At 48.6% G+C, this 72,089-nt stretch overlaps 2 protein-coding genes and 2 pseudogenes across 2 annotated transcripts; all 4 read left to right on the top strand.

The window, feature by feature from the left end:
• Positions 1–10,690: 10,690 nt before the first annotated feature.
• On the top strand, positions 10,691–11,306 carry LOC123089672 (cortical cell-delineating protein-like). Its single transcript, XM_044511290.1, has one exon. The coding sequence runs from the start codon at positions 10,726–10,728 to the stop codon at positions 11,113–11,115; it is 390 nt and encodes a 129-aa protein (XP_044367225.1). The 5' UTR covers positions 10,691–10,725; the 3' UTR covers positions 11,116–11,306.
• Positions 11,307–29,228: 17,922 nt separating this feature from the next.
• Positions 29,229–29,666, top strand: LOC123089670 (cortical cell-delineating protein-like). Its single transcript, XM_044511289.1, has one exon. It carries the CDS (start codon positions 29,229–29,231, stop codon positions 29,664–29,666), a length of 438 nt encoding a protein of 145 aa, XP_044367224.1.
• A 13,499-nt stretch (positions 29,667–43,165) lies between these two features.
• On the top strand, positions 43,166–43,556 carry LOC123089669 (cortical cell-delineating protein-like; annotated as a pseudogene).
• An 18,813-nt stretch (positions 43,557–62,369) lies between these two features.
• On the top strand, positions 62,370–62,806 carry LOC123089668 (cortical cell-delineating protein-like; annotated as a pseudogene).
• The last annotated feature ends 9,283 nt before the right edge of the window (positions 62,807–72,089 follow it).

The raw sequence follows: 72,089 nt of genomic DNA, 5'->3' as shown, positions 1-72,089 counted from the left end.
TAGATTCATTCATTTTGCTCTGTATGTAGTCACTTGTTGGAATTTTTAGAAAGACTTATATTTTGAAACGGAGGGAGTATTTTGTTTCCAAATTGTCTGATCAATTGCATGTGATCGATGAGGATGAAGATAGAGAAATAAAGAATAAAGAAACAAAAAGGATGGTATGGATGGATCACATTCTATGTGATGGACTTCCCGGACACGTCCGGACATTCTATATCCTCCCCATATTCGGTGGAAGCCACGCTGCTTCTCCGCTGAGATGGCGGGGTAGCTTCGGGGGAAGCTTCGGCAGGTCATTTGCTGCGATCTGCTGCTTCTCGTTCCTCTTCTCGTTCCTCTATCCCCATTACCCTTTCGTGCAGCGCCTGCAGTTGGCCCTACTCCAGTTTCTTCCTCCTCTCGTGGGTTTTTGTAACCCCCTGCGTCCGGAAAACCAACCTTCCACGGAATGGAGCCTGACGTGCCTCGTGTCCGTCCAGGGTGCTCAGGATTCCCGAGGGCCATTATGAGCTCGTCCTTCTCCCTGTGTGGAACGAACGTTCCTTGCTGCGCTACATTGATATAGTCTCCAAGGTTCTTGAGGGGTATTTGCAGTTGCTCGTCCGTTCAACGACACTCCCCTGATACAGGGTCCAAGGTTCCGCCAGCCCCGAAGAACCAAGTCCGGCAACGGTCTGGCCATCTCATTGTCTCTGGTTCGATCCCTTTTTCAAGAAGATCATTCTCCTTCTTGGACCACTTAGGCCGGGCTTTGAGGTAGCCACCTGACCCCGTGCGAGGGTGAAGCTTCTTCTTCGCAGCATTTTGCTTGTTCGTCGCCGACATCTTCTTACTCTTTTCCAATGTCTTGTGGGCCATAAATTCGGGCCAGTGATCTTTGATCTTCTCATATTTGCCAATGAATTCTGGTGTCTTTTTTTCGACAAAATGGTTCAACTCTTTCCTCCACCTCCTGAATAGGGTTGCCATCTTCTTAAGAGCACAAGACTTGATTAATTGCTATTTAATTGGCTTCTCCGGATCCTCCTCTGGCGATAGGGTGAAATTTGCCTTCAGCTGAGTCCAAAGATCTTCTTTCTGCATATCATTGACATAAGACACCTCAGGGTCGTCCTTAGGCTTATACCATTGCTGGATGCTGATCAGGATCTTGTCCCTAACAAGAACCCCGCACTGAGCAGAAAATGCGTTCTTTGTCCGGATGGGTTCAATCGGTTCGCCGTCGGACGCGATTTCTATGATCTCAAACCTTTCATCCGAACTCAACTTTTTCTTCGGGCCTCGTCTCCTTACCGAAGTTGTGCTCGATCCAGAGGGCTAGAAATTAAAAGGAAGAAAGACGAGAGTAATTAATACGTGTACATATACCAAAACAATGGATGCATCAATTAACTAGTCAGCACGGGCTTAACTAAGATATATATACCTGGCCGGACTCGGTTCAGTCACTAGAGCAGTCAGCACGGTCTCCTTCTTGTACCTCCATTGTGTCACCGGAGCCATCATGAACATAGCCCTCTTCTTGTACCGGCATTAATGGGCCGAAGCCATCGTGAACATAGCCCTCTTCTTCACCCAGTCCTTCCAGCTGACCATCGGTGTCGTTGAGATATGACGCAACTTCATCACTTCCTTGTGCGATTATGTGCCCCATCATCGCTTTTGTTGCTTCGTCTCGGGAGTGCTCCATAGTTTCTGCAAATATTTACAACATGTCAATTATTATTCAAACATAGTACAGATGGATATATATATATATATATATTAGTGGCAAATGTAGAACTAGCTAGCTAATCACAATAAGGAATCATGTTAGTGGCCTCGACGCTGCTTCTCTAGGGTTTGGGATCGCCTCGACACAACGCTTCAAGGGTTAGGCGTGGCCTCGACGACAACGCTCTTTTAACTTGGTAAATTTGGGTGGCCTCGAGAGTTTTGGTCGAGCGAGAGGGCCGAGGGGGGTGCTGCCATTGTATAGGTTATCACGGTCGAGAGGGGGTATATATATCGACCGCCCCTCATGTCGAAGTTATCTCGAGGGGGCGGCGAGGGCGAAGGCGAGCATCCTGACGGCGTCAGACCCGATAAAACATAAGGAAATGAAGAAGAAATAAAAAGAGGAGAAGAAGAAAGGAATAGAGGATAAGATCAAAGAAAAAAAGAAGAAAAAAGGAGGAGAAGAAGAAAGGAATTCTATTTTTTCTTCTTCTCCTCTATTCCTTTCTTCTTCTCCTCTTCCTTTTCTTCTTTTTTGTTCTTCTTATTTATTTCTCCTCTATTCCTTTCTTTCTTCTTCTCCTCTACTGTTTCTTCTTCTCTCTCGAGAAAGGAAAATAATTAAGGAAAAGGAAGAAAAGAGGAAGAAGGAAGAAGGAAGAAGAAGAAGAAAGGAACAGAGGACAAGAAGAAAAAATAGAATTTTTTTTCTATTTTTTCTTCTTCTCCTCTATTCCTTTCTTCTTCTCCTCTTTTTCTTCTTCTTTTTTCTTCTTCTTATTTATTTCTCCTCTTCTTTTCCTCTCATCTTCTTCTTTCTTTCCTCTTCTTATTTTCTTCTTTCCTATCCTTCTTTTTCTAAAATTGTACCTTTTGCATATATAAAACTTCTCTAAAATTGTAACTTTCCATATATGAACAAAAAACTTTCTATGAACAAAAAAACATTTTTAACATATATATTTAGCAAATTCTAGCCACATACATCACATACACATATACATTATAGCCACATACACATATACATCACATATGAACCAAAAAATAAACTAATAAAAATAAAAAAACAGCCGTACTCCTCATTTTCTGAGCGTCCACGGACCCGGCCGCCCGGTCAGTGTCTGAGCGTGTCCGTTTTGTGCCCATATTTGTCAGGCAGCCGTACTCCTCATTTTCTCCCTTATGTCTGACCACTTCCATGTGATTGGTGAAGATAACGAGAGAGAAAGAAAAAAAGATTTAAGAAAAAGAAAAGGGCCAGGGTCCTAGGTGGGTCGTGTCCTATATGGCAGACTAACTGGGCGCGTCCGCGAGCCCTCACATCCTTCCTACATTTGGTCTTAGTTTGTGGATTCACCGAGAGCCCGGAGTTATATGGATGATACGAGGAGGAGAGTGATTTTTCTACACCCCATCTTGGTGCACCTGCCCAAGAAAACATAGCAAAAGATTTCAAAAAATTATGAAACTTTGTGGGAATGATCATAAACAAATGTTATGGACAGTTGCAGAGTTTGGTGGTCAAATAACATTTGAGAAGTTATGTACAAAAAAGACAAAATCACTAAAAAATAGTTAAAATGTAAGTGCATTGTTTGAGCAGATTTTATAATTTTGTCTTTTTTGTACAGAGCTGCTTGAATGTTATTTGACCACCAAATGTTGCGACCAACCATAACATTTGTAGATGATCATTCCCACAAAGTTTCGGAAATTTTTGAAATCTTTTACTATGTTTTCGTGCATGGGTCCACCGTGGGTGCACCGAGCTGGGGTTCAGCCACTACTTCCCCTATGGAGGGTCCGGTTGGGTCATTTGTTTTCTTTTATCTTGTTTGGTCAGTAACCAAGTGTATCCGTGAACATTTGAGGAGGATTTGAGAATGGCGGCTATAGATACTTAGGGTTGTGCATTTGGACCCAGGAGTGAAAAGTTTTCCTTTGCCAATTCTGCTAGGGATGCACGCACACAAAGACAACAAAAGCTACCGACCGCGCACCAGAAATTCTTAAGGCGATGCAGGCCTGTGGTCAGGTCTTATCTCCTTTGGACGAGGCGCCATTGATGGCCAGACGGTACGTGGTCCTAGCATGTCATACTCGTGCACGTTCTAGTGCTTAATTGTCTTGTCCACATCACCTTCTCAAATCACAAGAGCAACAGAACACGAACATGTTAAGTATTATAGTACTTAGAGCGTCTACAACCAATGGCCCTGTTTGGATACTTTAACACAGTTAGAGTTAAAAGTTATTTTCTAACTCATTCTAACCCAAATAAGCACCTGTTCACCGGGATAGTTGGGTTAGATGAAACTAACCCACTCTAACCCTCCCTGTTTGGATACTTTTGAGTTATTTGAACCCCAACTAACCCAAACTAGCTCTAACCCATGATCCAAACAGGGCCAATGTAGTCAAATCTAACACCTCAAACAGCTATGGATGCGCCTGAATAGTGACTGAGCATGTTCATTTTAAGCCTCCATTTATACATGCATGCAATCTTGTCTTCTACTCCATCCGTTCCTAAATACAAGTCTTTTTAGACATTTCAAATGAACTACAACATACGAATGTATGTAGACATATTTTAAAGTGTAGATTCATTCATTTTGCTCTGTATGTAGTCACTTGTTGAAAACTTTAGAAAGACTTATATTTTAGAACGGAGGGAGTATTTTGTTTCCAAATTGTCTGGTCAATTGCATGTGATTGATGAGGATGAAGATAGAGAAATAAAGAATAAAGAAACAAAAAGGATGGTATGTGATGGACCGCCCGGACACGTCCGGACATCCTATATCCTCCCCATATATGACATTTATCTGAGGATTTGCGGACAGCCTGGACATACGGGGCAAAGTTGGGGGAGGGGTCCTGTAGGGTGACTTTTTCTGTTCTCTTTTGAACGGGCAATGACCGGGTTGTCCACCCGAACGTTTAGGAAGATACAATTGGTCTGGCTGTAGAAATGCTGCAACTACATGTAATATGGGTTCTCCTGACATACATACGGCCCCTTTATTTGCTTCCAATGCCTGACCTCTGCCAAGGTGTTGCCCGGAGCGTGAGTATGGCATTCGGGCACTAGCTTATTCTCGCATGTGTGTGTTCCTCGATCTGGATCTAGACGGAGGTGCCACTGCCATGTTTATGCTTATGGTTCCTCAGGGCCGGCTGCAGCTTCGAATTATTGTGTCAACAATGGAGGACGAGACGTAGGTAGGTTTTGTCCATCAGCCAATATACAATTTTTTTTAGAGAAAAGGGGGTTTTGAGCCCCCCGGCCCCATTTTATAGATGAGACCAAGGAAAGTAACACCATTACAGTCATGGCAAGCATGTTCAGGAACGAACTAGAATGAAAAGAAAAAACTACAAAGACAGCAAGCTTGCCAATATACAATATGCATGCGCGCAACAAAATAAATATGAGGCAGCAAGCTTGCCAGCCTAGATGGTTAGATGCCATCGACACCTAGGGACAAGATCAATGTCTTGACCCTTTTGCCAAAGTTTAGCACAATTTTACCCCCTTTCGAAAGTCTACCAAGATCTGACCCATTTTGATGACATCATTCAACGTGGCGTTTGCGTTGTATGGGAGATGCCATGGTCTATGGTGTTCCCCTCACGGGCCTCGGCCTCTCTGTCGGGGGACGCCATGGACCATATGACATCTCCCATGCAACCCAAATGCCATGGTGGATGGCGTCATCAAAAGGGCAAGATGATGCTAAACTTTTGATAAGAAGTCAAATTGTGCTAAACATTGGCAAAGGGTCAAAGCAATGATTTTGTCCACGCCTATATCAAATAATGCCTGCAGAAATCAGAGCACGCTTGTGTCTGGTCGGTTCCCAAGGGCGGACTGTTGGTCCATGAGCTAGTTATATCGGGTGGAGCGCGTCCGCGTCCGCGCGATGTATCAGACGCGCGTCTGGTGGGTTGCGCGGCGCGATATCTCCTCCCCCTTTCCTTCGATCATTTTTCTGTTTCCTTCGCTCCTTCTTTACCATGATCCTTCTCCTCTTTCCTTTTCATGCGCCGGATCCTGGTCCTAAAAAAAAACTACCCCATAGCGATCCGAGTCATACCTCGATCCCCTGTTCCGCCACCGCGCGATCTTAGCGCTGGCCGCATCCAGACGCCACATCATGGCGGCGCGACGAAGCAGCCCACGCCGGCACCTCCCTGCCGCTCCCCTCTCCCTCTAACCTTGCTCCCCCACCCGCCGCTCGGCGCCTTCCGCCCGTCGGCCTCCTCCTCCTTGGATCTCGGCTGGTCGATCCTGCCCGTGGGCACGTCGCTGGACCGCCCGACACCTCAACTCCTGCGCCAACGGACCTGCCATCCTGTTCACCTGCCCGAGACTCCCATGCGCTTCAATGCAACGCCCAGCAGCATTTCTCCCCTGGTCAGCCCCTCATGTTTCCCTCTGTATTTTTCCCACTGCATTTTTCATTGCAAGTGCAGCAAATTTAGATTCAAAACATCACATGGGCATTAGTACTGTCTTATACATACAACATAAGGATGCTGATTTTAGATTTAAAGTAGCAGACTAATTTTCCCTTGCTTGCTGTTTAATTGGTATGTAGAACCACACATTCGTGGAGGTCGGTAGCATAAAGGTATGCTATGTTCTTGAACATAAGTTAAACAATCTGGTTGTTAGTTTTGAGCTGTGAATATTTATACTGGAGCTCAAGGTTACTTGTGCCGATATTTTGCCAGGAGATTATCAGATTATCCCGTTATATTTGTGTTGAAGATCATGTGTTGGCTGAATTTTGGATGGCCTGGTATCTTTAATTATTCGAACTGAAGCTCATTGGTACCTGTGCCGACATTTCTCTAGGAGATTATCGTTTTATCTTTGAATATTTGTACTGAAGATCACTTGTTGGATGCATTTTTAGATGGTCTTATATCTCTAAATAGCTATGCAAGAATATTGTTTCTCGTGGAAAACTGTCCCTTTTTACTAGCTAGAATTAGACAGGGTAGTAAGGCATAAGAGGTTAGTTGGTTGGTTTATTCAACTTTGAATTTATCAAGAGTGAAGATGTAACCACGGACCACCAAATTGGAACGGGTCGGTCCGGGTGTTTGAAATCCCACATACATTCCCCAAATCGAGGGAGTTGTGGAGTCCAGACTCCCGCCACTGCGGACTCCAACACCCCGAACCTCACCAAGAGCCTGCATATTCCCAACCCTACCCTCCTCGTGTGCTCCTGGAGACTACTGCCACCCCAGTAGGCCCCCACATGACACTGACCATGCCTTGACAGACCTCTGCCGCTCTACACATGCTTCTGCTCGCCTAGGCCTATGCCGCTACTGCCATCCGCTGGATTTGGCCATAGCCCATGTACCCTTCACCCCGTCGATGACATCCATTGCGGAGGCAGTGCACGACAACTGGTCGGTCAAATGCCATAGCGAAATTTCTTGGCGTTGTGGTTTTTTGCTTCAACGCAAACACAATGGATTCGGACGAGGAGTACTTCTAGGTTGAATTCATGGATTTGCCTTCGTTAGATGAGGAAGATCGGTATCAAATGGAGGCGATGATGGCGATTCTTGAAGAAATAAATCGTGCGGAGGAGCATGTTCTCAACTTCATGTTTGGACATCAAGCGTTGAATCGACGCTAGTCACATGGGCATGTTTATCTGTACGAGGACTACTTTGCCCCTGATGTGCTATTCTAACACTTCTGGAGACAAAGATTGCATGCACATAAAATGGAAGAACTCCCCGTGTACTCAACAAAGGAAATACTAGGGCCATCATCAAACTCCCACTATCATTATTGATGCATTTGCATCAGAAGATTTTGGGATTTGACAATCTTTGTTTGGCATGCCAGGGTCTCATAAGTCACAATGACACTAACGTGTTGCATCGGCCTCCATTGTTAGCAAGGTTGTGTGCGGTCTAAGATTCTACATGTGGGAAGTCGGGAAGGTTAAAAGAAAGATGGCCTAGCTCACTTTGGACAAGAAGATCCTTCCAAAATCTATGGGAGGCATGGGTTTTAGAGACATGAGAACTTATAATGAGGCTCTTCTAGCCAAGCAAGCATGGAGATTAATCCAGAATCTGGATAGTCTTGTGGCACGACTACTGATGGAGAAGTAGTACCTCAATGAGAACTTGGTTGATACAGTTTTTACAGGGAGTGTGTCAGTTGTATGGCACTAGTGCCAGCTGGGGCACTAGGCCTTGGCCTTCAGGTACATCAGATTGGGCTAGAAAACAACGACTACAATGCTAGGCCACACGGTCCATCTGCTCCTCATCCTCTCCTACCACAAATGCTAAAAACCTCTTGTTTTGAGACATAACTTGTGCTCGCATGGCGCACCGTCCCACTAGCTAGCTGCATGGGCGTGTCACATCGACCGCATGCAAGCACTTACTTAAACAGAAAACAAACACTATCATATGAAGCATGAGCTTAGGTTTAGACTACAAACGCTCGCAAATGTTTGGACCGTGTTGTTTGGACACTTTTCGGCATCAACCACGGACAACCAAATTGGAACGGATCGGTCTGGGGGTTCAAAATCCCACAGACCGACCCAGATCGAGGGACCTTTGGGGGAGTCCAGACTTCCGCCACAGCGGACTTCGACACCCCGAACCTACCCCAGACCTCATCCAGAGCCTGCATATTTTCACATTCCTGCCCTCCTCATCGGCTCCTTGAGAGCAATGATGCCCTAGTACCCCCTGCCCAATACTGACCAGGCATTAACAGACCTATGCCGCTCCATCCATGCGTCTACTCGCCTAGTTCTATGCCACCGCCACACTCTGGCAGATTCATTCATAGCCCACGTACCCTCCACTCCAGTAGACGGCATCCATGGATGAGGCCGTCCATGGCAACTGGTTGGTCAAATGCCGTAGCGAAATTTCTAGGCATTGTCTTTTTTTCCTATGACGCAAACACAATGGATTATGAACAGGAGTACTTCTAAGTTGAATTCATGGATTTGCCTTCATCATATGAGGAAGATGGCTATGGACCAGAGGTGATGATGGCAATTCTTGAAGTAACAAAGCGTGTGGATGAGCATGTTCTCAACTTCAAGAGTTCAACGTTGGGACATCAAGCGTTGAACCGACATTGGGCACATGGGCATGTTCTAGAGGACTAATTTGCCCTGATGCGCTATTCTAACACTTTTTTTACGTTGGTTCCAAATACAGTGACCACTGTTCTTGCATATCATGCAAGGTGTCGGGTGTTATGATGTTTACTTCAAGTTGATGAATATAGAACTTTTTGGTCTCCAGGAGTGCATGGCTTCTATGAGCATACTTGTGTATGGCACAACCACAAATTCATGGGATTAATATCTTTAGATATCTGAGAGCACAAGCCTAAAGGCAATTGTTAGATTTTCAACCGCAATGGTCAAGGTGTTGAACCTAGGAACTTCAGAGAACAAAATGCCAAAGGCACAACAAGGCTCATGGTACTTAGAGAATCAAGAGCGTTTATAGGTATGCTCGGATCCCAAGATTGCATGCACTAAAAATGTAAGAACTGCCCATATACTGAACAAAGGAAATACTATGGGCCATCATAAAATTCCCACAATCAATATTGAAGCACTTGCATGAAGACCGCAAGATTTGTCACTCTTTCTTTAGCTTGCCAATGTCTCAGAAGTCACAGTGACATCAATGTGCTACAGCAATCTCCGTTGTTTTCAAGGTTGTGTGCCGGTGAAGATCCTACATGCGGGGAGTGAAGAAGGGTAAAAGAAAGATGGCCTAGCTTGCTTGGGACAAAAAAATTCTTCAGAAAACTATGGGAGGCATGGGTTTGAGAGACATGAGAACTTTTAATCAGGCTCTTCTAGAAAAGCAAGCTTGAAGATTTATCCACAACACTGAAAGACAAGTACTACCTCAATGAGAACTTGGTTGATACAATTTTTACAGGAAATACATCAGTTGTATATCACTAGTGCCAGCTGGGCCACTAGGCCTCGGCCTTCATGTGCATCCGATTGTGCTAGGACTTGACGCCTACAATGCTAGGCCACACGGTCCATCTGCTCCTGGGCCTCTCCTACCGCAATTGCTAAAAACGCTTAATCTGAGACATAACTTGTGCTTGTCTATGGAGATCGACATGGTGCACCGGCCCAGTAATTGTGTTAGCAAGAGATTTTGCATTTTTTGGAAGCTTGTATATACATGTTTGTTGAACCTTCTATCGGTTTTGGCCAGTTTTGGGAAGATTCCATGATGTTTTCTTTTTTTTTCTATTTTCCTGTATTTTTCTTTTGCCTTTAAAAAAATACATGGCTACCTTTTTTTTACTACACAGTGAACTCTTTTTGTGTGCACGATGATCTCTTTTTAGATACACATTGGAAAATTTCACATGCATGATGAACATTTATTCGAAATTAAAAATCTTGTTGAATATTTATGTATAAACCAGTGCGTGGATACGTGTCCACACCAACGACCATGCATGTATATGCCAAAGCTAGCTGTGGAACATCTATAGTTGACTTCTCCTGCCCTTCAATTAGTATGCATATGTTATACGTGTCCATGCAAGGTATCAAACTAAGTAGCAACTACAGCATGTGGCCATGGCATGAAAGTCGTCACACAGCATATCTTCAGCGCATTCCAGCCACTAGTATCCCGCTATTCTGTGTGCAGGGCTTGTTTAAAAATACGCATGCCCATCAAGTATTGAAACTCGTCGCGCGTATATCTCGCTCTAACCATTTTGTTGGCTAGCGCACGGAGGTTCAGAGCATCAATAAAGGTAAGTGTACACGTACGCAGATGGATTTTATTATGGTTTAAGTTAAGCTGTAGCAAACTTGAACGATCGATCATGGGATCAACATGTACGTGAGACCATTGCTATAAATACCACCCCCACACAGCTAAAACTCACAACACCTACAAACCATTGCTAGTTGCTTCCTCTTGCTCAAAGCTTTGGCAATGGTGCCATCGACCAAGCTCTTCCTCGTGCTCCTCGGCCTGAACTTGATGGTCACAGCTGTGCACGGTGGCTGCGGACCCCACTGCCCTACCCCGACCCCACCGCCGCCTCCATCGACCAACAGCGGCTCGTGCCCGATTGACACGCTGAAGCTGCGCGTGTGCGCCAACGTGCTGAACCTGCTGAAGCTCGGGCTTGGCGTGCCGCCCAGCGAGCGGTGCTGCCCACTGCTGGCCGATCTGGCCGACCTGGACGCCGCGGTGTGCCTCTGCACCGCCATCAGGGCCAAGGTCCTCGGCGTCATCAAGCTCAATGTCCCCGTCGACCTGGTGCTCCTGCTCAACCACTGCCACAAGACCTGCCCGCCTGTCTTCACCTGCCCGCACTGATCGATCAAAGTACTCGTCCAAGCATGGCATGCTGCGTACACATGCCATGCATGCAGCCGTCTATACACTACTCCAGTTTGTGTTTGAGTTCATCTATATGTCTTGTGCATGCCTTGGTTCTCTGTCATGCATTACCATTATGCATGCATGCAGTGATCACTAGGTAGGTGAGTAAACGTAAGTGCGTGAAAGTGTGTCATGTTTGTGGTGTCCAAATAAATGACCCATGTAACTGGGGGTTTGTATCAAAACAACAACAACAACAACAAAGCCTTTAGTCCCAAACAAGTTGGGGTAGGCTAGAGGTGAAACCCATAAGATCTCGCAACCAACTCATGGCTCTGGCACATGGATAGCAAGCTTCCACGCACCCCTGTCCACAGCTAGCTCTTTGTCGATACTCCAATCCTTCAGGTCTCTCTTAACGGACTCCTCCCATGTCAAAATCGGTCGACCCCGCCCTCTCTTGACATTCTCCGCACGCTTTAGCCGTCCGCTATGCACTGGAGCTTCTGGAGGCCTGCGCTGAATATGCCCAAACCATCTCAAACGATGTTGGACAAGCTTCTCCTTAATTGGTGCTACCCCAACTCTATCTCGTATATCATCATTCCGGACTCGATCCTTCCTCGTGTGGCCACACATCCATCTCAACATACGCATCTCCGCCACACCTAACTGTTGAACATGTCGCCTTTTAGTCGGCCAACACTCCGCGCCATACAACATTGCGGGTCGAACCGCCGTCCTGTAGAACTTGCCTTTTAGCTTTTGTGGCACTCTCTTGTCACAAAGAATGCCAGAAGCTTGGCGCCACTTCATCCATCCGGCTTTGATTCGATGGTTCACATCTTCATCAATACCCCCATCCTCCTGCAACATTGACCCCAAATACCGAAAGGTGTCCTTCCGAGGTACCACCTGGCCATCAAGGCTAACCTCCTCCTCCTCACAGCTAGTAGTACTGAAACCGCACATCATGTACTCGGTTTTAGTTCTACTAAGCCTAAACCCTTTCGATTCCAAGGTTTGTCTCCATAACTCTAACTTCCTATTTACCCCCGTCCGACTATCGTCAACTAGCACCACATCATCCGCAAAGAGCATACACCATGGGATATCTCCTTGTATACCCCTTGTGACCTCATCCATCACCAATGCAAAAAGATAAGGGCTCAAAGCTGACCCCTGATGCAGTCCTATCTTAATCGGGAAGTCATCGGTGTCGACATCACTTGTTCGAACACTTGTCACAACATTATTGTACATGTCCTTGATGAGGGTAATGTACTTTGCTGGGACTTTGTGTTTCTCCAAGGCCCACCACATGACATTCCGCGGTATCTTATCATAGGCCTTCTCCAAGTCAATGAACACCATATGCAAGTCCTTCTTATGCTCCCTATATCTCTCCATAAGTTGTCGTACCAAGAAAATGGCTTCCATGGTCGACCTCCCAGGCATGAAACCAAACTGATTTTTGGTCACGCTTGTCATTCTTCTTAAGCGGTGCTCAATGACTCTCTCCCATAGCTTCATTGTATGGCTCATCAGCTTAATTCCACGGTAATTAGTACAACTCTGAACATCCCCCTTGTTCTTGAAGATTGGTACTAATATACTCCGTCTCCATTCTTCTGGCATCTTGTTTGCCCGAAAAATGAGGTTGAAAAGCTTGGTTAGCCATACTATCGCTATGTCCCCGAGACCTTTCCACACCTCAATGGGGATACAATCAGGGCCCATCGCCTTGCCTCCTTTCATCCTTTTTAAAGCCTCCTTCACCTCAGACTCCTGGATGCGCCGCACAAAACGCATGCTGGTCTCATCAAAGGAGTCATTCAGTTCAATGGTAGAACTCTCATTCTCCCCATTGAACAGCTTGTCGAAGTACTCCCGCCATCTATGCTTAATCTCTTCGTCCTTCACCAAGAGTTGGCCTGCTCCGTCCTTGATGCATTTGACTTGGCCAATATCCCTCGTCTTCCTCTCCCGGATCTTAGCCATCTTATAGATGTCCCTTTCACCTTCCTTCGTGCCTAACCGTTGGTAGAGGTCCTCATATGCCCGACCCCTTGCTTCACCAACAGCTCGCTTTGCGGCCTTCTTCGCCATCTTGTACTTCTCTATGTTGTCTGCACTCCTATCCAGGTATAGGCGTCTGAAGCAATCTTTCTTCTCTTTAAGCGCCTTCTGGACATCATCATTCCACCACCAGGTATCCTTATCTTCGCTTCTCCTTCCCCTGGACACTCCAAACTCCTCCGAGGCCACCTTACGAATGCAAGTCGCCATCTTCATCCACACATTGTCCGCATCCCCTCCTTCCTCCCAAGGGCCCTCCTTAAATACCCTCTCCTTGAACACCTGAGCTACCTCCCCCTTGAGCTTCCACCACTTCGTTCTAGCGACCTTGGCACGCTTATCCCGCTGGACACGAATCCGAAAGCGGAAGTCAGCAACCACCAGCTTATGCTGGGGTACAACACTCTCCCAGGTATCACCTTACAGTCTAGGCACGCACGCCTATCTTCTCTTCTCGAGAGGATGAAATCAATCTGGCTAGAGTGTTGGCCACTACTAAAAGTCACCAGATGTGATTCTCTCTTTCTAAAGAGGGTGTTAGCTACAATCATGTTGTAGGCTAGAGCAAAGCTTAAGACATCTTCTCCTTCTTGATTCCTGATGCCATAGCCAAAGCCCCCATGCGCCCCTTCAAAACCTGTGTTAGATGTACCCACGTGGCCATTGAGGTCTCCTCCTATGAAGAGCTTCTCACCAATCGGTACACTCCTAACCATGTCTTCCAAGCCTTCCCAGAACTCCCTCTTGGTGTTCTCATTGTGGCCTACTTGCGGGGCATATGCGCTGATAACATTGAGAACCAAGTCCTCAGCTACCAGCTTGACCAGGATAATCCGGTCCCCACGTCTCCTGACGTCTACCACTCCATACTTGAGGCTCTTGTTGATCAAGATGCCTACGCCATTTCTGTTTGCAGCCGTCCCCGTGTACCACAGCTTGAAGCCGGTATCCTCCACCTCCTTCGCCTTCTGTCCTCTCCATTTGGTTTCTTGGACGCAAAGGATATCAACACCTCTCCTCACTGCTGCATCAACTAGCTCCCGAAGCTTCCCTGTCAGAGACCCTACGTTCCAGCTACCTAAGCGAATCCTCCTAGGCTCGGCTAGCTTCCTTACCCTTCACACTCGTCGAGTCAAATGCGAAGACCCTTGCTCATTTTCCACTACATCCGGGCGCCGATGTAGCGCGCCACTAAGGATGCGACGACCCGATCCTCGCTCACTTGCCACCGTATCCGGATCAAGATACGGCGCGCCACTTGGGGGGTGACGGCCCGGCCCTTGCCCATTTTCCACCACATCTGGGTTCCGATGTGGCGCGTCGCTGAGAGGGTTACGCCCCAACGAAAATCTTTTGGGTTTCATCTCTATAAGAGTGGCTGAGTTTTTACGTTGGCTCGCCAAGCCTATCACAACCCTCCTCCTTTACCCGGGCTTGGGACCGGCTATGTTGAGACAACATAGGCGGAGTTTAGAGTTGTATCATCATCTGAAATACTGTACCAGGCGGCTATATGCCCCTAGCTTGTATCATCTGAAATCTGATGAAGTTGTGTAAACTTGGGATGTGTGTTACATATATATTGCCGCGTCATAGTCCACTCCTAAAACATATACTTGCACCGAGATCAAAGACAAACCTAAGTTTTATATGGATCGTAGGAAGAGGAACATAAATAAATTGTATCAAGGATGGATGAATTTAGTATTGACGAGCGACTTGCAGACACATGGCAAGGGAGCTGTTATGCGAGACCATGCAGCAGCGATGTTTATATCGGCTGGCAGTTCATATCATCCTTACATGCAATTACAGACCCAAAAACTTCTTGAAGCATATCAAAATGTTTAGAGTTGCATCTTCTTTGCATGGAAGTCATTGTAAAAGAAGTGGATGCTGCTTATGGCTTGGTGCGACCTTTGTTGTCTTGCACAACTCCTCGGAGTAAAGAAAAAAGGGTCGTATATTAGTCTTTGTTGTCTTGTGCAACTCCTTTCCCTGCTCAAACATTACTGTTACATGTTTTGGGTGGCTGATGTTGTTTGGGCACTAGTAGAAAAACGGCCATTTGTCCCGATTCGTAAGGGCCTTCTGTCCCGGTTTGGGAACCGGGACTAAAAGGTCGTTACTAATGCCCTTGGCCTTTAGTCCCGATTCTTACACTAACCGGGATAGATGGGCCTCCACGTGACCGCTGCGGCCAGCCCAGGCAGGGGGGCCTTTGGTCCCGGTTGGTGACACCAACCGGGACCAAAAGGCATCCACGCGTCAGCAGCTGGCTGGAGCTGAGGTTTTTTTTGAAAGGGGCTAGTTTAGGTGTTTTGGGGGTTAATTTAGGTTGTTATTAGCTAGATAATAGAGAGAAGTGTCCTCTCTTATATCTCCTTGTGCTTGGTTTACCAACGTTACTGCTATGCCTAAACATGGCTTAGATTGAAGTGAAGGCAACATGTGGTGCATGTCGAAAGTAATACTAATCTTAACTTGATCAAGTTTGGAGTGTACTACTTTCGACATGCACCAGATGCATGTTGCCTTCAATTCAATCCAATTCATGTTCATCTCACCCGCTGATATATAATAACTCTTCATGCTCGCATCATGCATCATCATATATAATAACAAGTCCTACTAATCATCATCATACAACTTTCACTCGTTATGAATAACAAGTCATACGATCATCATCCTCATAGTCATCGAACCAACCCTACTTAATTGTTCTTAGCACATGATCATCAGTATTAGGTAGGACCTAAATACCCTCTTTAAGGTAAAATAGCATAAAACAATATAGACCCTGACTCTCCATTATGGAGAATTGAGATCATCTTGTCTCCAATTCTTGCTCTTCGCTTCCTTTTGCTTCCAAGAACCTCCTTACGACCGTCCATACATTTTCTATTCTTTGATTGTCATGTCTCCACTTCTTTTAGAAATCCGGTATGGATAGTTGATATTCGTCGGATGACCTGGCTGTATGTTCAAAACATCAAGGCGACCATGCCGATACATCAGATGAGGCACACAATCATTCGGGATTATCTGTTGAAAAACATAGTAATAACTTCGTAGTTAGCAATGATGTACTAGTTTTAGAAGTATGCAAAAGATGCACGGATATCATAATAGTAAAAAATCTTACCATGGTATCTCCATGGTAGTTACCGTAGTTCAACACATGCACTAGTGGCGCGTATTGACCATAATGTTGAGGAGTGTGATTGTAGATATTGTAATTCTCAAGATCAGTACAAAATGCGATCAGATGATTTTTTTCCTGATAAGTTAATTTGGAGCCTTCGGTGTAGTAGGTTCTGTCTACCATCTTCCGCACATTTTTTGAAGAATGAAAATAAGCTGTTAATGGAAATAAGCTGTCAACTATTTTGAAATAAATAATATAAATTAGCTAATAACTATGTTTGAGAAACTCACATAGCGGTAGAATTGGAGGCGTATCAACAAGGACCCAAATGTCCATATTGTCTTGCTCGATTTTAGGATCACCAAGATCCACGGTGACAAGCATACCCTCATCAAAACCATACATCTTGTAAAGTGCTTCCCAATTTTTGCAACCAAAATGGGTTACACTCTCAGAATTGTACAACTTTACCTCAAAATCCACACCATGATGAGTCCTTAGGTGAATTTTTTTTGTTTCCATACTTTCATGTTCTTCAAAACCCATCCTCTCCAAGACATAGCGTCTTGCATAGCATGGGATAAGCTAGTCGAATTGGAAAAGATGAAAAGTACATGTTGAAATAGTTGAAATCATTCTTAATTACGAAAAAAAACACTTGTCGTCTTTGTGTACCATTTCAACATCGATGGTCTCCTCGAGCTTAATGCTGAAGCGTCGATCTTTGTCCAGCTCAAGAAACCTGTCGCACATACCTCGGTCGTCGTGGCACCAGTCGCACTCCCCCGGGCGGTTTTCGTCGTCCAAGTACGACATTTCATATGTTCATAATTCAAATATTAAACTTGTAAAATTAAATATATGTACTAAAAAACCTAAATTAGATCATTATTATTCATCAGGGGTTGACTATTGGTCTATCGAGCCTTTTCTTGAAAACTCTCAAAACGGGAATGAAGGAGAAGCTACCCCACGACAACAGTCGGGATTCTTTGTCCTGTCTTATATATATGGTTGGAGACCCTCCCTCACTGATTCATCTCTGCCATTTGCGACCGTCGGTGATGGTAGCTCCTCCTTTCGTTCCCGACAGCATTACACCAAATTTTCAAGCACACGGGAACGAAAGAGAAGCTACCCCCACGAGAACAGTCGGGATTCTTCGTCCTCTCATATATGGTGGAGACTCGATAGACTTAAAGTCAACCCGAGGACTCATATTATAGGACTCATATTGACATGGAAATTTGGCTGGTCACACCTCGAGGTCGGAGGGGGGTCGGTGACGGGGACGACGACGCGGATGATGGCGAGGGGGATCCTAGATTTCTGTAAAAACAAAAACCCTATAAGCTATCAAGTAATCAAATGCATATGCCTTGCATAGTGCTCTCCAATTTTAGCATTCAAAGTAGTACTTTTCCAATTTGAGCATTCAATAAGCAAAACCAAATCATAAAATAAAGTAATCTTCAAATTAGCATGCATTCAATTATAAGCAAAACTACATCATCTCTTGTGTCCGTACATCGTCGAATATTATCACTAATACTCCTGAATACTATCATACATATAGCATCGCTAATACAGCTAGAACCGTAGCGCCCAACGGGTATCGGCACGGGCGGTGGACACCCAAAGAGAAAGAACCATCACAAAACCATAGCTCCAGTGAGATCCCTGAAGAACGTGTCAGGTATTGTCGAACCTGCCCTCCAACTCAACCATGTAGCGACGGGACGTGCTCATCCTCCTCGCTGACACGGTGACGTACCACCTCCGCGGTGTCCGGAAGCCTCGGCACCGTCACTGGCCCACGCGACCGCCACCAAACAAGGATCGGGTCAACGACACGCTGGCTCCTCACCAACCTACGCCCCCCGGAAGGTAGCACCTCCCAATACCAGCCCTTCGGAGCCCAGTCCCGGACATGGCCCCTCTGATCAAGCCGGCCTCCTCCGCCGAGTCGACGACGAGGATGCGGGATAGGCATCGTCGATGCCGATGCGGAAATAATTGCTTGAACTAAAAAAATAAACTATTTCTATTAATTTTCTTGCTAAAAATAAACTACTTCTATAGTAAAATAAAGTACTAAGCACTTACTATAAATAAAATAAAGTAGTACTTACTAAAAATAAACTAATTCTATAGTAAAATAAAATATTTTATTAAATCAACTAGTTCAACTACTTAGCACTTATTATAAATAAAATAAAGTAGTACTTACTAAAAATAAACTACTTCTATATATAGTAAAATAAAGTAGTTTTATTAAATCAACTAGTTCAACTAAAGCACTTAATATAAATAAAATAAAGTAGTACTTGCTAAAAATAAACTGGTTTAATAAGTTCTACTATTTTTCTAACTAATTATATTAAACACTTTCTCTTTTTATTTTCCTTTTTCCTCTCCCGATTTTTTTTCTAAATATGAACATATACATAAATGACTTTGATCATACACAATATGAACATACACATAAATTGACAAAGAAAATTCTATGAACAAAAAAAATCATTAAAATTCTATGAACAAAATTACAACAGGAAAAAAATCGTAAAAACTCAATGAACAGAAAAAATCATAAAAAATTGACATATTCTTTTCATATATATGAACATACAAACATTTGCATATTCAATAATAATATCACCAAAAAAGTCTATGAATAGAAAAAATTCTAACACAATATGAACAAATTACAACAACTCAATTAACTACACATCTAAACTACACATCTAAATTAACTACACATCTAAATTAGGAAAATTCATATATATATATGAGCTCACGGCCCAAGTGGGCGGCGACGAGGAGGCAGGGTCGACACGGGGATGGCGATGGTGAGTGGCGCGGCGACGGCGATGGTGAGGGGCGCGGCAATGGGCGACGATGAAGCAGGGCACGACAACGGTGACGATGAGGGGCACAGCGACGGGCGACGAGGAGGCAGGGCCAGCGGCGTCGGGGCGGCGACGGCGTCTGGGCAGCACGGGACAGCGTCGGAGGCAGGGCGACGACGGCGACGGCGAGGCGCAGAGGGGCAGCCTGGCGGCGTCGTCGGGGCGGGGAAGACGAACTGAATGAAAATTTTCACAAGTGCTAGTTATATAGACGAAGCATTGGTCCCAATTCGTGATAGAAACCGCAACGAATGCCACCTTTAGTCCCGGTTGGTGCCACCAACCGGGATCAAAGGCCTCTTTTCAGCAGCCCAAAGGGCGGGAAGCAGAGGCCTGTGGTACCGGTTGGTGGCAACAACCGGTACTAAAGGGCCACATTAGTCCCGGTTGGTGCTATGAACCGGTACCAATTCTCCCCTTTAGTCTCGGTTAGTGCCACCAACCGGGACCAAAGGCCTTGCACAGCGGCGTGGTGGTGGGAGTTTAGTCCCACCTCGCTAGTTGAGAGGAGCGCGCAACAGTTTATAAGCCCCACTGCCGCACCCCTCCCGAGCTCCTCTCCGTTGCAGGCTTACGGGCCTAATTGTCACTGCTATGCCTGATGGGCCTACTGGGACTTCTGCGGGCCTGAATCCTAGCCCATATATGGGTTTCTAGTCGTATTCCGGCCGTGGTGGCCTAGTAGGTGGCATATTTTTTATTTTTTCCCTGTTTTTTTGTTTTCTTTTTTGCTTTATTTATTTTGTTTTGTTTCTACTTACAACAAAAAACTTACTTATTTTTTTTATTTTGTTTCTAATTACTTATGTATTTTACTTTATGATAATTCTTTTTGCTATTAAAGTTTCTAACAAAAAAGTTCTTTATGAAAATTCTTTTTGCTTTTTATGATAATTTTAGTTGCATCAATTTTATTTAATTTTATTTATGTTATTAAAGTTTATTTTATTTTGTTTCTACTTATATATTTTATTAAGGTTTATATTATTTTGTTTGAGCTATAAGACCCTGAAATTGAAAAACATTTCAAATGAACTCTGAAAAGGTTGAAAGTTGGCATGTGCAAGAAAGTCGAGAAGGTTATGGCAAAAATTGGATGCACTTCGTGTACAAAACGGACAATCTCATTCGAAGTATCATGATTTTATACGGAAACTTCTCTGTTACAACAGGCATTTCAAATGAACTACGAAAAGGTTGAAAGTTGGCATGGTATTATCATAATAGTTGTGGAGAGAAAGTCTTCATTTTTTCTTAGCTTGTGTCCTTTCCTTATTGCATCGTAACCATGGATAATGTTCATCATTTATCAGGATGCTTGGGTCATCCTTGACTTTGAAGGGAGAAATTTCATGAAACTTTTCATAATCTTCGGACATGTCTGTCTTGCCCTCCACTCCCACGATGTCCCTTTTTCCTGAAAGAACTATGTGGCGCTTTGGCTCATCTTATGATGTATTCGCTTCCTTATCTTTTCTTTTTCTCGGTTTGGTGGACATGTCCTTCACATAGAAAACTTGTGCCACATCATTGGCTAGGACGAACGGTTCATGAATGTACCCAAGATTGTTTAGATCCATTGTTGTCATTCCGTATTGTGGCTCTACCTGTACCCTGCCTCCTGACAGATTGACCCATTTGCACTTAAACAAAGGGACCTTAAAATCATGTCCATAGTCAAGTTCCCATATGTCCACTATGTAACCATAATATGTGTCCTTTCCCCTCTCGGTTGCTGCATCAAAGCGGACACCGCTATTTTGGTTGGTGCTCTTTTGATCTTGGGCGATCGTGTAAAACGTATTCCCATTTATCTTGTATCCTTTGTAAGTCAGTACAGTCGAAGATGGTCCCCTGGACAACGAGTACAGCTCATCACAAACAGTGTTGTCACCTCTGAGACGTGTTTCCAACCAACTGCTGAAAGTCCTGATGTGTTTACTTGTAATCCAGTCGTCGCATTGCTTCGGGTGTTTGGAGCGCAAACTGTTCTTGTGTTCATCGACATACGGGGTCACCAAGGTAGAGTTCTGTAGAACTGTGTAGTGTGCTTGAGACCAAGAATATCCGTCCTTGCATATTATTGAGTCCCCTTTAAGCATGCCTTTTCCATTCAGTCTCCCCTCATACCGCGATTTAGGGAGACCTATCTTCTTAAGGCCAGGAATGAAGCCAACATAAAACCCAATGACATCCTCTGTTTGATGGCCCATGGAGATGCTTCCTTCTGGCCTAGCACGGTTACAGACAAATTTCTTTAGGACTCCCATGAACCTCTCAAAGGGGTACATATTGTGTAGAAATACGGGGCCCAGAATGACAATCTCGTCAACTAGATGAACTAGGACGTGCGTCATGATATTGAAGAAGGATGGTGGGAACACCAACTCGAAACTGACAAGACATTGCACCACATCACTCCTTAGCCTTGGTATGATTTATGGATCAATCACCTTCTGAGAGATTGCATTGAGGAATGCACATAGCTTCACAATGGTTAATCGGACGTTTTCCGGTAGAAATCCCCTCAATGCAACCGGAAGCAGTTGCGTCATAATCACGTGGCAGTCATGAGACTTTAGATTCTGGAACTTTTTCTCTGGCATATTTATTATTCCCTTTGTATTCGACGAGAAGCCAGTCGGGACCTTCATAATAAGCATGCATTCAAAGAAGATTTCCTTCTCTTCTTTGGTAAGAGCGTAGCTGGCAGGACCTTCATACTGCTTTGGAGGCATGCCGTCTTTTTCGTGCAAATGTTGCAGGTCCTCCCGTGCCTCAGCTGTATCTTTTGTCTTCCCATACACGCCCAAGAAGCCTAGCAGGTTCACGCAAAGGTTCTTCGTCACGTGCATCACGTCGATCGAAGAGCGGACCTCTAGGTCTTTCCAGTAGAGTAGGTCCCAAAATATAGATTTCTTCTTCCACATGGATGCGTGTCCTGCAACATCACTCAGAACAGATAGTCCACCGGGACCCTTTCCGAAGATTACTTTTAAATCATTGACCATAGAAAGTACGTGATCACCGGTACGCATGGCAGGCTTCTTCCGGTGATCTGTCTCGCCTTTGAAATGCTTGCCTTTCTTTCGACATTGATGGTTGGTCGGAAGAAATCGACGATGGCCCAGGTACACATTGTTCCTGCATTTGTCCAGGTACATACTTTTGGTGTCAGCTAACAGTGCGTGCATGCGTGGTATCCCTTGTTTGTCTGTCCTGAAAGGTTACTGAGAGCGGGCCAATCATTGATTGCTACAAACAGCAACGCGTGCAGGTTAAATTCCTCCTGTCTGTGCTCATCTCACACACGTACACTGTTTCCATTTCACAGTTGTTAAAGTTCTTCAACTAATGGCCTTAGGTACACATCAATGTCGTTGCCGGGTTGCTTAGGGCCTTGGATGAGAACTTGCATCATAATGAACTTCCGCTTCATGCACATCCAAGGAGGAAGGTTATACATACATAGAGTCACGGGCCAGGTGTTGTGATTGCTGCTCTGCTCCCCGAAAGGATTAATGCCATCCGTGCTTAAACCAAACCATGCGTTCCTTGGGTCACGTGCAAACTCAGCCCAGTACTCTCTCTCGATTTTTCTCCACTGCGACCCGTCAGCTGGTGCTCTCAACTTCCCGTGTTTCTTACGGTCCTCACTGTGTCATCACATCAACTTGGCATGCTCTTTGTTTCTGAACAGTCCTTTCAACCGTGGTATTATAGGAGCGTACCACATCCCCTTCGCAGGAACCCTGTTCCTGCAGGGCTCGTCGTCAACATCACCAGGGTCATCTCGTCTGATCTTATACCGCAATGCCCCGCATACCGAGCATGCGTTCAAATCCTCGTACGCACCGCGGTAGAGGATGCAGTTGTTAGGGCATGCATGTATCTTCTGCACCTCCAATCCTAGAGGGCATAGGACCTTCTTTGCTGCGTACGTGCTGTCGGGCAATTAGTTATCCTTTGGAAGATTCTTCTTCAATATTTTCAGTAGCTTCTCAAATCCTTTGTCAGGCACAACATTCTATGCCTTCCACTGCAGCAATTCCAGTACGGTACCCAGCTTTGTGTTGCCATCTTGCAATTGGGGTACAACCCTTTTTTGTGATCCTCTAACATGCGATCGAACTTCAGCTTCTCCTTTTGACTTTCGCATTGCGTCCTTGCATCGACAATGAACCGGCGTAGATCATCTTCATCGGGCACATCGTCTGGTTCCTCTTGATCTTCACCAGCTTCCCCCGTTGCAGCATCATCGGGCACATCGTCTGGTTCCTCTTGATCTTCAGCAGCTCCCCCCATTGCAGCATCTCCGTATTCAGGGGGCACATAGTTGTCATCGTCCTCTTCTTCTTCGCCGTCTTCCATCATAACCCCTTTTTCTCGGTGCCTCGTCCAAACATTATAGTGTGGCATGAAACCCTTGTAAAGAAGGTGGGTGTGAAGGATTTTCCGGTCAGAGTAAGACTTCGTATTCCCACATTTAGGGCATGGACAACAAATAAAACCATTTTGCTTGTTTGCCTCAGCCACTTCGAGAAAATTATGCATGCCCTTAATGTACTCGGAGGTGTGTCTGTCACTGTACATCCATTGTTGGTTCATCTGCGTCCATTATATATAATTATGTGTGACAAAAGTAAGAAAATCAGACAAGTATCTATCTAAAGTAAGAAAAATAGACAAGTATCTATCTAAAGTAAGAAAATCAAAAGGAAGATAAGAACAAAAGGCTCACCACGGTGGTGTCGGCGAGCAGATCGGAGCAGGCGATCGACGGCAGTGAAAACAGGGATGGGGCGTGACGGACCGCTAAATCTAGACAAATCTCGGGAAAAATGGAGCTCCGAGGTCGAGCTTCGAGAGGAGAAAGCTTAACTACTGTGGCTCGAGCATTTCATCGAACACCTCATGTGCAAAGGAGGTGAGCTAGAGCACCCAAATGCCCTCCCCTCGCCAGCCAGAAAAAACAGAGCACTGTGGGGTGCTCTGCCGCGGTGATGGGTATATATAGGCAACTTATTTGTCCCAATTCATGGCAGGAACCGGGACTAAAGACCCCCTTCTTTATCGGTTCTAGGCACGAACTGGTACCAACGGCTATGGGCCAGGAGCGCGGCCCATTGGTCCCGGTTCGTGCCTAGAACCGGGACAAATGGATCCAGACGAACCGGGACCAATGGCCATGAGGCCCCGTCCGGCCCCCTAGCTAGGCTAATGAACCGGGTCTAATGCCCCCCATGGGTCCCGGTTCGTGAAGAACCGGGACTAATGGGCTGGCCAGACCCGAACCAAAGCCCTGTTTTCTACTAGTGGGGTATCATTTTTGGCGTTTTCCTTTTGTCTCATTTTTTCCCTTTTAACCTTTTCTCGTGTTTTTTCTGTTTTGCCTTCTTCAAATTTTATTTGCATCCATTTTACTTTGTTCATTTTCTGCTATGTCTTTGTTTTTTCATTTTTTTCTTATGCTTTTGGAAAAATACCGGAATATCCATATTTAATTATTTAAAGCATATGAACATATATTTAGATGTTCATGAATAACTCTTCTTCAGAACATGTTTTTGGATATTTAGGAATACATTTTAAACATGAAATGACCATTTTAAACATTTTTTAGCTGCAGATTAGTTGTAGCGTGCGTTTTTGCGACAACAAACAGTACACTCGTTTATTTTACCTAGACTAGAAGCTCCAACAGCAGCATACTGTTTTTTTCGCAGATAGAATGCATATGATTTCACTTTTACTATTCTCAGTAGCCTAATACTTTCAAAGTATTGATTATCTAAAATTGCATACTTAGAGCATCTCCAGCCGTTCGGCCCCCCAGGGCGCAGAAAAACCGCGGCCTGGGAGCGAGCCGGCGCTAGTTCGGCCCCTGGGGCCGGCCTAGCTCCCAGTCATGCCCCCAGCCCCCCCCCCCCCTCCCAAGCCACAGAAAAATTCAAACATAGTCGTTCCCGCGCCCAAAATAGACGCCACAATCCGGCGATCAAGCGGTCTAGATCGGCGGCCGGATGAGTTATGTTCGGCGTACAAAAAAGCAGGAAAGGACGGAAGCGCGCATCAGGCGGCGAGGTAGGCCTCCGGCGTCGCCGGAGTCGGCATCCGCGGGCTTGACGGGGCCTCTGTGCTTGGCGGCGTGGCTTCTGTGCTGCGGGCAGTCTCGGCATCATCAGCGGTCGGGCTTGGCGGCGGCGGCGGCGTGTGCGTGGGCGTCGTGGGCGTGGGCGGCGTGGGCGTGGGCGGCGTCGCCGAGGGAAGCTGGTCCAGGATGACGCCTTGACCGCCTCGTCGGTGCTCTGGAGCATGTCTGCCCCGCCCAGCAGGAAAGCCAGGTAGGTGTTCCTCTTCTTCGCGGCGACGTTGGTCCGGAGTAGGTCGAGCTTAACGGCGCTGGTCGACATCAACGCCGACCAACGCGCCTCGGTCTTCTCTTCACGAAGGGTGGCCAGGACATGTGCGTCGGCGAGGTAGTGCTGGATGGACGCCTGCACGCGAGGTGTCTCGAACCTTCCTGCAGTGCGTAGACGTAGCCGAGCTCGCCCTCCATGACGCCGCTAAGATCCACTGTCTCGTCCGCGGTGAACCCGGGAGACGCGGCGGCTGCGGCCGAACCTTCCACGATGATCTCGTCAATGTCGGCCTCGGTCTCGTCGGCGCCGCCGAGGTGAGAGAAGGGCAGCGCGCAACAGTGAAGAGGGGGCGTCGGGGAGGACGCGTACGCGGGCGGCGAGTAGTTGTATGGAGGGTACTGCACGCCGGCGAAGGTGGGCGAGGGCGTGCGCTGGGCCGGGTGGCCATGGGGAAGACGACGTTGGGGTTGAACCCACCGTGTGCGTCCCCGTAGGCGTAGCCCGGCTACCCCCAGGGCGCGTACTGCGCGTGGTTGCCGGGGGGATTCATCATCCCCGCGCGAGCCGCCTCGGCCTCGCCCTGGTCAGCAGCAGCGGCAGTGACAACGGCGCCCGCAGCCGCGCGCGCCGCGTTGTCACATGCCTTCTTGGCGAGGGCCCTATTCCGCCGGTCGGCGGTGACGGCCTCCCATCGTTGTACTTCCACCCTCCAACCTGCGTTTGACATGCCCGGCGGCTTGGACGACGACACCCTTGGCTTCCTCTGCTTCGGCTGGGCGATGGAGGTGGTAGCGGCTGCCGCGGCGTGGGGGACGGCGTACTTCTTCGGCGGCATGGCGGCCGGCTGGGAGGCGAGCGGGGGGGGCGGAGAATGGCGGGAGGAAAGGGGCAAATGGGAGGGAAGTGGGGGAATAGCGGGAAGAAACGGCGGGAAGAGGCGCTCGACTCCCCGACAGGGCGGACCCACACGCCCCTTTTCGCTTGTGCCGGCGCCCCAGGCCCCCCCCCAGGGCGCCGGGTTCTGCCTGGGTCCGCCGGCACCAATTTCGGCCCGAGCCGGCGAAAAACGTGCTTCTGGGGGGGAGGGGCGACTGGGCCGTTTTTTCGGCGCCGGCACAGAAAAAACACCTGGGGAGGGCCTGTTGGGGCGCGGCTGGAGATGCTCTTATACGTGACATAAAAGTTTAGTACTGAAAGTGCACAATTTTGCAAGAACTCGTACGTTTAGTCTAGGTGTTGATCCAATGATTGAAAAGATGTCTGGAATATATATATTATAGAAAATTCAAAAATTGCAAATTATAACTCCATGCTTCTCAAAATATAAGGCGCACTTGACTTTACACGGTCTAGGTCACATATATTTCTAAGCATACAATACGTGAAAATCATAGTCAAAATTGTTTAACAAAGACCAAAAAAGTCAACCGGCACTTTATATTCGGGGAAGAGGAGGTAATTTCTTCGCGTGCCCTTGTTCACATGGCGGCCTAGCTCCATCACATGAATATTGTAGCTAGTTTTTTAGGGGGTATTTTAAACTAGCTACTATAACAGTGTAATGCCCTTGTCAATATCAAGATTATTTTCCAGCGCCACCACTGCCCACTGGGGACGATATTTTAAACCAACTACTACAACAGTGTAATTCCCTTGTCAATATCGAAATTACTTTCCAGCACCACCACTGCCCACTGGGGACGAATAACAAATAATTAGACAGCTAGCCAGTATATAATAAATCAAAGTTTTTTTTTTAGAAAAAGAGGATGACCCCCGGCCTCTGCATCTGGGCGATGCATACAACCACTTTATTAATTATTCTCACAAGACCTTACAAAGGAATACAACAGTAAGACTAAAGCCGCCGTCTAAGCAACTCTATCCAGTTGATGAAGGGGCGCAGATAGCCTGGGCCTAATACCAAACAGACATCGCAGCCAAACCTAACATCTAAGACCTGAGGTCCCATCCAGGACGCCTGCCGGGCATGGGTCTCATCGGTCCGGCGTGCACTCAGAGGCCGCCACCGCCAACTGCCACCGCTCCATCTTTAGAACTGTACTGATGCATCAACCTTGCTCGGTTCGGCTATCGTTGACGCCACCACGGCGCCCAACGGCACCTCCTCCCTGCGCGCAAACAACTGAGCACGTCGCGGTCGCCACTGATACACCTCAGCACCATGCTGCCAAGTACCACCAGCCGACACATCTTGAAGTCTTTGGAAGATCTGTCGTGCGTAGCACCTGCCGACCAGGCATGACAAAGCGTAGCACCTGTCGGTCAGGCATGACTTGACATCTCCACCGAAGCTCCATGCAAGATGAAGCCGCTCCACCTCCAGCCTCTCTGAACGGGACGGGAGCACCCCAGGAAGACACGGCGAAGAGTTGGGCACCACAATCACCATGAGAGCCAGACCAGCCGACCGCCATGGCGAAGCGACACCACTAAAGAGAGAACCGCCGCCATCAGGAACGCCAAGAACACGCTGCAGTTGTCCCACCTCCCCGCGGACCCAAAGCGGCGCCTTCAAGAAGGTGACGGAGCCGGGCACCGCCGCCGCCCAACCAAAGTTGTGGGTTTTCACCCGGGTGCAGGGGGAGGACGAAGGGGAGGGAGCTGGATCTCGAAGCCGCCTTCAAGAAGGAAACAACGCCTGGAGCACCGCCGGCGTCGTGGCCGCCGCAGCCGGCCAAGAAATTACTCCGATCCAGAGCTCCCAACCCCACATCCGCGCATTCCGCCATCGGATCCGGCCGGACTGACGAGGAGGAAGCAGCAGCACGGGGGTGCCGTCTTCAGATCTGGCGAAGGAGAGCAGCAGGGTATCCCTCCACGTAGCGCCCGCATCCACCGCCAACTCGCCGCCCACGCGGCCGAGTAGACGCCGCCCTCAACTCCGGCGAGCTCCGCCCGCCGCCAGGACGACGCCACCCTCACCAGCAGAGGCCGCCGCCTCAAACCCTAGGCCCGAGCCCGAGCGGCATCGCGGCCGAGGGCCTCGCCGCTACCCTCATCGGCGGCCGCACGGGGGACCCGGCGCCCGTCTCCGGCGGCGGCGAGGGAAGGAATCGAGAAGGGGAGGAGGCGGACGGGGAGGTCGGTCGCCCCCGAGTCGCCCTCGAGAGGGCGATGCGAGGGAACGGGACGAGGAGTGTAGTGGACATCTCCTTCCCTAGTAGGAGCTTGCATGTGCATGCATGGCCACCTGGAGCCAGTATATTTGCATCCCGTGAACTTGCATATCAGTTTATGTGCCAGCTCGTAGCCCTATCATACATATATATTCCTTTGTCCAATTCTATGTGTGCAAAATTTGTAAACCCATCAAACATATCTTATGGTTTATGTTCGTTAGCGAAAAAATTAAGCTCCAATAATGGTACACTAGTGGTTGCGCATATTTTTCCCAAATTACGGCAAGAGTCAAACTTGATATATCATGACGTGCTTGCCCTTGTTACACAATGCACACTACATCCCAGCCTATAAATACCACCCCAAGCAACCAAAGAAAAGCATCACAAGCTAGCAAGCCCACCTAGCTCAGCCACAAGCCTAGCCAGTACACTCTAGTTGGCCACTTGCTTCATCAACATAGCAATGGCGCCCTCCAAGCTCGTCCTCTTCCTCGCCCTGAACCAGGTCATCTTGGCAGCCGCGCATGGCTGCGGGTCGTACTATGGCCATACACCGGCCGTCCCAGTGCCAACACCACGGATCGCCGTGCCCCCGCCCGCCATCCCAGTCCCAACCCCAGCGACGACCGGAGGCGGCAGCGGCACCTGCTCGATCAACACGCTGAAGCTGGAGGTGTGCGCCAACGTACTGAACCTGCTAAAGCTCAACTTAGGCGTGCTGGCGAGCGACGACTGCTGTCCGCTGCTGGGCGGGCTCGCCGACCTCGACGCCGCCGTGTGCCTCTGCACCGCCATCAAGGCCAATGTCCTCGGCATCAAACTCAACGTCCCCGTCGACCTCGTTCTCCTCCTCAACAAGTGCGGCAAGACCTGCCCCGCCGACTTCACCTGCCCCAGCTGATCCACTCATCATCCGTCGATCCATGCATCACAAACCATTCGTCGTCATCATCACACTCGTCATACGCATGCGCCTATATTTTGTATCCTGTTCCAGTTCGTCGTCATCACACTCGTCGCTCATGCATGCATGAATGCTGACGTGTTTATTTCTTCCAGGGACTGCTTACAAGATAGACGTCGGTCATTGTATTCTGATATGATATCTAAATGCATGGTTCGCATATTTGAAAAATGTTATGCATACTTCACTACAAGAATAAGCATCGGTCCCGATGGCCAAATCTATGCCGACGGTGTTGGCAAATAAGCCACGGCGATCGCATCGGGCGCGCTTGCGTGCACGCGGGACAGATCAGGAGCGTGGCGGGCGTTGCGTGTGTGCGTGTGTAGACTAGGGTAGGGCCGCACGCTGTGTGTGCATGCGTGGCGCCGTACCAGGTGCAGCCGTTGGCGAGCAGGTCAGGGTGACCGAGTCGGGGCCATTGCGGGCTCGCCGCATCCCGGGCGCGATCATGCGCGGGGTGGACGCGGCCAGAGCGGGCCGGACCGAGCGCTCGGGCGGGTACTGACGTGGGGTTCGTGCCCAGCGTCTGCCCCGGGTATAAAGCCCGCGAGGGGCGCGTTGTAATGGTTCTGGTGTCAAGTACGAGCTCCTGGAGTTAGCGTCAATGTGCCGGGAAAAACCACCGGGTTCCCGTGTCCCTCTTCCTCCTCCGGTCTTCTTCTTCCTCGGTTCGCATCGCAGAGAGAGAGAAAGAGAGAGGTAGAGCCGAGCTAGGGGGCTAGCTAGGGTTTTGGGCGCGGCAACAACAATTGGCATCAGAGCTTTGGTTGGAGCTCGCCGGCGGCAATGGCAATCGTGCCGCACGGCAGAGCAGCGGGCGGGTCGGCGATGATGGCGATGCCGATGCTGACCACGGACAACTACACGGTCTGGGCCATCAAGGCGCAGGCCATCCTCGATGTGCACACCGTGTGGGAGGCGGTGGCGTCGGGCGACGCGGCGGTGAAGGCGCGGAAGGACAAGATGGCGCGTGGGTTGCTGCTAGGGGCGTTCCCGGAGGACGTGCTGCTGCAGGTGGCGACGAAGCTGACCGCCAGGGAGGTATGGGACTACCTGAAGGTGAGGTTCGTCGGCGCCGATCGGCTCCGCGCGACGAGACTGGCGACGATGCGCGGGGAATTTGACAGCTTGAAGATGGCGGGCGGCGAGGAGCTCTACGTGTACGTCGGGAGGCTGGCGGCGATGACGGCGAGGTATGCCAACCTCGGGGAGACACTGGGCGACGCAGCACTCATCACGAAGTTGCTGGGTATGTGCCGGATCGTCTCTTCCCCGTCATCGCCGGCATCGAGCAGTTCAACGACGTGACGACGATGGCGTTCAACGAAGCGCTCGTGCGGCTGCGCGTGTTCGATGAGCGAGTTCGGCGTCGACGGCAGGACAACGCCAGTGGGCGGACGGGCAACTACTATTCATGGCGGCGTACTGGCGGGCGCGGGAGCGGTAGCAAGGCGGAGTACTGGACGACGACGACGGGCGCAGCGTGGCATCGGGGAATGGCGGCAACAGGCGCGGGCGCTCCTACAAATCTGGCGAGCGCCGCCACTTCAAGCGCTAATGACCGGAGCTGCGGAAGACGCCAGCGGCTGAGCGGGCGCGGCTGGCGGGCGCCGGAGTCGAGGACGACGGCCTCCTCTAGGTCGTGGCTTAGGGGGGTATGTGTTAGCAAATAAGGTACGGCACGCGGGACAGATCGGGAGGGTGGCGGGCAAGCGTGTGTGCATGTGTAGACTAGGGTAGGGTGCGCTCTGTGTCTGCATGCTTGGTGCCGAAACAGGTGCAGCCGTTGGCGAGCAGGTCAGGGTGACCGAGTCGGAGCCGTTGCGGGCTTGCCGCATCCTCGGCGCGATCATGCGCGGGGTGGACACGGCCAGAGCTGGCCGGACCGAGCGCTCGGGCGGGTGCAGACGTGGGGTTCGTGCCCAGCGTCTGCCCCGGGTATAAAGCCCGCGAGGGGCGCGTTGTAACGGCTGTGGGGTCGAGTACGAGATCGTGGAGTTGGCGTCATTGCAACGGGAAAAACCACCGTGTCCCCGTGTCCCTCTTCCTCCTCTGGTCTTCTTCTTCCTCGGTTTGCATTGCAGAGAGAGAGAGGTAGAGCCGATCTAGGGCTAGCTAGGGTTTTGGGCGCGGCAACAACAGACAGGGTTGTAGGCATATGTGGAGATATGCCGTCCTAGCTGCCACTGTTTGTATAGGAACACCGTCGAAAGTCTACCAAGATCTGACCCATTTTGGTGACATCATTCATTGTGGCGTTTGCGTTGTATGGGAGATGCCATGGTCTATGGTGTTCCGCTCACGGGCCTCGGCCTCTCTGTCGGGGGACGCCATGGACCATATGACATCTCCCATGCAACCCAAATGCCATGGTGGATGGCGTCATCAAAAGGGCAAGATGATGCTAAACTTTCGATAAGAAGTCAAATTGTGATAAACGTTGGCAAAGGGTCAAAGCAATGATTTTGTCCACGCCTATCAAATAATGCCTGCAGATATCAGAGCACGCTTGTGTCTGGTTGGTTCCCAAGGGTGGACTGTTGGTCCTTGAGCTAGTTATCGGGTGTCGCGTGTCCGCGTCCGCGTGATGTATCAGACGCGCATCTGGTGGGTTGCACGGCGCGAGATCTCCTCGCCCTTTCCTTCGATCATTTTTTCTGTTTTCTTCGCTCTTTATTTCACATGATCCTTCTCCTCTTTCCTTTTCACGCGCCGGACCCTGGTCCTAAAAAAACTACCCCATAGCGACCCGAGTCGTACCTCGATCCCCTGTTCCGCTGCCGCGCGACCTGAGCGCTGGCCGCATCCAGAAGCCACATCATGGCGGCGCGACGAAGCAGCCCACGCCGGCACCTCCCTGCCGCTCCCCTCTCCCTCTAACCTTGCTCCCCCACCCGCCGCTCGGCACCTTCCGCCCGTCAGCCTCCTCCTCCCTGGATATCGGCTGGTCGATCCTGCCCGTGGGCCCGTGGTTGGACCGCCCGACACCTCAACTCGTGCGCCAACGGACCTGCCATCCTGCTCACCTGCCCGAGACGCCCATGCGCTTCAGTTCAACGCCCAGCAGGAGCTCTCCCCTGGTCAGCCCCTCATGTTTCCCTCTGTATTTTTCCCACTGTATTTTTCATTGCAAGTGCAGCAAAGTGCAGCAAATTTAGATTCAAAATACATCACATGGGCATTAGTACTGTCTTATACATACAACATAAGGATGCTGATTTTAGATTGAAAGTAGCACACTAATTTTCCCTTGCTTGCTGTTTAATTGGTATGTAGAACCACACATTCGTGGAGGTCAGTAGCATAAAGGTATGCCATGTTCTTGAACATAAGTTAAACAATCTGGTTGTTTGTTTTGAGCTGTGAATATTTATACTGGAGCTCATGGTTACTTGTGCCGATATTTTGCCAGGAGATTATCATATCATCCCTGAATATTTGTGTTGAAGATCATGTGTTGGATGAATTTTGGATGGAATGGTATCTTTAATTATTCGAACTGAAGCTCATTGGTACCTGTGCCGACATTTCTCTAGGAGATTATCGTTTTATCTTTGAATATTTGTACTGAAGATCACTTGTTGATGCATTTTTAGATGGTCTTATATCTCTAAATAGCTATGCAAAAATATTGTTTCTCATGGAAAACTGTCCCTTTTTACTAGCTAGAATTAGACAGGGTAGTAAGGCGTAAGAGGTTAGTTGGTTGGTTTATTCAACTTTGAATTTATCAAGAGTGAAGATGTAACCACGAGTATATGCACAACATGTCACTGAATTCTATCTGTCCAAATGTTATCTCATGAATTTCAGTTATCTCTGAATATTACATACTCCCTGCGTCCCAAAATTCTTGTCTTAGATTTGTCAAGATACACATGTATCTAATACTAAAATGTGACTAGATACATCCGTATTTAGACAAATTTAAGACAAGAATTTAGGGACGGAGGGAGTACTTGGCATCAATGGGTGTACAAGTATACAGAAATAACATCAGCACATGAATTTCACTATACCAATACTCTGAATCAGTGAAGAATGAATGTGGATGTACAAGAAGCAAAATCCTTGTGTTATCCATGTCACTGAGATGACAGGAAAGACTTCCTGTACATCCACGTTCATTCAAGTATTTTGTGTAGACTGTAGATCCACACTTATTCACGTGCAGCAAAAGAACTAGTATTTGTCTGCACATCCACATTCATTCTGTTACAGCAAAACATCAGCCATTTCTTTGTCAAACATCAGCAAAACATTCACATGGAGAAGTTTTGACAACAAGCAAGCCACTGCGTATGGATGCAGCGCCGCGGCCGCTTGGTTTCCCTTGTGAGTGGGCAACGTAAGGGCATCTTCAACGCAGACACCGAAACGGTCGCAAATGTTCGGAAACTTTTAGGCACCAACCACGGACCACCAAATTGGAACGGGTCGATCCGGGTGTTTGAAATCCCACATACATTCCCCAAATCGAGGGAGTTGGGGAGTCCAGACTCCCGCCACTGCGGACTCCAACACCCCGAACCTCACCAAGAGCCTGCATATTCCCAACCCTACCCTCCTCGTGTGCTCCTGGACTGCCGCCACCCCAGTAGGCCCCCACATGACAATGACCATGCCTTGACAGACCTCTGCCGCTCTACACATGTGTCTTCTTGCCTAGGCCTATGCCGCTACTGCAATCCGCTAGATTTGGCCATAGCCCATGTACTCTCCGCCCCCGTCGACGACATCCATTGCAGAGGCAGTGCACGACAACTGGTCGGTCAAATGCCATAGCGAAATTTCTTGACATTGTGGTTTTTTGCTTTGACGCAAACACAATGGATTCTGACGAGGAGTACTTCTAGGTTGAATTCATGGATTTGCCTTCGTTAGATGAGGAAGATGTGTATCAAATGGAGGCGATGATGGCGATTCTTGAAGAAATAAATCGTGCGGAGGAGCATGTTCTCAACTTCATGTTTGGACATCAAGCGTTGAATCGACGCTAGTCACATGGGCATGTTTATCTGTACGAGGACTACTTTTCCCCTGATGTGCTATTCTAACACTTCTAGAGACAAAGATTGCATGCACATAAAATGGAAGAACTGCCCGTGTACTCAACAAAGGAAATACTAGGGCCATCATAAAACTCCCACCATCATTATTGAAACATTTGCATCAGAAGATTTTGGGATTTGACAATCTTTGTTTGGCATGCCAGGGTCTCACAAGTCACAATGACACTAACGTGCTGCATCAGTCTCCATTGTTAGCAAGGTTTTGTGCGGGCTAAAATTCTACATGTGGGAAGTCGGGAAGGTTAAAAGAAAGATGGCCTAGCTCGCTTTGGACAAGAAGATCCTTCCAAAATCTATGGGAGGCATGGGTTTTATAGCCATGAGAACTTATAATCAGGCTCTTCTAGCCAAGCAAGCATGGAGATTAATCCAGAATCTGGATAGTCTTGTGGCACGACTACTAATGGAGAAGTAGTACCTCAATGGGAACTTGGTTGATACAGTTTTTATAGGAAATGTGTCAGTTGTATGACACTAGTGCCAGTTGGGGCATTAGGCCTTGGCCTTCAGGTACATCAGATTGGGCTAGGAAACAACGACTACAATGCTAGGCCACACGGTCCATCTGCTCCTCGTCCTCTCCTACCACAAATGCTAAAAACCTCTTGTTTTGAGACATAACTTGTGCTCGCATGGTGCACCGTCCCAATAGCTAGCTGCATGGGCGTGTCACATCGACCGCATGCAAGCACTTACTTAAACAGAAAACAAACACTATCCTATGAAGCATGAGCTTAGCTTTAGACTACAAACGCTCGCAAATGTTTGGACCGGGTTGTTTGGACACTTTTAGGCATCAACCGCGGACAACCAATTGGAACGGACCGGTCTGGGGGTTCGAAATCCCACAGACCGACCTAGATCGAGGGAGCTTTGGGGGAGTCCAGACTTCCGCCACAGCGGACTTCGACACCCCGAACCTACCCCAGACATCATCCAGAGCCTGCATATTTTCACAATCATGCCCTCCTCATCGGCTCCTTGAGAACAACGACGCCCCAGTACCCCCCTTCCCAATACTGACCAGGCATTAACAGACCTCTGCCACTCCATCCATGCGTCTACTCGCCTAGTTCTATGCCACCGCCACACTCCGGCAGATTCATTCATAGCCCACGTACCCTCCACTCCAGTTGACGGCATCCATGGATGAGGCCGTGCATGGCAACTGGTTGGTCAAATGCCGTAGCGAAATTTCTAGGCATTGTCTTTTTTACCTGTGACGCAAACACAATGGATTGTGAAGAGGAGTACTTCTAAGTTGAATTCATGGATTTGCCTTCATCATATGAGGAAGATGGCTATGGACCGGAGGTGATGATGGCAATTCTTGAAGTAACAAAGCGTGTGGATGAGCATGTTCTCAGCTTCAAGAGTTCAATGTTGGGACATCAAGCGTTGAACCGACATTGGGCACATGGGCATGTTCTAGAGGACTAATTTGCCCCTGATGCGCTATTCAAACACTTTTTTTACGTTGGTTCTGAATACAGCGACCACTGTTCTTGCATATCAAGCAACGTGTCGGGTGTTGTGATGTTTACTTCAAGTTTATGAAGATACAACTTTTTGGTCTCCAGGAGTGCAGGGCTTCTATGAGCATACTTGTGTATGGCACAACCGCAAATTCATGGGATTAATATCTTTAGATATCTGAGTGCACAAGCCTAAAGGCAATTGTTAGATTTTCAACCGCAATGGTCAAGTTGTTGAACCTAGGAACTTCAGAGAACAAAATGCCAAAGACACAACAAGGCTCATGGTACTTAGAGAATCAAGAGCGTTTCTATGTATGCTCGGATCCCAAGATTGCATGCACTAAAAATGTAAGAACTGCCCATATACTGAACAAAGGAAATACTAGGGCCATCATAAAATTCCCACCATCAATATTGAAGCACTTGCATGAAGACCACAAGATTTGTCACTCTTTCTTTAGCATGCCAATGTCTCAGAAGTCACAGTGACATCAATGTGCTACAACGGTCTCCGTTGTTTGCAAGTTTGTGTGCCGGTGAAGATCCTACATGCGGGGAGTGAAGAAGGGTAAAAGAAAGATGGCCTAGCTTGCTTGGGACAAAAAGATTCCTCAAAAAACTATGGTAGGCATGGGTTTGAGAGACATGAGAACTTTTAATCAGGCTCTTCTAGAAAATCAAGCTTGGAGATTTATCCACAACACTGAAAGACAAGTACTACCTCAATGAGAACTTGGTTGATACAATTTTTACAGGAAATACATCAGTTGTATATCACTAGTGCCAGCTGGGCCACTAGGCCTCGGCCTTCATGTGCATCCGATTGTGCTAGGAATTGACGCCTATAATGCTAGGCCACACGGTCCATCTGCTCCTGGGCCTCTCCTACCGCAATTGCTAAAAGCGCTTAATCTGAGACATAACTTGTGCTTGCCTATGGAGATCGACATGGTGCACCGGCCTAGTAATTGTGTTAGCTAGAGATTTTGCGTTTTTTGGAAGCTTGTATAGACATGTTTGTGGAACCTTCTATCGGTTTTGGCCAGTTTTGGAAAGATTCCATGACGTTTTCCTTTTTTTCTATTTTCCTGTATTTTTCTTTTGCCTTTGAAAAAATACATGTCTACCTTTTTTTTACTACACAGTGAACTCTTTTTGTGTGCACGATGATCTCTTTTTAGATACACATTGAAAATTTTCACATGCATGATGAACATTTATTCGAAATTAAAAATCATGTTGAATATTTCTGTATAAACCAGTGCGTGGATACGTGTCCACACCAACGACCATGCATGTATAAGCCAAAGCTAGCTGTGGAACATCTATAGTTGACTTCTCCTGCCCTCCAATTAGTATGCATATGCTATACGTGTCCATGCATGGTATCAAATTAAGTAGCAACTAGAGCATGTGGCCATGGCATGAAAGTCGTCCCACAGCATATCTTCAGCGCATTCCAGCCACTAGTACCCCGCTATTCTGTGTGCAGGGCTTGTTTGAAAATACGCGTGCCCATCAAGTATTGAAACTCGCCAGGCGTATATCTCGCTCTAACCATTTTGTTGGCTAGCGCACAGAGGTTCAGACCATCAATAAAGGTAAGTGTACACGTACGCAGATGGATTTTATTATGGTTTAAATTAAGCTGTAGCAAACATGAACGATCTGTTGAGATATGTATTTAGCACATGTATTCTTATACTCCAAGTCTCCTCCTTGTGTATAGTTGAGGATATGACTTGCCCTATGTACTATATATACTTGTGCATATGCACCTATCAATACATTGAGAGTTGCATCCTATTCCTCTACATGGTATCAGCCTAACCCTCGATCCCCAGCCCTAGCCGCGCCGTCGTCGCCTCCCCAGGCCGCCGTCGCACCCGCTGTTCCGCGCCTCCGCCTCCCCTCCGCCACGCCGCCTCCCTCCCTCCCTCCCAACCCTACCCCGCCGCCGCACCTCCACCATGCACGCCGCACCCCTCCACCCTCCGTGCCTCCCCTCGCCGCTCCCCCCGAGCCGCCTCCCTCCCGCAAACCCTAACCCCTCCCCGATCCCATCTCGCGCCGCCACCCCCCTCCCTCTGCCATGTCGGCCCTCGGCACCTCCTCCTCCTCCAGCGCACCTCCTAGCAACCCGTTCGCCTCCTCTTACGGGTCCGAGCACGATGAGCCCCAAGCCGCCGACATCCGCAACATCCACCTCTCCGATCACGTTCCCATCATCCTCTCCCACGCCTCCGCAAACTACTATCCCTGAAAAACCTACTTCAACCTTCTCTTCCGTGAGTACAATCTTCGTGATCATGTGGACGGTCTCGCCAATTTCTTTGCTGGCGCCCACGACGCCAACTGGCTCGCCATCGATGCCACCCTTATCCGGTGGTTCTTCCTCACCGTTTCTCCGGACATCTTCCACACCGTCGTTCGCGATGGGGACGATGCCTACACAGTGTGGACCAAGATCAATGGCCTCTTCACCGACAACAAGCTTCAACGGATTGTTTTTTTGCAGCAGGAATTTTTTGGGTGTCACTAGAACGACTCCACCATCGACGCCTTCTGTCTCCGGCTCAAAACCCTCTCCGACGAGCTCAATGACGTCAGGTTCAAGGTGGGCGACGAGCTTCTCCTCTCGACGCTCACCGCCGGCCTCAAGAAGGACTTCGACAACGCCGCCTCCAACCTAACCCTCATGGCCAACCACACTTACGAGCGGGCGGTGGCCTATCTTCGTCTTGAGGAGCGGCGGATGAAGCACCTCCGCACCCGCGCCGTCCACACCGCGCTCGCCGCCGGCCTCTCCATCGGCGCTTCTACACCACCCTCGGCGCCTCGTCCCCCGGATGTCCCGCACCCTGCGCCGGTGCCGCAGCCGCCCCAACCACCTCGCAACGGCAACGCCGGCAACCGCCGCCACGGTCGCGGCGGTAACCGCCAAGGCGGAGGCAAAGGTGGCGGCGGCGGCGGTCAGGCTCCTCAGCAGCAGCCCCCGCCACCCTGGGCCGGTGGTTACAACCCCTGGACGGGGGTTGTGCACGCATACAGCATGCCCGTGCTACGGCCCCCTGCCCCGAGCATCCTCGGCCCCCGCCCGAGCACCCACCAGGCGCTCCTGGCCGCGCCTTTCGGCGCCAACGGCGCCCACGACGCCCCCCTGCTGCGCCCTCCTACGGCACGTACGGCGCCCCCGGTGCGTACGGCGCCCCCTACTACGACCCGGCACTTCTAGCGGCACTGCAGCAGCCGCCACCCTACTCCGGTGGTGGTGGCGATTGGATCATGGACTCCGGTGCCACCGCTCATATGTCCGCTCATCCGGGTAACCTCTTCTCCGTTCATCCCACTTCCACTCCCTCCCGCATTACCATCGGCAACGGTGTTGGTCTTCCTATCTCTCATGTTGGTTCTGCACCTTTTCCTTCTAACTCTCGACCTCTCTCTCTTAATAATGTCATTGTTTCTCCCCATCTCATTCAGAACTTAGCTTCTATTCGCAATCTTTCTCGTGATAATTTCATAACTGTGGAATTTGACGAAGTTGGCTTTTCTGTTAAGGACACTCGCACCAAGATGATTCTTCACCGCTGTAACAGTCCCGGCGACCTCTACCCAGTTCAGTCGTCGTCATCTCCAGGTGGTCCTCGAGCTTTTTCCGCCGGCGTCGATCTTTGGCATGCTCGTCTTAGGCATCCTAGCACTTCTTCACTTCGTCAAATAATGAGAGGATTTTCTTTTTCATGTAATAAAACGGCCGCTCACTCATGTGAAGCCTGCCGGTTAGGGAAACATGTTCGCCTTCCTTTTAGCTCCTCTTCCACAGTTGCATCTTTTCCGTTTGAGTTAATTCATAGCCATGTATGGACATCTCCAGTACCCAGTAATTCTGGTTATCTTTATTATCTCGTCATACTGGATGATTACTCTCACTTTGTGTGGACATTTCCTCTTCGTAGGAAATCCGATGTTGCCGCTACTCTCATTGCATTCTATGCTTATGTCTCCACACAGTTCGGGCGACCCATACTCGCACTTCAGACCGACAACGGGAAAGAATTCGACAATCTCACCATCCGCCATCTCCTTTCCACCCACGGCACCGTGTTTCACCTCACGTGCCCATACACCTCCCAGCAGAATGGCCGTGCCGAGCGCATCCTACGCACCCTCAATGAGTGTGTGCGCACCCTTCTTTTCCATGCCTACATGCCTTCTCGGTTTTGGCCCGATGCCCTCGCCACCGCCACCCTCCTCTTCAATCTCCGGCCATGTCGTACGCGCTGGAAATATGCGCCTCACCATCTCTTATATGGCACTCCTCCCTCCTATGATGGTCTCCGTATTTTCGGTTGCCGTTGCTACCCCAACACCACCGCCACCACCGCTCATAAACTAGCTCCTCGTTCTGTTCCATGTGTCTTCCTTGGTTACCCGGCCAACACTAAGGGTTATCGCTGCTACGACCCTATGTCTCACCGTGTCATCACGTCATGACACGTGTACTTTGATGAGCTTGTGTTTCCCTTTGCTCAGGAACAGGTGGTGCCGTCTTCCCCTCCCGCGGCGGGCTCTCCTCCGCGCCGCCGCCAGCTGCCAGCCTTGGGTGCTCCGGCACCCCCGCCCGCGGCTCCCTCCTCCGGATCGGGGCCTTCCGCGGCTCCCTCCTCCGGCTCAGCGCCCTCGTCGCCTGGAGCCCCGTCGACGCCGCCTACGTCGCCCCGATCCCCCGCCATGCATGTTGGGCCGCATGTTGGGCCGCCGGCTAGGCCGGCCTCTCCTGGCGCCGCCTCCCCTGGTGCGGCCTCTACGGGCGCGGCTTCGACCCCGCCTCAGTCGCCCGCCTCGCCCGCCCCGTCGGCTGGCTCCCCCGATGTCGCGGCCTCGACTCCCGCTCGGTCTGCCTCTCCCGTCGATGACATGGAGGCCACTGCCTCTCCCGTGGACGCCGTGGAGGCCACGGCCTCATCGCCACCCATGGCTGCTCCGACGGCCGGGCCCGTTTTCGCCCGAGTTCCCACTATGCGGATGACTACGTCTGCACTGCTTCGACGTCCGCTCCTTCCCCGCTGCCGTCCTCGGTTCGGGCCGCTCTCCACGACCCTCTCTGGATGGCCGCCATGCAGGAGGAGTTCAACGCTTTGCAGCGGAACCGGACTTGGCAGCTTGTTCCCCGTCCCCGGCACGCTAACGTGATCATCGGGAAGTGGGTCTTCAAACACAAGCTTCTTCCCGACGGCACTCTGGATCGCTACAAGGCGCGTTGGGTTGTTCGTGGTTTCCGGCAACGCGCCGGTGTGGACTTCACCGACACTTTCGCCCCGGTTGTTAAGCCCGGGACGATCCGCACTGTTTTACAGTTAGCGGTCTCTCGTGCCTGGCCAGTTCATCAGATGGATGTCTCCAACGCCTTTCTGCATGGTCATCTTGAGGAGCAGGTCTTCTGTCAGCAGCCCACGGGGTTTGTTGACCCGACGTGTCCTGATCATGTGTGTCTGCTCTCACGCTCATTGTGTGGGCTCAAGCAGGCTCCTTGTGCCTGGTACCAGCGCATCACAGCGTTTCTTCACCAACTCGGCTTCCTCTCTACACGCTCCGATGCTTCGTTGTTTGTTTATCACCAGGGCACCGACACGGCGTACTTGCTGCTCTATGTTGATGACATCATCCTGACGGCATGCACTTCTGAGCTCCTTCGCCGGCTTACTGATCGTCTCCGTGCTTAGTTTGCCATCAAGGACTTGGGTCCGTTGCACTACTTCCTCGGTGTTGAGGCGGTGCGTCGTCCTGATGGTTTCTTCCTTCATCAACGAAAGTACGCTCATGAGCTCCTTGACCGTGCTGGTATGCTTAACTGCAAACCGGCCGCCACTCCTGTCGACACGAAGGCCAAGCTCTCTGCTACTGATGGTACTCCTGCTCCAGATGCTGGCTTCTACCGGTCCATTATTGGTGCTCTCCAGTACCTCACTCTCACTTGGTCGGAGCTTCAGTACGCGGTTCAGCAGGTCTGCCTGCATATGCATGCTCCTCGAGATGTTCATTGGACTGCCGTTAAGCGGATTCTCTGCTACATCCACGGTGCTATGGATCGTGGTCTTACTCTGCACGCCTCGACTGCCACTAATCTGGTCGCCTACTCCGACGCCGACTGGGCTGGTTGCCCGGACACCCGTCGTTCTACTTCAGGTTACTGCATCTTCCTTGGACCATCCCTGGTGTCGTGGTCGTCCAAGCGGCAGCCCACCGTCTAGCGGTCTAGCGCCGAGGCTGAGTACCGCGTTGTGGCTAATGTTGTTGCTGAGTGCTCCTGGCTTCGTCAGCTCCTTCACGAGCTCTCGTGTCCTGTTGAGAAGGCCACAGTCGTCTGCTGCGACAACGTCTCCGCCGTCTACCTCTCCGCCAACCCGGTTCATCATCGTCGCACCAAGCACATTGAGCTTGATATCCATTTTGTTCGGGATCAGGTGGCTCTTGGCCATGTCTGTGTTCTGCACGTTCCCACCTCCCAACAATTTGTTGACATCATGACCAAAGGCTTGCCCACGACGTCCTTCGAGGAATTCCGGTCCAGTCTCTGCGTCAGCAACGGTGTCGCTTCGACTGCGGGGGGGTGTTGAGATATGTATTTAGCACATGTATTCTTGTACTCCAAGTCTCCTCTTTGTGTATAGTTGAGGATATGACTTCCCCTATGTACTATATATACTTGTGCATATGCACCTATCAATACATTGAGAGTTGCATCCTATTCCTCTACACGATCGATCATGGGATCAACATGTACGTGAGACCATTGCTATAAATACCACCCCCACACAGCAAAAACTCACAACACCTACAAACCATTGCTAGTTGCTTCCTCTTGCTCAAAGCTTTGGCAATGGTGCCATCGACCAAGCTCTTCCTCGTGCTCCTCGGCCTGAACTCTGATGGTCACCGCTGTGCATGGTGGCTGCGGACCCCACTGCCCTACCCCGACCCCACCGCCGCCTCCATCGACCAACGGCGGCTCGTGCAAAATTGACACACTGAAGCTGCGCGTGTGCGCCAACGTGCTGAACCTGCCGAAGCTCGGGCTTGGCGTGCCGCCCAGCGAGCGGTGCTGCCCACTGCTGGCCGATCTGGCCGACCTGGACGCCGCGGTGTGCCTCTGCACCTCCATCAGGGCCAAGGTCCTCGGCGTCATCAAGCTCAATGTCACCGTCGACCTAGTGCTCCTGCTCAACCACTGCCACAAGACCTGCCCGCATGTCTTCACCTGCCTGCACTGATCGATCAAAGTACTCGTCCAAGCATGGCATGCTGCGTACACATGCCATGCATGCAGCCGTCTATACACTACTCCAGTTTGTGTTTGAGTTCATCTATATGTCTTGTGCATGCCTAGGTTCTCTGTCATGCATTAGCATTATGCATGCATGCAGTGATCACTAGGTAGGTACGTAAATGTAAGTGCATGAAAGTGTGTCAAGTTTGTGGTGTTCAAATAAATGACCCATGTAACCGAGGATTTGTATCATCATCTTAAATACTGTACCGGGCGCCTATATGCCCCTAGCTTGTATCATCTGAAATCTGATGAAGTTGTGTAAACTCGATGTGTGTTACATATATATTGCCGCATCATAGTCCACTCCTAAAACATATACTTGCACCGAGATCAAAGCCAACCCTAAGTTTTATATGGATCGTAGGAAGAGAAACATAAATAAATTGGATCAAGGATGGATGAATTTAGTATTGACGAGCGACTTGCAGACACATGGCAAGGGAGCTGTGATGCGATACCATGCAGCATCGATGTTTATATCGGCTGGCAGTTCATATCATCCTTGCATGCAGTTACAGACTCAAAAACTTCTTGAAGCATATCAAAATGTTTAGAGTTGCATCTTCTTTGCATGGAAGTCATTGTAGAAGAAGTGGATGCTGCTTATGGCTTGGTGCAACCTTTGTTGTCTTGCACAACTCCTCAGAGTAAAGTAAAAAAGGCTGTTTATTAGTCTTTGTTGTCTTGCACAACTCCTTTCCCTGCTCAAACATTACTATTACATGTTTTGGGTGGCTGATGTTGTTTGGGTATCATTTTTTGTGTTTTCCTTTTGTCTCATTTTTTTCCCTTTTAACCTTTTCTTGTGTTTTTTATGTTTTGCCTTCTTCAAATTTTATTTGCATCCATTTTACTTTGTTCATTTTCTGCTATGTCTTTGTTTTTTCATTTGTTTTCTTATGCTTTTGGAAAAATACCGGAATATCTATATTTAATTATTTAAAGCATATGAGCATATATTTAGATGTTCATGAATAACTCTTCTTCAGAACATGTTTTTGGATATTTAGGAATACATTTTAAACATGAGATGACCACTTTATTCAAATATATGAATATTTATGGTGAGGTACATGCATATTTTTAAAATTGATCTGCAACATGTGATTTTATCAATCTTTCAAACTAACCTTAACATTTGTTTCTGAAAAATATTAAATTAGAAACAAACTTTCTAACAAATAAAACATATTAGTAGATGGCCTAGCCAATTAAGCATTAAGGATCTGTCAAGGCGTGCAATGCCACACTATTCTTCGCAGAAACGTTGAATATGATGACTCATTCATCCTTGCACAAACTAGAAATTTGTTAGCTACATATTAGTCCATCGAAAAATAAAGCTAGATTCATCCGTGCATAAAGTAGAAATTATTTTTTTAGGTACAGATTAGTTGTAGTGTGTGTTTTTTGCGACAACAAACAGCACACTCATTTATTTTACCTAGACTAGAAGCTCCAACAGCGGCATACTATTTTTTTCGCAGATAGAATGCATATGATTTCACTTTTACTATTCTCAGTAGCCTAATACTTTCAAAGTATTGATTATCTAAAATTGCATACTTACACTAGTAGAAAAACACCTAATAGTCCCGGTTTGTAAGGGCCTTTAGTCCCGGTTCATGAACCGGGACTAATGGGTCGTTACTAATACCTCCACCCATTAGTCCCGGTTCAAACACGAACCGGGACCAATGTGCCTACACGTGGCCTGTGTGCCGAGCCCAGTCAGGGGGGCCTTTGGTCCCGGTTGGTGGCACCAACCGGGACCAAAAGGCATCCACGCGTCAGCATTCCAGTAGCTGAGGATTTTGTTTGTTTTTTGAAAGGGGGGGGGTTGGGGGTTTTGGGGGGTTAAGTTAGGTGTTTCATATATTGTGTTAGCTAGCTAATTAATAGAGAGAAGTGTCCTCTCTTATGTCCGTGCTTGGTCGACGCTACGTACTATATACATAAGTGATTGAGAGAACCATTAAGTACAGAAGTTCGTCATGCATACCAAGAGAAGTGATCGATCGACCTCTCCTTCTCGGAGAGATTGGTCGAACAACAAGTTTTTGTATCATGTATCCGACGCTACTGGCTACATACATGTACAATATGTAAGATCTCTTAATTACAATCCCCTAGCAATTGAAATCAACTTCCACATGGTATTCTCCGGCTTTATTGATGACGTGGTCAAGAAAGAATCCCGCCAATTCCTCTTGAATTGCTTTCATACGATCTGGTTCTAGGAGTTCATTCCGCATCTGCCACGTCTAATTTGAAGAAGGGGGTTAATTAATACATATATATGAATGAAACTCAACAGAAATGATGGTGTAATAAAATGAAATTGTGAATATTATTGCTTACGCACTTCATATTGTCTTTGAGAGTAGCCTCGCTTGTTTTTCAAAGTCGCGTTGTGGATGAACTCGCACACGTAGTATCCACAGAAATCATTCCCTTGTTCCTGCCACAAGCACTTTACGAGAAATAGAGGTCAATCAAACTGATAATGAAGCATTATAAATGGCATTGATGAAAGTATAGCTATAGAATCAACGGAAAATGCGCGCAACTAGCTAGCCAGTAGTACTTACTTTCGGGTATGTATATCGCAGCTCCTTCGGCAGTCCCGGAGCTTCTGTGGTGAACTGTTTCCAAACCCTGCAAGACAAAGAAAATAATTATTATTACTTGAGATATCAGGAAATGAACAAAAAGTTACCGATATGGTGCGATAATGATCGATTGAACTTACTTGTTGAGCAATTCAGTCATGTCCGCATAGGTTTTGGGATCTTTCCATCTCGAGTCTAAGACGGTTACTAGTCCCCACTCAAGCTTAATCTCCGGAAGAACATAGTAGTACCTGCGCACGCATGCATAACTCATCAATTACATTACTATAACCTCGCTCGAGTAATAAGGGAAACCGAATATGCACACGACAGTAACACTTACTTGCCGTTGTAAGGAAAGAGTATGGTATCTTTGTTTTGATTTTTGATCAACATCGTAGCAAGTTGTCCTCAGCCTCTTCGACGTCCTTTTCAACCAGAAATTCATCTATGATATTTGTGTTAATGAACCCAATATCATAAATTTCTTGTTTTTTGCACTCGACGATCTTCAATCTGCATAATATATTGAGGATAATTAATTATAAATACATGAAATGAAAGAGCCGAGCTATATATAGAGACTTAATGACACAAATAGTACTTACAGACAGTAGCAAAAGACAATTAGTTTATCGAGGGCCTTTTGATTGAAGAACACGAAGAACTCATCAAATGGAACAGTCAACAGATCACTTGCGATGAGGTCGTGCTCCTCTTTAATATTCAGATACAAAGCATTCGTCCCCCCAGACTCCCTGCAGGTTTCTGTCAACACCCCGATCCTGAGTCACACCGATCTAGCATGTAACACATCATGTCACTTTGCGGCCTCACGCACGGTATTCCCACGGGTGCCACCTTACCTGGCCCGGGACCGTTTGTGCCTTTTGGCTCACATATATGATAGTGCCGCTAGCATCCATATGACAAAGAACCCGGGCTGACATGGCTAGTCGTGAACCCAAAGTGGCACCAACTTACATGGACAGGCATACATGACCCAACAACGAACGTGTCGGTCATCAGCGAGTGAATCTGGGCTGTAGCAACTGGGCTAGCAGGACTCCGGTAAACCGGGCTGTAGCAGGCTAACAGGACTCCGGTATTAATCGCGTGACATTTCCCCGAAGGGACAGACACAGGAACGAAGAAGGACACATGTCGGCCAACCTAAGTGTTCCGGAGCAGTAGCAAGCTACCATGGCTTAGTGGAAGCATTAGGAGACATTTCCCGGTAAGAGAGGCTACTAAGGATAAACAACTAGATAGTCAGATCCCACACATACCAAGCATTTCAATAACATACACACAATATGCTCGATATGTGCAAATACAACATGGCATCACAACATGACTCTACAACTCAAGCATTTTATTCAATAGGCTCCGAGGAGTGAGATATTACAAACATGGGTCTCATGACCCAACAATCAGAGCATACAAGTCAAAGCATAAGCGGAAGCTTAACATGTCTGAGTACAGACATCTACAAATGAAAAAGGTTGAGAAGCCTGACTATCTACCAGATCCTGCCGAGGGCACAAGATCGTAGCTGAGGTAACAAGCTAAACATCGAAGTCCACGCGGTACTACTAGCGAGACTGAAGTCTCTCTGCAAAAACATAAATTAAGCAACGTGAGTACAAATGTACCCAGCAAGACTTACATAAGATCTAACTACATATGCATCATTATCAACAAAGGGATTGTGGGGTTTAACTGCAGCAAGCCAGCTTTGACTCAGTGGCTATACTGAACTACGACTGCAAGTAACTCTTTTGAGGTGGCGCACACGAGTCCACATATTCACCATATCAATACACCACTATGGATCCGCTCCCGTCTCCCTACGAGAACGCCATCCATAGCACTCACGCTTATCTTGCGTATTTTAGAGTATCCACTTTCACTTGTCTATGAACTGTACAGGCAACCCAGAAGTCCTTTACCGCGGACACGGCTATTCGAATAGATCATATTAACCCTGCAGGGGTGTACTTCTTCACACACGCTCTCACCACTTACCGCCGTTTACACGACATGTACTCGGCAACCTTCAAGCGTAAGCCCAGCGAGGATGTCGGCCACGACCTGACTAACCACACAAGTCTCTCGTCCAGGTTTATCGCCTATTCGGGTTCCATCCGCAAGGAGATCTGGCCGGGGTGTCGCTCACGGCCCCAAACGATGTGAGCAGGGTTCCCAAGCCCACCTCGACGGGTGGATCTACGCTTGGTACACCGTGCCACGGTGCCTAGTCTGTCCCAAGCCCACCTGTACCGGGTGCCACTTGGTAGACTACTAACACTACCTACAAACACCAGAAACTAGTTGCAACTCCTGGACAGAGATCATGTTGATTAATAAGTCGAGAGAGTCAATTAAGGATCCCAATGTGTGGTAGTAGTTGTTCATGGATCACAAACACAGAACTCAGTTCCTGAGGACGGCTGCAATGAGACAACCCACCATGTACTCCTACATGGCCTCTCACCGCTACCTTTACCAAATCGTGTTCACACACTTAGCTCTCAACAGTAGGACATGTTCACACACCTTCGATTTATCCCCGATGAATCAGACCTGACACAACTCTAAGAAATAGCAGGCATGACAACAACCATGAATGAATAGGCACATCAGGGCTCAAACAACTCCTACTCATGCTAGTGGGTTTCATCTATTTACTGTGGCAATGACAGGTCATGCAAAGGATAAAGGGGTTCAGCTACCGCAGCAAGTAACAAATGAATCGTTGTTGTCCTAATGCAGTAAAAGAGAGCAGGAGTGAGAGAGTGGGATTTTATCGGAATGAACAAGGGGGTTTTGCTTGCCTGGCACTTTTGAAGATAGTATAGTTCTTCATCGGTGTCATCAAACTCATCGTCGAATGTCGTCTACTGAGAGGGGACAATCACCGGCAAACGAGAGGGAACACAATCAATGCAATGCACAATATGCTGCATGATCATGACATGGCAAAATGAGTTTGTTTGGCTAATGCAACTTGGAACATATTGGTTTGAGTTCATTTGAATCAAGGATTCAAATGCAAACCCAAAATAAGAGGTCATATTAGTGCATTAACTTGTTTCACCTAAACAGCAAGGTTAAAGTGTTCTAACATGCATGAAACCAATGCAGATGGAAAGATTGGATTTTTCTGATCATTTTTCATATATAATTTATTTCATTTGGAGTTACGGTTGATTTTATATGATTTTTAGAAGTTTATACTATTTTCTAAAATTTATAAATCATTTCTGATTTATTTAAATTCTAGAAAATATTACTGCGTCAGCATGACAACAGCATTACGTCAGCAGGGTCAACAGGGCTGCCCCGGGTCAAACCTGACCAGTGAGGACCAATGGTCAGTGACACAGTGATGTCTGGGTCACAGACTTGTGGGGTCAGGTCAACAGGTGACATGGCCAGGTCAAACTGACCTGTGGGGCCTACGGGGTTAGTTTAATCTCAACAAAACTAAATCAGGGTTAATTAGGCAGTGGGGCCCATATGTCAGTGGGTGTGGGTTCAATTAGTGGCGCCATTAGCTGCTAATGACGCTGCCACGTCAGCACGCCGGAGTTGAACGCCGGTGAGCACGCGAACGTGGTGGCGACACTCGGGAACACGCTACGGGCGGCGGCTGAACGCGCTGCGGGCACCATGAGGAAGCCCTCACTCGCCCGCATCCAGGGGTGCACGCAGCTGGGCGCAGGAAGGCCGGGGTCGACGGCGGCGACCACTTGGGCGGCGGCCGGAGTTCGGGTGGTGGTGGGTTTGGCGCTACGGTGCAAGGCAGGGGGGCTAGTGGGCGCTACGGACTCCTGGTGGTGCGCTGAGCGCAACGGTGAGCTTGGCTTCGAGCCGCTGTGGCTCTAGCCACGACGGCGCCATGGCCGGCGGCGGGGAGCTTTCGGGCACGGTGGAGACGGCGGCTACGGAGGCCAAACGAGCACGGGAGCTAGGGGGAGAGGAAGAGGAGCTCACAGCGGGGTTGGAGAGGGGGTCAGCTAGCTCGGGGAGGCCCTGTGGACGACGAATCGGCGGCGACGATCTCCGGTGACCCGAGGAGGAAGAAGGGGTCGGGGACGGCACTTCGGGGGTCTTCCAGTCGCGTGGCTCGGTGAGGGGGTTGGTGACTAGGCGCAGGAGCTCGGGAGCAGCTCGGGGCATCGTCGGGACGGCGGTGGTCGCGGCAACGGCAAACGGCAGCGATGGGCGTGTTCGGTGGCGTCGTAGGGAGAGAGCAGAGGAGGGAGAGAGGTCCAGGGAGAGAGGAGAGGGGTGCAGGGGGTGCTGGGCGTCTCCGTGGCGCGTCTGGAGGAGTCGGGGTGGAGGAAGCAGGCAGGGAGCTGGCCACGGCGATCGCGCGCGCGGCGACACGCCTCTGCCTACTGGCAGAGGTTGAAGGCGACCGCTTCGCCCTGGTGGGCTGGGCCTCAGCTACAGTGCTGGGCCAGCTAGGCTGCCAGGTGAGCGTCAGGTAAGCTTTTTCTGTTTTTGTTTCTCTTTTCTATTTTCTGACATTTGTTTTGATTTAATAAAAATACTAAATCATTTTATTTTCTTATGCCAATTTTTGTAGGAACTAGTGGTATTATTCCAGAGCTCCCCAACAAATGGCACAATTTTTGGACATATATTATATATATAACATATATATATCCAATGCAAATAATTATGCATTAATTCCAAATGCCCAAAATAAATACTTATGAGCTACTAAAGATATTGGTTTGATTTTTATCTCTGCCCAATATTTTCAGAGAGCAACATGAACATTTTCTTGGACCTTTTTGGAGCAATTTTTATCTGGGTCATTTCCAGAAATGATTCTGAGGGTTTCACAATCCCCAATTCAGAATTAAATGAAATTTAAACATGATGCACACATGACTAGCTAGTCTAGGTCATACCAGACTAGGGATGTGACAGTTTCCATGTACCAATTATGGAATCTTTGCATCATTGTTGTCAGAGATTTTTCATCTTTGACGAGAGGCTTCCCGTACTCGTATCTGTGTTCGTCCACCTCCAAGAAATCAGGAAGTTGATCATCAGGCAGGTAATCTGCAAGATTGCCATAACCGGCCACCGTCCTCGGAGCATTAGACACATTGAGCGGGGGGCACGATTGCTGTGCTTGTTCGCCGAGCTGGGCAATTTTTTCCCCTTTGCTCGTTCTTTTAACCTTTTATCACTTACAGTAGTTCCCGACCGCTGGGCTTGGAGATATGTTTGTTCAGTAATGCGCTGATAGTTGGTTCTCGGCGGAGACTTTGGTGGTTTCCTCAGGGCATCGATAGTGCGCTTTGCTTTCACAGGATCCACCTTCACCTCCGAAGGTGGATGTCTCTTTGCTTTCACCCCTTCAAAGAACTCCTTCATGTGGGTCCGCACAATCATATCGTTTTCCTCCTCGGTCCTCTCGTACGGTAACTTCTCTAGAGGCTTGAGAGGTGGACCGTATCTGTATTGCCTCCCGCCTCTGGTTGTGCTGCTAGATGCCGGAGCAGACGGAGCGGCTGCGGCGTCTGTCTTCTTTCGTGCTTGCTTACGAGGCGGAGGAGAAGGAGTACGACGCGCCGGACCAGCCGGGGCGGCGGGTGGTCTCTTCTGCCCTTGCTGGCGAGGCGGAGAAGGAGGAGGATGCTGGCTGCTCGGGAGCGCCGGTGCAGGCGGAGAAGGAGGCGGAGTGCCGCCATGCGCCGGAGAAGGAGGCGGAGTGCTGCCACGCGTGCCCTGATCGTCACTCGCCGGAGGAGGAGGCGGTGGAGGAGGCGGAGTGCCCTGACTCGTCGGAGGAGGAGGAGGAGGCGGAGGCGTCCAGTTCAGAAGGTTGATGAGCTCCTTCCGCCATAGGCATGGAGTCTTCAGAGCAGAACCCAGCCAAGTCTCCCCTTCACTGGTACGGTGGTCAAGCAGGAGGTACTCAAATCCCTTTGTTATTTCATTCACCATCACCTTAGCACATCCTTCTGGAATCGGCCGGCAGTGATAAGTTGCTCCGGATCCAGTAGGATAAACAGAGCCAACAGCCGCCTTGACCTTCAAATTCATCCATCGCGCCATAATGTGGCAATGTTGAGACTCCGTGATAGCATCCACGGGATAGCTGGCAGGAGCCGTCAAGACATGCTCCGGCTGAAGCAGCTCGGTGGAAGCCACACTGCTTCTCCGCTGAGATGGCGGGGTAGCTTCAGGGGAAGCTTCGGCAGGTCGTTTGCTGCGATCTGCTGCTTCTCGTTCCTCTAGCCACATTACCCTTTCGTGCAGCGCCTGCAGTTGACCCTGCTCCAGTTTCTTCCTCCTCTCGTGGGTTTTGTAACCCCCTACATCTGGAAAACCAACCTTCCACGGAATGGAGCCTGGCGTGCCTCGTGTCCGTCCAAGGTGCTCAGGATTCCCGAGGGCCATTGTGAGCTCGTCCTTCTCCCTGTCTGGTACGAACGTCCCTTTCTGCGCTGCATTGATATAGTGTCGAAGGTTCTTGACTGGTATTTCCAGTTGCTCGTCCGTCCAACGGCACATCCCTGATACAGGGTCCAAGGTTCCGCCAGCCCCGAAGAACCAAGTCCGGCAACGGTCTGGCCATCTCATTGTCTCTGGTTCGATCCCTTTTTCAAGCAGATCATTCTCCTCCTTGGACCACTTATGCCGGGCTTTGAGGTAGCCACCTGACCCCGTGCGATGGTGAAGCTTCTTCTTTGCAGCATTTTGCTTGTTCGTCGCCGACATCTTCTTACTCTTTTCCGATGTCTTGTGGGCCACAAATGCGGGCCAGTGATCTTTGATCTTCTCATATTTGCCGATGAATTCTGGTGTCTTTTTTTTCGACAAAATGGTTCAACTCTTTCCTCCACCTCCTGAATAGGGTTGCCATCTTCTTAAGAGCACAAGACTTGATTAATTGCTCTTTAACTGGCTTCTCCGGATCCTCCTCTGGCGGTAGGGTGAAATTTGCCTTCAGCTGAGTCCAAAGATCTTCTTTCTGCATATCATTGACATAAGACACCTCAGGGTCGTCCTTAGGCTTATACCATTGCTGGATGCTGATTGGGGTCTTGTCCCTAACAAGAACCCCGCACTGAGCAGAAAATGCGTTCTTTGTCCGGCTGAGTTCAATCGGTTCGCCGTCGGGCGTGATTTCTATGATCTCAAACCTTTCATCCGAGCTCAAATATTTCTTCGGGCCTCGTCTCCTTACCAAAGTTGTGCTCGATCCGGAGGGCTAGAAATTAAAAGGAAGAAAGATGAGAGTAATTAAGATGTGTACATATACCAAAACAATGAATGCATCAATTAACTAGTCAGCACGGGCTTAACTAATATATATATACCTGGCCGGACTCGGTTCGGTCACTGGAGCAGTCAGCACGGTCTCCTTCTTGTACCTCCATCGGGTCATCACCGGAGCCATCATGAACATAGCCCTCTTCTTGTACCGGCATTAATGGGCAGGAGCCATCATGAACATGGCCCTCTTCTTCACCCAGTCCTTCCTGACCAACGACGTCGTTGAAAAATGACGCAATGACATTAGTTCCTTCTGCGATTGTCTCCCCCAACATCGCTTATGTTGCTTCGTCTCGGTAGTGCTCCATAGTTTCTGCAAATATTTACAACATGTCAATTATTATTCAAACATGGTACAGATGGATATATATTAGTGGCAAACGTAGAACTAGCTAGCTAATCAAAATAAGGAATCATGTTAGTGGCCTCGACGCTGCTTCTCTAGGGTTTGGGATCGCCTCGACACAACGCTTCAAGGGTTTGGGGTGGCCTCGACGACAATGCTCTTTTAACTTGGTAAATTTGGGTGGCCTCGAGAGTTTTGGTCGAGCGAGAGGGCCGAGGGGGGTGCTGCCGCTGTATAGGGTTATCACTGTCGAGAGGGGGTATATATATCGATCACCCCTCATGTCGAAGTTATCTCGAGGGGGCGGCGAGGGCGAAGGCGAGCAGCCTGACGGCGACAGACCCGATAAAACATAAGAAAACAAAGAAGAAATAAAAAGAGGAGAAGAAGAAAGGAATAGAGGAGAAGATCGAAGAAAAAAAAAGAAAAAAAGAGGAGAAGAAAAAAGGAATAGAGGAGAAGAAGAAAAAATATAATTTTTCTATTTTTTCTTCTTCTCCTCTATTCCTTTCTTCTTCTCCTCTTCCTTTTCTTCTTTTTTGTTCTTCTTATTTATTTCTCCTCTATTCCTTTCTTTCTTCTTCTGCTCTTCTTTTTCTTCTTCTCCCTCGAGAAAGGAAAATAATTAAGGAAAAGGAAGAAAAGAGGAAGAAGGAAGAAGGAAGAAGAAGAAGAAAGGAATAGAGGACAAGAAGAAAAAATAGAATTTTTTTTCTATTTTTTCTTCTTCACCTCTATTCCTTTCTTCTTCTCCCCTTCTTTTTCTTCTTTTTTCTTCTTATTATTTATTTCTCCTCTTCTTTTCCTCTCCTCATCTTCTCCTTTTCTTCCTCTTCTTATTTTCCTTTTTCCTCTCATTCTTTTTCTTCTTCTCCTTCCTTCTTCCTTCTTCCTCTTTTCTTCCTTTTCCTTATTTTACTTTTTCCTCTACACTAACCTAATTAAAATGCACTAACCTAAAATCGATATCTACTAACAACCTAAATAAAAAATTAATACATGTATGAAAAAACATATATAAACAAAAAAATGCTATGAACATTATATTCATACATACATAAACACATCCATTCATCATATAGCTACCACATACATATATACATTAATTATATATATGAAAAAATGCAATGAACAAAAAATACACATGTATGTATGAAAAAAAAGCACTGAACACAGAGCCTAGACGGCGGCGGCTCACAACGGGGGCGGCCGGCGAGGGCGACGGCGGCGGCGGCGAGGGCGTCGGCGACGACCACGGCGGGCCGGGGCAGGGGCTTGGCCGGCGAGGGTGACGGCGGCGGCGGCGAGGGCGACGGCGACGACCACGGCGGGCCGGGGCAGGGGCGTGGCCGGCGACGATGGCGATGGTGACGGCGACGACGGGCGCGGGCGGGCGGCGTCGGCAGGGGCGGCCGGTGGGCGGCGGGCGGCGTCGGGGCAGCGCCTGGTGGCGACGGGGTAGGGGCGACGACGGGGCGCGCGGACGGCGTCGGGGCGGCGCGCGGACGCCGTCTTGGCGGCGGGTGGCGTCGGGGCAGCGGACGGCGTCGATGGCAACTAGCGATGTGTTCGTCAAATTTTCCTAAGTGTTGTATATATAGCAAGAGCATTGGTCCCGGTTCGTGAAACCAACCGGGGCCAATGCCCCCTTTAATCCCGGTTGGTGCCACCAACCGGGACCAAAGGCCTCTTTTCAGCAGCCCAAAGGGCGGGAAGCGGCGGCCTTTGGTCCCGGTTGGTGGCACCAACCGGGACTAATGCCTCCCCCTTTAGTCCCCGTTGGTGCCACCAACCGGGACTAAAGGACCTTGTGTTGCCCGCGTCGGGGCAAAGTTTAGTCCCACCTTGCTAGTTGAGAGGGGCGCGCAGTGGTTTATAAGCCCCACTGCCGCACCCCTCTCGAGCTCCTCTCCACCGTAGGCTTGCGGGCCTATTTGCTACTGCTTTGCCTGATGGGCCTTCTGGGCTTACTGCGGGCCTGAATCCTGGCCCATGGTAGGGTTTCTTGTTGTATTCAGGCCGTGGGGGCCCAGTAGGAGGCATTTTTTTTTTGTTTTTTTGTTTTCTTTCTTGCTTTATTTATTTTATTTTGTTTCTACTTACAACAAAATACTTATTGTTGCTATTTTTAATTATTTTCCAGTTTTTTTGTTTTGTTTTCTACATTATTTATTTTCTTTTGTTTTTTGCTTTATTTTTTTTATTCTTTTTTCTTTTAGTTTTAGAAAAATTATAAACTTTCTGTTAGTGCCATTAGTTTTCAAATTTGAAAACACTTTTTTTGTTTTTTTTGTTTTCTTTCTTACTTTATTTATTTTATTTTGTTTCTACTTACAACAAAATACTTATTGTTGCTATTTTTAATTGTTTTTTGTTTTGTTTTCTGCATTATTTATTTTCTTTTGTTTTTTGCTTTATTTTTTAATTCTTTTTGCTTTTAGTTTTAGAAAAATTATGAACTTTCTGTTAGTGCCATTAGTTTTCAAATTTGAAAACACTTTTTTTGTTTTTTTGTTTTCTTTCTTGCTTTATTTATTTTATTTTGTTTCTACTTACAACAAAATACTTATTTTTGCTATTTTTAATTATTACAAGGGCCGAACCATAAGACGTTAAAGCGTTTCAAATGAACTATGAAAAAGTTGAAAGTTGGCATGGTATTATAAATTCACCCACATAGCATGTGCATGTACAAAACGGACAATGGTATCATACTCGTGTGTTAAAAGTTTGCATGGTATCATCATAATAGTTGTGGAAGAAAGTCTTCACTTTTTCTTCGCATGTGTCATTTGCTTATTGCGCCGTAACCATGGATAATCTTCATCGCTTATCAGTATGCTGGGGTCAGCCTTGACTTTGAAGGGAGGAATTTCATGAAACTTTTCATAATCTTCAGACATGTCTGTCTTGCCCTCCACTCCCACGATGTCCCTTTTTCCTGAAAGAACTATGTGGCGCTTTGGCTCATCGTATGATGTATTCGCTTCCTTATCTTTTCTTTTTCTCGGTCTGGTAGACATGTCCTTCACATAGATAACCTGTGCCACATCATTGGCTAGGACGAACGGTTCGTCAGTGTACCCAAGATTTTTCAGATCCACTGTTGTCATTCCGTACTGTGGGTCTACCTGTACCCCGCCTCCTGACAGATTGACCCATTTGCACTTAAACAAAGGGACCTTAAAATCATGTCCGTAGTCAAGTTCCCATATGTCCACTATGTAACCATAATATGTGTCCTTTCCCCTCTCGGTTGTTGCATCAAAGCGGACACCGCTGTTTTGGTTGGTGCTCTTTTGATCTTGGTTAATCGTGTAAAATGTATTCCCATTTATCTCGTATCCTTTCCAAATCGTAATAGTCGAAGATGGTCCCCTGGACAACAAGTACAGCTCATCACAAATAGTGTTGTCACCTCTGAGACGTGCTTCCAACCAACTGCTGAAAGTCCTGATGTGTTCACATGTAATCCAGTCGTCGCACTGCTCCGGGTGTTTGGAGCGCAGACTGTTCTTGTGTTCATCGACATACGGGGTCACCAAGGTAGAGTTCTGTAGAACTGTGTAGCGTGCTTGAGACCAAGAATATCCGTCCCTGCATATTATTGAGTCCCTTCCAAGCGTGCCTTTTCCAGTCAGTCTCCCCTCATACCGCGATTGAGGGAGACCTATCTTCTTAAGGCCAGGAATGAAGTCAACACAAAACCCGATGACATCCTCTGTTTGATGGCCCATGGAGATGCTTCCTTCTGGCCTAGCGCGGTTACGGACATATTTCTTTAGGACTCCCATGAACCTCTCAAAGGGGTACATATTGTGTAGAAATACGGGGCCCAGAATGACAATCTCGTCAACTAGATGAACTAGGACGTGCGTCATGATATTGAAGAAGGATGGTGGGAACACCAACTCGAAACTGACAAGACATTGCACCACATCACTCCTTAGCCTTGGTATGATTTCTGGATCGATCACCTTCTGAGAGATTGCATTGAGGGAATGCACATAGCTTCACAATGGCTAATCGGACGTTTTCCGGTAGAAGCCCCCTCAATGCAACCGGAAGCAGTTGCGTCATAATCACGTGGCAGTCATGAGACTTTAAGTTCTGAAACTTTTTCTCTGACATATTTATTATTCCTTTTATATTCGACGAGAAGCCAGTAGGGACCTTCATACTAAGCAGGCATTCAAAGAAGATTTCCTTCTCTTCTTTGGTAAGAGCATAGCTGGCAGGACCTTCATACTGCTTTGGAGGCATGCCGTCTTTTTCGTGCAAACATTGTAGGTCCTCACGTGCCTCAGCTGTATCTTTTGTCTTCCCATACACGCCCAAAAAGCCTAGCAGGTTCACGCAAAGGTTCTTCGTCACGTGCATCACGTCGATCGAAGAGCGGACCTCTAGGTCTTTCCAGTAGGGTAGGTCCCAAAATATATATTTCTTCTTCCACATGGGTGCCTGTCCCCCAGCGTCACTCGGAGCAGCTAGTCCGTCGGGACCCTTTTCAAAGATTACGTGTAAATCATTGACCATAGCAAGTACGTGATCACCGGTACGCATGGCGGGCTTCCTCGGGTGACCTGCCTCGCCTTTGAAATGCTTGCCTTTCTTTCAACATTGATGGTTGGTCGGAAGAAATCGACGATGGCCCAGGTACACATTCTTCCTGTAGCTTCCCAGGTATATACTATCGGTGTCAAGTAAACAGTGCGTGCATGCGTGGTATCCCTTGTTTGTCTATCCTGAAAGGTTACTGAGAGCGGGACAATCATTGATGGTCACGAACAGCAATGCCTTTAGGTGAAATTCCTCCTGTTTGTGCTCATCCCACGTACGTACACCGTTTCCATTCCACAGCTATAAAAGTTCTTCAACTAATGGCCTTAGGTACACATCAATGTCGTTGCCGGGTTGCTTAGGGCCTTGGATGAGAACTGGCATCATAATGAACTTCCGCTTCATGCACATCCAAGGAGGAAGGTTATACATACATAGAGTCACGGGCCAGGTGCTGTGATTGCTGCTCTGCTCCCCGAAAGGATTAATGCCATCCGCACTTAAAGCAAACCATACATTCCTTGGGTCACTTGCAAACTCATCCCAGTACTTTCTCTCGATTTTTCTCCACTGTGACCCGTCAGCGGGTGCTCTCAACTTCCCGTCTTTCTTACGGTCCTCACTGTGCCATCGCATCAACTTGGCATGCTCTCCGTTTCTGAACAGACGTTTCAACCGTGGTATTATAGGAGCATACCACATCACCTTCGCAGGAACCCTCTTCCTGGGGGGCTCGCCGTCAACATCACCAGGGTCATCTCGTCTGATCTTATACCGTAATGCACCGCATACCGGGCATGCGTTCAGATCCTTGTACGCACCGCGATAGAGGATGCAGTCATTAGGGCATGCATGTATCTTCTGCACCTCCAATCCTAGAGGGCATACGACCTTCTTTGCTGCGTATGTACTGTCGGGCAATTCGTTATCCTTTAGAAGCTTCTTCTTCAATATTTTCAGTAGCTTCTCAAATCCTTTGTCAGGCACAGCATTCTCTGCCTTCCACTGCAGCAATTCCAGTACGGTACCGAGCTTTGTGTTGCCATCTTCGCAATTGGGGTACAACCCTTTTTTGTGGTCCTCTAACATGCGATTGAACTTCAGCTTCTCCTTTTGACTTTCGCATTGCGTCCTTGCATCGACAATGACCCGGCGGAGATCATCATCATCGGGCACATCGTCTGGTTCCTCTGGATCTTCAGCAGCTTCGCCTGTTGCAGCATCATCGTGCACATCGTCTGGTTCCTCTTGATCTTCAGTAGCATCACCGTATTCAGGGGGCACATAGTTGTCATCGTACTTTTCTTCTTCGCCGTCTTCCATCATAACCCCTAGTTCTCCATGCCTCGTCCAAACATTATAGTGTGGCATGAAACCCTTGTAAAGCAGGTGGGTGTGAAGGATTTTCCGGTCAGAGTAAGATTTCGTATTCCCACATAGGGCATGGACAACACATAAAACCATTCTGCTTGTTTGCCTCAGCCACTTCAAGAAATTCATGCACGCCCTTAATGTACTCGGAGGTGTGTCTTGAACCGTACATCCATTGCCGGTTCATCTGCGTGCATTATATATAATTAAGTGTGTCAAAAATCATTACAGAACATCATGAATAGATAATTAAGTGACCAAATTAATAGAAGTTCATCATCACATTAAAACCAAAGTACATACATAGTTCTCATCTAACAACATAAAGCTCTGCATAGCATCTAAATTAATTAAACCATACATTGAAACTATGTAAAACATTTCAATGCGAAAACAAATGCGATCATAATCGCAACCAATGTAACAACTGATCCAACGGCATAATGATACCAAGCCTCGGTATGAATGGCATATTTTCTAATCTTTCTAATCTTCAAGCGCATTGCATCCATCTTGATCTTGTGATCATCCACGACATCCGCAACATGCAACTCCAATATCATCTTCTCCTCCTCAATTTTTCTAATTTTTTCCTTCAAGAAATTGTTTTCTTCTTCAACTAAATTTAACCTCTCGACAATAGGGTCGGTTGGAATTTCCGGTTCAACAACCTCCTAGATAAATAAAATCTATGTCACGTTGGTCGGCATAATTGTCATAAACAATAGATGAACCAATAGTTATGAAAAGATAATATATACCACATCCGAATCATAGACAGGACGAGGGCCGACGGGGGCGGATACCAAAACCATCGCACTATATAAGATGCAATAATAAAAGTAAGAAAATTATACAAGTATCTATTATAAACATACAGGTAAGAATTTTTTTTTCCTTTCAGAAAGAAGATAAGAACAAGAGGCTCACCACGGTGGTGCCGGCGACGAGATCGGCGCGGGCGATCGACGGCGGTGAAGACGGGGACGGGACGTGACGGACCGCTAAACCTAGACAAATATTGAGGAAATGGAGCTTGGAGGTCGAGCTTGGAGAGGAGAAAGCTTAAGTAGTGTGGCTCGGGCATTCCATCGAACACCTCGTGTGCATAGGAGGTGAGCTAGAGCACCACAAAGCTCTCTCCTCGCCGGCCACGAAAAACAGAGCAGTGAGAGTGCTCTGCTCGCGGGCGAGGGGTATATATATGCAATTAATTGGTCCTGGTTCGTGGCTTGAACCGGGACTAAAGGGAAGCCTTTGGTCCCGGTTCAGGCCACCAACCGGGACCAATGGTGGTGGGCCAGGACCAAGGCACATTGGTCCCGGTTCGTCCCACCAACCGGGACCAAAAGGTCCAGACGAACCGGGACCAATGGCCCACGTGGTCCGGCCTGCCCCCGGGGCTCACGAACCGGGTCCAACGCCCCCATTGGTCTCGGTTCTGGATTGAACCGGGACTAATGGGCTGACCCGGCCTGGACCAATGCCCCCTTTTCTACTAGTGTTACACGTGACATAAAAGTTTAGTACTCAAAGTGCGCAATTTTGCAACAACTGGTACGTTTAGTCTAGGTGTTGATCCAATGATTGAAAAGATGACCGGAATATAAATATATTATAGAAAATTCAAAAATAGCAAATTATAACTCCCTGCTTCCCAAAATATAAGGCGCACTTGACTTTGCACGGTCTTTGATCCATGGCTTTAACCACTAATACTCCCTCTTTTTTGATTTATAGGGTTTATCTCAAATTTTTTGTTTTACCTATTTAAAGAGCTCATCTCCATCTCATATTGAGATTTCGAGGCGCATTAAATATTTGCATGCATGAATTAAAAAAGGAACTCATCAATTCATGCAATGTTCGTACTCATCTAGAGTACGAGATACATTCCTTCACTCATCATTTGTCTTGGTTGATGAGATTTCGTACTTGAGCCCTATAAACCGGAAAGGAGGTAGAGCTAGCTACTATAACAGTGTAATTCCCTTTTCAATATCGAAATTATTTGCCAGCACCACCACTGCCCACTGGGGACGAATAACAAATAACTAGACAGCTAGCCAGTATATAATAAACCAAAGTAGGAGACGTATAGTGGACATCTCCTTCGCTGGTAGGAGCTTGCATGTGCATGCATGGCCACCTGGAGCCAGTATATTTGCCTCCCGTGAACTTGCAGATCAGTTTATGTGCCAGCTCGTAGCGCTATCATACATATATATTCCTTTGTCCAATTCTATGTGTGCCCTCAAGATAACAGCAATTTGTAAACCCATCAAAGATATCTTATGGTTTTTGTTCGTTAGCGAACAAATTAAGCTCCAATAATGGCACACTAGTGGTTGTACATATTTTTCCCGAATTACGGCAAGAGTCAAACTCGATATATCATGACGTGCTTGCCCTTGATGCACAATGCACACTACATCCCGGCCTATAAATACCACCCCAAGCAACCAAAGAAAAGCATCACAAGCTAGCAAGCTCACCTAGCTCAGCCACAAGCCTAGCCAGTACACTCTAGTTGGCCACTTGCTTCATCAACATAGCAATGGCGCCATCCAAGCTCGCCCTCTTCCTCGCCCTGAACCTGGTCTCGTGGCAGCCGTGCATGGCTGCTGGTCGTGCTGCGGCAATACACCGGCCGTCCCAGTGCCAACTCCGCCGATCGCCGTGCCCCCGCCCGCCACCCCAGTCCCAACCCTGCCGACGACCGAAGGCGGCAGCGGCACCTGCTCGATCAACATGCTGAAGCTGAAGGTGTGCACCAACATACTGAACCTGCTAAAGCTCAACCTAGGCGTGCTGGCGAGCGACGACTGCTGCCCGCTGCTGGGCGGGCTCCCCGACCTCGACCCCGGTGTGTGCCTCTGCACCGCCATCAAGGGCAATGTCCTCGGCATCAAGCTCAACGTCCCCGTCGACCTCGTTCTCCTCCTCAACCAGTGCGGCAAGACCTGCCCCGCCTACTTCACCTGCCCCAGCTGATCCACCCATCATCTGTCGATCCATGCATCACAAACCATTCGTCGTCATCATCACACTCGTCATACGCATGCGCCTATATTTTGTATCCTATTCCAGTTCGTCGTCATCACACTCGTCGCTCGTGCATGCATGAATGCTGACGTGTTTATTTCTTCCAGGGACTGCTTACAAGATAGACGTCGGTCATTGTATTCTGGTATGATATCTAAATGCATGGTTCGTATATTTGAAAAATATTATGCATACTTCACTACCAGAATAAGCATCGGTCCTGATGGCCAAATCTATGCCGGCGGTGTTGGCAAATAAGCCATGGCGATCGCGTCGGCCGCGCGTGCGTGCGCACGGGACAGATCAGGAGCGTGGCGAGCGTGTGTGTGTGCGTGTGTAGACGGGTAGGGCGCGCGCTGTGTGTGCATGCGTGGCTCCGTACAAGGTGCAGCCATTGGCGAGCAGGCCAGGGTGACCGAGTCAGGGCCGTTGCGGGCTCGCCGCGTCCTGGGCGCGATCATGCGCGGGGTGGACTCGGCCAGAGCGATCCGGACCGAGCGCTCGGGCGGGTGCAGACATGGGGTTCGTGCCCAGCGTTTGCCCCAGGTATAAAGCCCGCGAGGGGCGCGTTGTAATGGCTGTGGTGTCAAGTACGAGCTCGTGGAGTTGGCGTCGTTGCGCCGGGAAAAACCATCGTGTCCCCGTGTCCCTCTTCCTCCTCCGGTCTTGTTCTTCCTCGGTTCGCATCGCAGAGAGAGAGGTAGATCAAAGCTAGGGGTAGCTAGAGTTTCAGGCGCGGCAATAACAATTGGCATCAGAGCTTTGGTTGGAGCTCGCCGGCGGCAATGGTGATCGTGCCGCATGGCGGAGTAGTGGGCGGGTCGGCGATGATGGCGATGCCGATGATGACCGCGGACAACTACATGGTCTGGGCCATCAAGGCGCAGGCCATCCTCGACGTGCACACCGTGTGGGAGGTGGTGGCTCCGGGCGACGCGGCGGTGAATGCGCAGAAGGAAAAGACGGCGCGCACGTTACTGCTTGGGGCGTTGCCGGAGGACGTGCTTCTGCAGATGGCAACGAAGATCACCGCCAGTGAGGTATGGGACTCCCTGAAGGTGAGGTTCGTTGGCGCCGATCGGGTACGCGCGGCGAGGCTGGCGATGCTGCGCGGGGAATTTGACCGCCTGAAGATGGCGGTCGGTGAGGAGCTCGACGTGTACGCCGGGAGACTCGCGGTGATGACGGCGAGGTACGCCAACCATAGGTAGACGTTGGGCGACGCAACGCTCATCAAAAAGCTGCAGGATACGGTGCCAGATCGTTTCTTCCCCGTCGTCGCTGGCATCGACCAGTTCCATGACGTGACGACGATGGCGTTGGACGAAGCGCTTGGGCGGCTGCGCGCGTTCGACGAGCGAGTTCGGCGTCCATGGCAGGACAGGGCCAGCGGGCGGACGGACAGCTGCTATTCACGGCGGCGCAGTGGCGGGCGCGGGAGCGGTAGCAAGGCGGAGCACAGGACGACGACAACGGGCGCAGCGTACCGTCGGGGAGCGGCGGCAACAGGTGCGGGTGCTGCTACAAATGTGGCGAGCGCGGCCACTTCAAGCGCGAATGCCCGGAGCTGCGAAAGACACCTGCGGCGGAGCGGGCACTGCTGGCTGACGCTAGAGTCGAGGACGACGACTCCTCTAGGCCATGGCTTTGGGGGGGGGGGGGGTATGTGTTGGCAAATAAGTCACGGCGATTGCATAGGGCGCGCGTGCATGCGCGCGCGGGACAGATTGGGAGCGTGGCGGGCGTGCGTGTGTGCCTGTGTAGACTAGAGTAGGGCGCGCGCTGTGTGTGCATGTGCGGTGCCGGACCAGGTGCAGCCGTTGGCGAGCAGGTCAGGGTGACCAAGTCGGGGCCGTTGCGGGCTCGCCGCGTCCTGGGCGCGATCATGCACAGGGTGGACGCGGCCAGAGCTGGCCGGACCGAGCGCTCGGGCGGTGCAGACGTGGGGTTTGTGCCCCGGGTATAAAGCCCACTATGGGCGCATTGTAATGGTTGTGGTGTCCAGTACGAGCTCGTGGAGTTGGCGTCGTTGCGCCGGGAAAAACCACCGTGCCCCTGTGTCCCTCTCCCTCCTCCGGTCTTCTTCTTCCTCGGTTAGCATCGCAGAGAGAGAGAGAGGTAGAGCCGAGTTAGGGCTAGCTAGGGTTTTGGGCGCGGCAACAACAGACAGGGCCATAGGTATATATGGAGATATGCTGATGGCCTAGCTGCCACCGTCTGTATAGGAACGCCGTCCGCATACCATCGTCAACGAAAGGCCATCGGCATACCATCATCAACGAAAGGCCGTCGGCATACCATGCATTGTGCCGACAGTCCCCGTCGGCATAGAGGGGCTGTCAGCATACACGTGGGCCCGGCGGTCCACTGACAGGCGGTGAGTTGACGCCGTGAAAGGTATGCCGCACGGCCGTCGGCATAGATTACTGGCAATGTGGCAGCTCCTGGTAGGTCCTGGCCAAGCTCCTGGTAGGTCCTGCCAAGCTCTGGCCAACCATTAATTTACATCTGATTTATAGGTAGCCGTTATATTCTTGCAAAAATAAAATTTTCTCTTTTTTGCGGGTGAATAACAATTTCTCATTCATCAAATAATTAAATGAGGTCTCCTATTTGTAAGGCCTCCTAATAGGAACAATATTTAACTGCTAGCTGTCGAAGAAAAATGTTCCCCCGTTTGGAAATAGATGTTGCTCTAGAAATGAAAAGTTAATTTTTAAAATCTTTGACTCACAATACGTATGTGAATTGTAATATCGGTTAGATGAAAAATAAAATCATGATATTTGTTGTAAAAAATGTAATACTGCAATCTATACATTTGACAACAATTTTTTTTATATGAAAAGCAACAATCAAAGTTTCATGTTGGCGACCATACCTATTTCTAAAATACATGTATTTCCAAATGACTGGAGTATATGATTTAGACAAAAGTGGCCAATTCGATACTTGCCATAAATTAGGTAGGAATTTAAATAATAGTCGACGTCCTTGAATTTTTTACAAGGATAATAGTTTCTTCTCCAAAAAGGTCTGTGTAGGATATTGCACTACATAATTTCACCAAAAGGACTATGCAGAATTTTGCACTAGATAATTTCATTCTTTGAAACTTTCTTAAGTAATCCCCATCTATTGGGGCCCACGAAATCTAATCTAATAAAAACATATGGTGCTAGAAATAAATAAATAATATCCATATGTTTAATACATACATTCGTATGTACAGAAATATTTGGATCATATGATGAGTAGCTATTCCTTATTTTAAGTACATTGTATCCGCAAGCAGTTAAGTGGTTCTTCGTCTCATGAGAAGCTGTGATTGCGAACGACTTCTTTGCAGTAGCACATTTCGATGTAAACAAGGTATTGAGATATTCTTGGAGCCAGATTTTGTATTCAATACACTGTGAACCAGGTTTTAGCTTGACATGTTGCGTGAGATCCCTGTTGTGAAACCCCGATGGAGTCAGCCCTTTAATCTAGTTTGGTGTGAAATTATGAAGCATAAACCACCTACACACTCTGCAGAAGCTGCCACCACCATAAAACTGTTCATCCATCTCCCGGAGAGAGATCTTCATCATCCCTATCAGGTCGGTCAGCTGTCGGCACCGCCACAACGCCAAATAATGCCAATGCCTTGCGCTCGTCCATCAAGACGACTCGGTTGATACAACTGCGCTCCACCTCTGGACCCGTTTCAGCCAACTCTAGGAATAATGCCCCAAGAGGGGGTGTAATGCCAGAAGCCCCCATCATTCAATCAAGGAGACTTAGATTCAGGGTTCCCCCCTAGAGAAAATGACCCTTCTCAGTGAGTTTACTAGGTGACCCAACGCGGCTACGCCTTTGTGAGATATCCGGCAGATATGTGCTCCGAAATAGTGCCTCCAAGAAGGTAGACGATGCCACATGCCGACACAGTCCGGACTAGCAAGCCAAACCCAAGGATTCCCTTGAATCTCGACGGGACCGCCACTGTGATGATGCCCTCCAAGGAGGTTAGCGGCGTCCATAGATGTTGCCGCACCATCTGCGCCAACAGATCCGGGCATAGTATTTCTCCTCAGCGGTAGTCTCTTGAACTAGGAGAGCAGGCGACAGAAGAACTTGTCGGAGACGCACACCAACGTAGAAGGAACGACCTTGTAAGGAGAAGCAATTCCGGGCACATGGCCCGAACCAGTCCAACCCGACTGAACTAGAGGAGCCACCGTCGGCAAGGAGAGGCTCCAGGCACGCCTGCCATGCGCCATGGGCTAGAGAACCAACACGCCGTGTCGCCTGTGTTGCACCACGCCCTAGCCGAAGACACCGGCCCGCGCCGGTCTCCCCACGCGAGAGGACGAGAGGGCCTCGCCACCAGTGTCGCTAGCCAGGCTTCGCCTGGCCGTGCCCTCTGATGACGGCGAGGGTGGAGGGAGGAGGGGAAGGAACCGTGGGAGGCCATGGTTCGGCTGGAGGAGCCGCCCGGGACCAAGCTGCGTTTTTTTAGCTGCGACTGGCGGGCAGACGTGCACTTGTTTAGTAGGTAAAGAAAGTAAAATGTTATCTAATAAGTTACTAAGCTCCATATGGCGCCGTTTATAAGAGTGAGCTTTGCTGTCTAAGAGCATGTCCATTGAAGAGGCGCTTGTATAGGTGCTTAAGGATTAAAAACTGAAAATATACTGTAGTGCCAGCACAAGCGCCTCAACTTCCAACGCTGAGATGTTGTGGGGTGCTAGTTCTCTCCCATAAATTCAGTACCATGTCAACTGGAGTGCCCGCTGCCAGAGTTGGCAGCGCTGCCAAGCAGGCGCCAGGAAAAATTCTCCTGACGAGTGAAACGGCCCGGATTATGATCCCTAGCGCCCATCCTTAGCACCGCATTGTACATGCTCTCCAATGCAGAACGCTTATATGGGCGCTTATAGAGAAATTAAAAAATATCACTAAATTACTAGGCGATGTTTGTTTCAACGCTAGACGCTAAGTGTCGGGCGGTTAGGAAAACCAACTCCCACACGAGCACATATCTTTTTTTCTTTTTGCATGGTAATACGTGTCTCATTCATATCATAAAGAACAAAGTACAAGTCACGTAATAACCGATATGACAAAACTGAAAAGATAACAAAACATCTCTGAGCTTGACACTAACGCCCGTCAACTGCCTCCGGCACCACCACAGCAGCCACCGAAAAAAAGAATGACGGATCACCTCCTCATCCGAGCTCGATGCGGCTCCATCGCTGATATGCAGCTTTGCGGACCTCCAAGGTGGCTCACCAAAAGTGAAGCCATTGCCGTTGAACGGATCAGACCGGGGCAACACCCCGGACACGCCATCGAACTCCAGATCTGGCACCCCACCACGGCTAAGACGCCGAAGGAGGAAACCATACCTGTCTTCCACGAACCACGAACCCAGCACATGTTCCGTCTTCCAGATGTTGTCGATGCAGACCACAATCTGCATCTGCTCCTGGACTACCTCCCAAGCTCCACGCCGACGCTGGAGCAAACATCGTCGCAACGACGGAGCCCGAGGACACAGGTCCACCACGAGGATGCCGCCGCCGCCACGCCATCCTTGCTTGAACAGACTGATTTCCAAACCCATCCCCAACCATAGGACCGATGGCCTCGTCAGGAAAGGATCCGAAGAATATTTATTCAGCGTCGTCATCGTCGCCGCCGAAGCAAAAACGATGAACAACCTAAAAACCTAGACTACGGATGAGTAAAACCGATCCACACGTGTGAATCCGGCGACCCCGCTCACCACCAACGACCGAAGTCGCCGGCAGAGGGGAGCCGCCGGAGAACGGCGTTGGAAGATCGGCCCCTGGCGGCGGCTAGGGTTGCAGCCGCCAGGTACGAGAGGAAAACAGCGGCTCCACGACCCACCCAATAGCTCCTTTCACCAGTAATACCACATACCGTTTGCACCAAGTCAATCATACCGACAGAAGGAAACAACGCAAGCATAATTAACAACACGATCACAATTAAGTGCCAGCCCAACCAATGTGTAACGCACCACAAGCCAGCCACAATAGACCACGTAAATACAAAATAAATAAGAAAGAGCTAACTCATGATCGAAGAACAGTGTGACAATGTGCACGCCTCTAATGCAAGAGTAAGGAAGCGCGTACACGTGACACATGTGATAAGCAAATCAAAAAAAGCATGGAAGCGCGTCTCTGATACAAGAGTAAGGAAACTGAATGAAAGGCAAAAGCAGAAGGGCGAGCTGCATTGCATTAAGCAGAAGATGTTCCAGGCCGTTTGCATCCGCGGCCCGCCGGGCAGGATGCACGAAACAACGGCTGCAGCGCCTCCGGGTAATGATCCCTGTACTTGCACACGCAGTCCGTGTCGTCTGTCTTGCCTGCGAGGTCGCAGCAAGTCCTGATACGACTCATACTCCTGGAAATGCCCCTGCACCGGCCATTAAACAGGTCCTGGCAGGCCGATGCTTCTGCCACAGACACCAGCGACGCCACCAGCACAAGTACTGCCAGAACCGCCGTGAACTTGGCGGTGGCCATGGATCAGACGTACCTACCTACGTATGGATCAGCGATTTAGGAGGGCGTCTTCAGGGTGCGCGTGTTTGTTGCTAAGTCGATGTGTGTACGATTGATCCCACCTCTTTCGGGCCATCTAATAGTACACTACGGGGCACCAGCCAACGAAAGAACAACCCCACATGCCTTAGCCACATGGGATGGGATGGGACGGGGAACAAGAATCAAGAAAAACAGTATTTGTTACACATCGTGCATCCCACAAGCACTTTATTTTAACATGAATTTTGTAGATCTAGTCTGTCAGAGCATCTATTTCCACACTCACGTCCGGACGGACATCCAATCAAGTGACCTGTCAAAATTGCAACTCGGCTGTGCTTCAGAAACCGGCTCTATACGTCCGGGCTGACCGGCACCCTCCGTATAAAGCCCATTTCTGGGATGGATACAAGGAGTCCGAATGTGTCCGCCGTCACGTCATATCCCTCCCTCCCTTCGACGTTGTCGGACCAGCCCTTTTCCTCGTCTCTCCGTGCCGCCCCTCTGCTAGCGTTTGCCCTCTATATCTTCGACAAATTGTCCGATCTTTTTTTATTCTTTTCTAGTCATAACAACGGGTTCTGATACTTCGCAGGGTGAGGAGTATGGACACAAGGAGCTTGATTAACTGATGCAAAATGAGTTCTTCAATTTGTTGGAGTGGAACGAAGATACCAAGATGATGATCATCATGACCATCCAAGAGGAAATGGACAGGGAGATGGAGTACATTCTAAACTTCAAACGTTCGGTCAAGGCCAGAGGAGTTTTAACTAGGATAGGGTCACTGGCTCACGGCTTCTCTACAAGGACCGCTTCAACCCGAACCAACATTCTTTGAGTCATTTTTCGTCGACACTTACATATGTGCATATGGTGGAGGGACTGGAGGCACGTGATTCCTACTTCAGGCTCAACACAGATTATTGCAGACAACTCCCGTTCTATCTAAAGCAGAAATGCACGGCTGCTCTGAGGATTTTCACATTAGGTATCACCGCCGATGTCGTTGGTGAGATGGTCCAGATGGGGGAGAGCATATGCCTTAAGACCACTGTAAGATTGTCCCTCACCATGATGTTTGGAACAGAGTACATGAGAGACCCAAATGTGCAAGATACCAAAAGGTTGATGTCTATTGGAGCGGCAACAAGTTTTTCGGTATGCTTGCTTCAGTTGATTGCATGCATTGGTAATAGAATAACTACCCCAAGAGTTTGTGCAGGATGTACCAAGGTCATACCAAAGAGACCACCATCATATTTGAAGCAGTGGGATCAAGGGACTTGTGGACTAGTCATGCTTTCTTTGGCATACCTGGTTCTCACAACAACATCAATATGCTATAGCAATCTTCCGTGACTAGGACACTTGCAATGGGCCGATGTGCAACTACACCATCAACGGGCATGACTACGGCATCGGATACGACCTTGCCGATGGCATCTATCCTCAGTGGACAACACCATGGGAACAGACAAATCCACTTTGTTACAATGCAAGAAACAACTAGGAAGGATGTAGAGAGGGTATTTGGAGTGCTCCAAGCTCACTGGGGTATTGTTTGTGGAGCTGCAATATGTGGAAATCAGATACTTTGTGGCAGCTGGTGACATGTTGTGTTATTTTGTACAATATGATTGTTGACGACGATGGTTAAGGGGCAACCCCGAACCCATGATTTTGCGAAGCATAGAGAACAAGGATACAACCTAAAACAAGATGTAGACCATATTATGAATTTTTTGAAGATGCATCAGAATCTTGGAGATCAAATATGCACGGGCAACTACCTAATAATGTTGTGGAGCATATGTGGACCCACAATGGAAACCCAGAATTTTAGTGTTTGAGTTGTGCACTTCAAATAATTCTTATGTTTGAATTATATAATTTCAGTACGAACAATTGTTCTTTATGTGTACTATTCATCTGTATGACCAACCTTCATGGATTTTCATGGATTTGGGTCTTTACATATGAGGAGTGTGGCTGTCCAGCAATATATATGAGGGCCCGATCGGCGCTGTCAGGGGTAGCGTTTGGGCGCGTCCGCGGGCTCTTAGGGTTACGTATTTGCGAGTTCGGTTGTAGATGCTCTTAGTATATAGAACAAAAGGAGAGGATGGCCTAGCTGGAGACACGAACTATTGAGGGAAATTTTTGTTTTCAGACGAAGCTTTCACCAGGCTTCATATATAAAGCCCAAACGACCGAACCTTCACAAAATGAACACAATATGTAGGGTGCGATTCTTGGAGATCTTTCTCATTAAACTTTGTGGATTCTTGTACAAGATCAAATGAGCTACTTCGCACATTTGCGGTGTTGTTGTGTCTAATACACTCCCAAGGGAGGCTATATAGAGCAATCTTTTTCTTAGCCCATAAGTAATCTTGCTTCACAAGTTTGCTAGACTCCTTGTTCACCAGGCTACTTCACCACAAAAAGCTTATCTCAAAAATACCTTGCAGAGGAAGGCACTTGCATGGCAAGTTTCCTTAGTAGATAAGCTAGCTTATAGGGTCTTGACTTGTTGGATTGCAGGCGATAGCCCGCATGAGCACTGGTAGCAGTGTGAGGCGAGCTAAGTGTGATGCCACCATGTCAGCTCCCTACCCATTACGGCAACCTGCAGAGGAGCGGCTTGACAATGGCCTACT

Source organism: Triticum aestivum, chromosome 4B, assembly GCF_018294505.1.
Source record: "Triticum aestivum cultivar Chinese Spring chromosome 4B, IWGSC CS RefSeq v2.1, whole genome shotgun sequence".
Classification (NCBI taxonomy): Eukaryota; Viridiplantae; Streptophyta; class Magnoliopsida; order Poales; family Poaceae; genus Triticum; species Triticum aestivum.
This window is presented reverse-complemented; position numbering and strand designations above follow the sequence as displayed.

Coding starts and splice junctions, on each gene's coding strand:
- LOC123089672 (XM_044511290.1), top strand. CDS start 10,726: ATGGTGCCATCGACCAAGCTCTTCCTCGTGCTCCTCGGCCTGAACTTG.
- LOC123089670 (XM_044511289.1), top strand. CDS start 29,229: ATGGCGCCCTCCAAGCTCGTCCTCTTCCTCGCCCTGAACCAGGTCATC.